At 30.6% G+C, this 72,089-nt stretch overlaps 5 protein-coding genes across 7 annotated transcripts; 2 read left to right on the top strand and 3 right to left on the bottom strand.

Annotated features, from left to right (window-relative positions):
* Nucleotides 1-38,402: 38,402 nt before the first annotated feature.
* LOC109800114 (cytochrome c6, chloroplastic) lies at nucleotides 38,403-41,804 on the bottom strand. Of its 3 annotated transcripts, none has more exons than XM_083071080.1 (6): nucleotides 41,641-41,799; nucleotides 41,371-41,494; nucleotides 40,110-40,222; nucleotides 39,970-40,001; nucleotides 39,571-39,634; nucleotides 38,403-38,851 (listed from the first exon to the last, which is right to left on the bottom strand). In XM_083071080.1, the coding sequence occupies exons 1-6, from the start codon at nucleotides 41,698-41,700 to the stop codon at nucleotides 38,711-38,713; spliced, it is 534 nt and encodes a 177-aa protein (XP_082927206.1). In that variant the 5' UTR covers nucleotides 41,701-41,799; the 3' UTR covers nucleotides 38,403-38,710. The 3 variants fall into 3 exon arrangements, with proteins under 3 accessions (XP_082927206.1, XP_082927207.1, XP_082927208.1); XM_083071081.1 differs by having other exon boundaries at nucleotides 40,110-40,207; XM_083071082.1 differs by lacking the exon at nucleotides 39,571-39,634 and having other exon boundaries at nucleotides 38,712-38,851; nucleotides 41,641-41,804.
* Nucleotides 41,805-43,128: 1,324 nt separating this feature from the next.
* LOC109801358 (retrovirus-related Pol polyprotein from transposon RE1) lies at nucleotides 43,129-47,333 on the bottom strand. The gene is made up of 3 exons (XM_083071997.1): nucleotides 45,631-47,333; nucleotides 44,565-45,003; nucleotides 43,129-44,508 (listed from the first exon to the last, which is right to left on the bottom strand). The coding sequence occupies exons 1-3, from the start codon at nucleotides 47,331-47,333 to the stop codon at nucleotides 43,129-43,131; spliced, it is 3,522 nt and encodes a 1,173-aa protein (XP_082928123.1).
* Nucleotides 47,334-49,937: 2,604 nt separating this feature from the next.
* Nucleotides 49,938-51,222, top strand: LOC145956405 (uncharacterized). Its single transcript, XM_083071996.1, has 3 exons — nucleotides 49,938-50,046; nucleotides 50,160-50,433; nucleotides 50,634-51,222. Exons 1-3 carry the CDS (start codon nucleotides 49,938-49,940, stop codon nucleotides 51,220-51,222), a joined length of 972 nt encoding a protein of 323 aa, XP_082928122.1.
* A 1,014-nt stretch (nucleotides 51,223-52,236) lies between these two features.
* LOC109789039 (alpha/beta-Hydrolases superfamily protein) lies at nucleotides 52,237-58,161 on the top strand. Its single transcript, XM_020347937.3, has 11 exons — nucleotides 52,237-52,730; nucleotides 53,504-53,595; nucleotides 53,679-53,797; nucleotides 54,207-54,342; nucleotides 54,504-54,555; nucleotides 55,006-55,106; nucleotides 55,865-56,047; nucleotides 56,423-56,580; nucleotides 56,733-56,787; nucleotides 57,275-57,328; nucleotides 57,494-58,161. Exons 1-11 carry the CDS (start codon nucleotides 52,484-52,486, stop codon nucleotides 57,902-57,904), a joined length of 1,608 nt encoding a protein of 535 aa, XP_020203526.1. The 5' UTR covers nucleotides 52,237-52,483; the 3' UTR covers nucleotides 57,905-58,161.
* A 2,310-nt stretch (nucleotides 58,162-60,471) lies between these two features.
* On the bottom strand, nucleotides 60,472-62,421 carry LOC109798316 (lectin). The gene is made up of 3 exons (XM_020358538.3): nucleotides 62,009-62,421; nucleotides 61,248-61,366; nucleotides 60,472-61,018 (listed from the first exon to the last, which is right to left on the bottom strand). Exons 1-3 carry the CDS (start codon nucleotides 62,363-62,365, stop codon nucleotides 60,646-60,648), a joined length of 849 nt encoding a protein of 282 aa, XP_020214127.1. The 5' UTR covers nucleotides 62,366-62,421; the 3' UTR covers nucleotides 60,472-60,645.
* Between the last annotated feature and the right edge of the window lie 9,668 nt (nucleotides 62,422-72,089).

Genomic DNA, 72,089 nt, shown 5'->3' with positions numbered 1-72,089 from the left:
AATCAAAGTCGTTATAAAAAAAAATCTATATCAAAGATTTATAGTTTAAGTACACAAACTAACGACACAAATAGTACTATTCATGTAACTAAAAACAAGTAGTATGTACACTCATGATGCAAGAGATTTTACACAATCATCGACCATCCAATTACAAATTATTAGTGGTTGATAATATGAAGAAAAAAGAAATTTACACTTGCGTACATAGAAATTAATGAACTCATTCACCTTTGCCTCATAAAGTACTTATAGGGTTAGATAATAATTATGTAAATTGGATTTGGGTTTTATTTTTATGATCAACAATTTTTAATTTCATTATAAATATTGATAAAAAGTTAGTATTTAAGATCGTGTTTTTCAAATGAGGAGAGACCCCCTCAACTCAATTTGTTTTTAACAAAACACTCGAATATGAAGTAAAAATCATCCAAACTTAAAAATGGATCCCTCTCTTAGCCAATAATTAATATTTTTTTTTTCTTTTATTGTATGTACTTTGAAATGAACAAAATCAATCTTTAATCTGTACCCAAAGAATAAAAAATCTTTAATAATGTTATCAAAATTTTGCAGGGTATAATTTCCCTCTCAAAATCTATTATTGAATTGAAAGAGTAGACGACATAAATCATTCTAACCAAAGAAATCACATATCAATGCTTGTATACGTACGAATGTAGCTAAAGTGTGTAAAACCTTTTGTATATACAAAATCAACATAATAATTACTCATACTTTAACAACAGGCAAGGAGATCAACCAATAGTAGTTTATGATTCGATACTCTTGTACGGTCTTATAATTCCTGATTAAGTATGATTTTTATTGATAATTTTAATTTTCATAGGAGACTGGATAAGGATTAGAAGGGATTTGAAGATGATTTTTATGTTATATATATATGCGTATATATATTGTAATGCAGTGTCCAAATCAATTTCTTATCTTAATAAAACATTATGATTGTATAGTCAACATTATGTTCGGCTTTAATTTAACGGGATGGTAATTTATAGTTGTAGAAAATTGTAAGAAAATAATTTTTAATTTAATCTTTACTCACGTCAATCAATTATGACACTAATTAGACAACTGAAACCAAAATATTTTTCCAATATATTTACAAAGTGCTATCAATGAAAGCAACATAAAATTAATTAGTATTCATTTGCGACAACTATGAAAGCAAGGTTGTACTCAATGAATTTGGATTTCCTAATTTGTTGTTCACTGTACATGACATGGTAGTGTTGAAGAGAATTTTATTTATTAATTAAATATATATTGTGTCTTGCAACCAATCGTGATGAATCCTTATTTGATTAAAAATCATGTCTATATGTCTCTGCAAAATAATCAGATCATATCGTGTTAATTAACATGAGAAAGTCCAAGTTAATCCATTCTTAATACTGTAGAAGCGAGTTACTACTAGAAAGCTTAATTCAGAAAAGTTTGGCATCATTTTGAGTTTTTCTTAAAAAAAAAAATTGAAAACATCATACTAAGACAATTTATTCAAATTAAGTAAAATCATTGCGATAGTAAAACTCCTCTTCTAAATATTTAATATGTATTTATACATATATAATAATTAAATTCAATATCATTAGATTAAATTAAAACAATTTTATATTAATTGATTCATGTGAATTTGATGATAATTTCTTTGGATTTGATTAATTAATATTGGTCTAATTAATTAAACAGGTAATAAAGATAATGTTCCCATGTGCTTTGAGAGCACTTGGTCCCTACATGCACATAATCACAATTAAATAATGTCTGGTAATTATATGTAAATAAAAGGGGTGTATATAAATTGGCCAGGTTGGTGGAATCAGTTGAGAGTGCCCTCATTTTGTCTTTAGCTTTGGGTGGTTTCTCTGTCTTTGGTGTATTTGGTTGACAAACAATGACATATGGACAGACCAAATGGAAGGCAAGGACCACAGCTATGCCACCTTTTTTAAATAGTTCTTCTGATTAGTGGATAGCGTCACATGGTTTTGCTTTTGTGTTTTAGCTCAATCAGTTTAATTGATATCTTCAATTGATTAAGGTAGTTGTGACTTGTATGAGGTGGTTGCATTGTGATTAAACACTTCATATTAGGGCTGCTCCCTTTACCAAACGTATTAGGGTTCTCTTCTTCTTTCATTGGTCCCACTTGTGCCTTTGATAATTCAATTAACTCCTTTATATGTATGTAGATTGCTAGGTTTTTTTTATTTATTATTAATTAAGATGCCCTTTTGCTTTCCATGTCTTCAATCTCATTGTTACTTTGTCCCAGCCTCTACCTAAATCAGGGTAAATGTTCCCTTTTAGAGGAAAATCACATTTATCATGCCCAACTTTTGTTTCACCTGCTCCATTTCACTTCAATCACACAAAGGAGACACTCGACTAGATCATTAGAAAGCAACCAGATACACGTAACAATTTTCTGTAACGTTTTTCAATTATAAGAAACCCGGAAACAAAATTATAACATATATGCTCAAACATATAAAAAATAAAAAATAAAACAAAAAACAAAACAAAAAAAATACACCATATATGCTTCAAATTCATAATGATTATCTAGGATTGAAATTAGTTTTTCTTGAATTTCAATTTGATTTTCAATAGAGAAAAAATCAATTTTGCTTTATTGAAAATCCTACATCGACTATAAATAAAATCATAATAATATATATAAGTGAAAAATAATTTTCATCTTACAAATCAATTTTATAAAAATAATTTAGGTTTTTAATGAACCTTTTTAAGATGATGTCAGAACATATTAAAGTCTATATTCTAATGATTTGTTAATGAGCTTATCAAGCCTCCTATTATCGAATCACTATTGGATCACTCTTAGGTGATAGATCTTGCAAACATTTAATACTTTAGAATCACGCATAGTATTAAATGTTTAAGCTTTACAAAAGATCATCCAATAAACGAATATGAATGTTATAAGAAAAAGTAGGGAAAATGGTTTTGCAAAATTTCAACACTTGTCAAAGTTCTCTAGCTCACTTGTTCTTCTCGTCTTTTATTGTGTCGTCTGAGATATTCATTGGAGAGATGCTTTGACACCTATTCTTCTTTTTGTTATGAAACTTCATTAATGTGTTGGAATTTCAACACTTGTCGAAGTTTTCTAGCTCGCTTGTTCTTCTTGTCTTTTATTGTGTCACTACAAAAAATATAGCATTTAGCAACCATCAAAATCGGTCGCTAAATTGTTAAAATTGGTTACTATTTACCTTAGCAACTGAATTTAAGTAGTTACAAAAACCCTGATCACAAAGCTATATAGCGACGGAAATATCATATGTCATTATTTAGCGACTGAAAATTTTGGTCGCAAAATGGTTGCAATGATTTTGGCCGTTGTTGTATATGGGGACCAAATTGGTCACCGAATAAGATGTCACTAAATCGGTCACTAAGTACGTTTTTATTTTTAAATAAAATTTCGATCGCTAAATCGGTCGCTAAATATTTATTTTTTATTTTATTAAATTTTATAGACATCGCAAATTCGATCGTTGTGCGTATCACTACAAATCACTCATATTTGGCTTCTCAAGGATTTTATTTCACAATAATTCACTTTTCAGCGTGTTTTGTCCTTATTTACACAATTTCTGGAAAACTTCCTAGAAGGTTACCCATCCCTATATTACTCAAAGTCAAGCACGCTTAACTGTGGAGTTCTAACGAGATAAGCTACTGAAAAACAGATCCATGTTGTTAGTATAAGTAATACAAATTAATTCGTTTAAGTCATCCTCAACCTATATAATCTCATACTTATACTATCTTTGGATCCCTCTCATTTCGGTGTGTCCGGACCGTTATAAATATATAATAATATATATAATAATTATATTACTAATAATAGTTATTATATTATATTTAATTAATATTTATTTATATATATACTTACTTTTATAATTAACAATCTACTTATTTCTATTTAAAATTAATATTATGATACAATTTAAATTATTTATTATAAATTTAAAAGTTTAAATAATAATTTATATATTTTAAAATGAGAAGAGTTATAATAAACACCGGTGAAACTTTTACTAAGTATTACATCGCTCAATAACTTTATATTAAATGTGAATTTTGTAAATGCAACCGTTAGATTGAAAGTTTATATCACTTTATATGTTTATATCAAATTTTGTTAAAATTGAACAACTTGAAGGTAATCAAAGTGTTCATATTTTAGTATATTTTGAAATATATATATTATGTCAATTTTGTTTTACAAGAATGAAGTATCAAATTATCTTGAATTAATATAAAATTTTGTATATATGATCTAAATAAAGTAAAAAAAAAAATTTAATCTAACGACTGAACTTATAAAATTCACATTTAATATAAATTTATTGAGCAGTGTAATACTTAGTAAAAGTTATACCGGTGTTATTATAACCATTCTCTTTTAAAATATTATTTTTATAAATTAAATTTTAACATTTTAAATAAATTATTCATTAACTTAATATATTTATTTGTCTTAAATCTAAAATATAAAATTCAAAAAATGTATTTATCCTTGTTTTTATTTTCTAATTATCAACCATTAATAAAATACTAATTTAAAATTTTATCTAGTTATATCATAATATTTTTTCATATCAAATTTAAAACTAGATATTAATTATACAAAAATATCAAGATCATATAATAAATTATCAATAAGATTCTACTTAAATAATTTAAAATAATTAATTTTTCAACTATATTGTTTGCAAATAATTTATTCCAAAGCTAATCAAATTTTTCTATATTATTTATTTGTAAAATTTAATAAATTTTAATTTCATAATTGGATCGATGAAATTCAACATACACCATGAGTTATTGAGCGGAGTAACTTTATTAAGAGTTACTTTGTGAGTCATTTGATTCCTCTTCTCTCTCTTTCTCTCTGTCGCTCTCTCTCTCTCTCTCTATATATATATATATTTAAAATTTTATTAATTATCTTTTTTAATATATGATTGTCAATTTTTGTCAAAAATTCTTACATTTTCGACAAACATAAATTTGTCGGAAATATTCTATTAGTAAAATGACTCACGTGTTATTAGTGTATATATTTATATATATAATTTATTTTATAATTTTTATTTATTAAACTAATTGAATATTAATTATATTGTATCACTTTTTAATCAATTGAGAGAATGACAATGAATTGATAAAATTAAAAAAGAAATATTTTAATTAAAAGTATCTTTTTTTGGTGAATGCTTAATTTCAAAGTATTTTTTTTTATGAATAATTAAATAAAAAATACATTTCAAAATTTTATGATGGTTATTGTTAAGTTAACACAGTTTGTTTTTTCAAAACATCTAATTTTTTTATCGGTTTTAAATTTGTTTGATAAATTCTTATTAATCCTTATATAAACTTATTATTTTTAAGTTGATGAAACTAATACGTTTATATCAACTGAACTAGATACTTAAGTCTAATTTTTAAAATAATAATTGAAATAAAATAATATTTACAAAAAAGAAGTTTTTTTTTACCTTAATAAAATTAGAAAGCCCAATAAATTGTGTATTTTCATATTATCTAATAAAATAAAATATTAAGTATGATAAAAGAGAAATAAATTTCTCAAGAGAAAAATAAACAAATTTGATAGATAAATTATTATTCAAATTAGTCCAAAATTTTAAAATATTCAATTAAAAAAATTATTATTTAAATTTCTTTTATAGTATTATGTTTCTCATTTTTCAATATATTATGATATATTATCTATTTTAAATTATATAATATGTATTATTTTAAAAAATAAAATAATTTTATTGGGAGGGCTATGCTTTTTATTTCTTATCATTATAAAAATAATATTATATATTTTTATATTTTCTTTCTTTTTAAAAAAAAATATTCTTAAATTTTTTTAAAAGTTTACATTTTGCGAACAATTTTCATTTTGTCGCTACCATTATTATAAATAATATTTTTGTATTGTTTTTAGCGACCGAAATTGTTTCGTTGCTACTTTAGCCACCAAAATCAAGTCGCAAATTTGCATACAATTTGGTAGCTAAAGGATATGTAATATACAAATTGAATAGCGACATAATTAGTGACTGATAAATTACTACTAAAAATATTCGGTCGCTAATTTGGTCCTTAAATAAAAAACTGCAACAAAATTAGATTTGGTAGCTAATTATGTCACTATTAGCGATGGAAAAAATCGGTCCCTAAATTCGGCCGCTAAATTGATTTTTTTTTTTTTTGTAGTGTCATATGAGATATTCATTGGAGAGATGTCTAAGACTGTCAATTATAAAGAACTAAAAAGATTTTTGAAATTTATGATTCTTACATAGTAAAAGAATAATACGTTATTGTGTGTACCTTTCTCCATAGTAGAAATCCCCATGAATCATAGAGCACTTTGACCTTCTTGAGAGAAGGGGAAAACCAATATTTCACTTCCTTTGACTCTTTCTTCTACTCTTTATATTTTGTTATGGCTAGGATTTTAGAAAATACCTTATGTTAGGGAGAAAAGAATAGTGTGTTAATGTGCATTCCTTTCTCCATAGCAAGAATTCACTTAAACCTTTGAACATTTTGACCTTCTTGAGAGAAAAGGAAAACCAAGATTTTACTCTCTTTGACTCTTCTTTCTACTATTTCTATTTTTCGTGATGGTTAGAGTTTTAGAGAATACTTTCTATTAGGAAGGGGATCTTGTTTCATGTTAGTGGGTATACTATAACCCCTTAAAATTGTTATTCCCATCAAATAATAATTATTCCTAGAAATTGTTCCAATAAGTCCATTTACAATTTAGTCCTTAATTATTTATCTATTAGTCCATTTATACATCACATGTCTCTCACATGAGACATAATATCTTACATTCTCCCACTTGACTCATGTGACATTTCTCAAAATGGAAAAATAAATAAATAAATTAAACTAATATAATGTGCATTAAAAATGACTAAATAATTTTATACATTAAGTTCATCATAATTTCATAATTAAGAATAAGAACTTGTAACAGCCCAATTTTCACTAGACCAAGGGCCCAATTAAGGTGGATCAGTAGCCCGGAACGGGCCGTTCCAAAATTGGAACGGGCCGTTCCAAATGACTAAATATACCTATGTTTGATTGCCCAGAACGGGCCGTTCCAAAAGTGGAACGGGCCGTTCCAAATGATGAAAATGAACCCATTTTTAAGTAGCAGAATGGGTCGTTCCAAAGTAGAAAATTTGCCTATTTGGGTTGTTCCAGAACGGGCCGTTCCCAAAGTGAAACGGGCCGTTCCGGAATAAGAAAAATGCTTAAAATATTTTAGTTGGAACAGGTCGTTCCAGTGGAAAATTTTGTGTATACTTGAAGGTTCCGGAACGGGCCGTTCCGCTTTCAGTACAGGTTGTTCCGGTAGGTGAGCCAGAATTCCTATAAATAGGCCCTCATTTCTGTCATTTTGACACACCTTCTCTTCCTTCTCTCTTATGCTCTTCTTTCCTCTTCTTCTCTCTGAAGACCAAGAGGAACTCAGAGGATGAGGTTCTGCCCCAGTTTTAGTCCCGGTCCTTGTTTAAGGAAAGAAAGGAGGAGGTTATGCCCTAGTTCCTATTTATCCAGGTACGGGGGAAAATGAGATTATTTATATGTAGGGTTACATGAGGGAATTGGGTAGAGGAAGAGCCCTTAGAGTTATGAATAATTTTATAATTATTTATGTTTGGAGAATTAATTGTCTTATGTGATTCTATATGTATTTAAGACTACGAATATATTTTTAATTTGTAAAAATGATGCTCTGGGAGAGAGAACGAAATTATAGAAAAGTTCATGTAAGTTAGGTTGTGAAAATTGGATGATTTCTGTTTGAGGAATTGAGGATCTCATTAGATTCTGTATGTGTTGAGGATTATAAATATGCTAATAATTTATAAGAATGATGATCTGGGAAAGAGAACGAAATTGTAGAAAAGTGCCTGTGAGCTAGGTTTTGGGACAATTGGGGATTTTACTATTTATGTTAAAATTATATTAAATTGATAATTCTATTGTTTATTATATTAATTTATGAATGTTATTGTTATATTATTTAATAAGAATTGATGATCTAGATGTGAATTGCTTGAGGGATGTGTAAACCCTTATTTTGTTAGACTTATCTGTTGAGTATGTGATATGGAATTGTGTATGTGATATGAAATCGTGATATGAAATGAGATGTTGTATGGACATGATTAAGAATGTGATTGCGATGTGTTTCCTCACACTAATGACTAGGGATGGCACGACCCCTGGGTAAGTGGTGCTACAGGGAGGGCGTGACCCTAGCATGGTGTGGGATGAGTAAGACAGTTAACACACACCACTTATGTCGATTATGGCAGCCCTGACATAGGGTTAATTGCAAGAGACTGTATGAATTGTAATGTGATTGTGGTTCCTCACACTCATGCTTCAGGGACGAGCGTACTCCTGAATGATCAGGGATGATACGAACCCTGGGTAGGTGATGCTTCAGGGACGAGCGTACTCCTGGATAATCAGGGATGATACGAACCCTAGTATGGTGTGGGTTGAGTGAGGCAATTAACCTGTATCACTTGTGTCAGATGTGGCGAGATCTTGGCATAGTGTTAATTGTAAGATTGGCTTGAATTATGGATGTGGAAATGATATTGTTAATCGTAAAATTGTGTGGATTGTGATGGATTGATAAATTATGATACATGCTTGTATATATATGAATTATGATTTCATTATGATGTGGTTGTATGTACTTTGCATGTAGATATTTTATTTTCTCACCGTATAAATTGTGGATGTTTTAGGTGAGGAAGATCCGATTACGAGTGACATCTAGAATACCAACAGTTGAATTATGGGTATGCTCTGATATTGTGACATCGGGGCAGAGAATTTTTAGGACATAGATTTTATATGGATTTGGAATTGTAAATATGATTTTGAAAACAATTTGTAAACTTTCAAGTTTTATTTTCAATTATTATGTTGGTTATTGATAAATGAATATGAAGGTTTTATGTGAACCCTTTTACCAACGTTAAAAATTTTATTCTTTAGTTTATTTATATGATTATATTTATATATGTGTTGGGGTAATAAGGGTGTCACAGAACTAATTTAAGTCATGGAAGTTGTACATCACTTGAATCAACATAGCCCCTTCCATGTATTGCAATTAGTCTTCTTCTTAATATAATCATTAATAAGGAGCACATAATTACTCTAACATAATGTCTTTATTCAAGATAATGCCTGTTTAAATTACTCTAACACAAATATGCATGTAACCATAGAGAACAAATAATCAGAAACATATCGTTAATAAGTTATTGGCACTTACTTAATACAAAATAAACATAATACTCAACAGTCATTACTAACAATAATTCTCATATTTTCAACATGCTCAATAAATGTTTTGGACGATAATTCCTTTGTTAATGGGTCAACTATCATAAGGTTTGTGTTAATATGTTCTATTGAAACTCTTTGTGTCTAAACTTCCTCCTTCACAACAAAATACTTTAATTCCATATGTTTATTACCCTTTGAGTACTTGTCATTTTTAGAGAAACACACTAATGAAAAATTATTATAATATATTTTTAGCAACTTGACAATATTGTCAATAAATAAAGTTTCACAGCTAATTAGCCTAAATTGTAGCATCGAAACATGCTACAAATTCAACTTCCATGGTCAATGAAGTAACAATCGATTGTTTTACACTTTTCCACATTATTGCTCCTTTAGCTTAAAGAAATACATAGCCAAGAGTGGATTTTCTTCACTCCACACATCCAACAAAGTTCAAGTCTGAATATCCAATCACCTAAAGGTGATTAGACATCCTATATGTAAACATGTGATCCTTCGTTCCTTATAACTTTCTTTGTAGCTTTCCAATGTTCCATTCCTAGGTTACTTTGATATCTTCCTAACATTCCAATTGCAAAGCTTATATCTAGTTGAGTACAAATTTGAGCATACATAATACTACCAACAACTGGTGCATATGAGATTGCTTCCATTTGTTTTAGTTCCAAGTCATTTTTAGGACATTGAGCGAGGCTAAACTTGTCTCCTTTCTGAATTGGAATGGGTGATATGTTAAGCATTTTTCTATCCTTAATCTTTCCAGTACTTTATTGATATATGTTTTTTGAGACAAGTCTAACAATCCTTGTGATCTATCTTAAAATATTTCTATACATATCACATAAATTTCCTCAACCTTATCCTTCATTTCAAAGTTATTGGAGAGAAACTTCTTAGTGTCATAAAGAAGACAAAGATCATTAGTTGCAAGTAAGATATCATCAATGTACAAAATCAAAAAATTAACTTTACTTTCACTAACCTTTAGATATATACACCAATCAACAGTGTATTCCTTAAATTCACAAAGGAAATAATGGTGTCATTAAACCTCAAAGACCATTGGCGAAAAACTTGCTTAAGTTCGTATATTGATTTCTTTAATTTGCATACCATATGTTCTTTTCCTTCAACCGAAAACTCTATTGGTTAGTCCATCTAAACATTATTCTCTAAATCTCCATTTAGAAAGGCGATTTTCACATCTACTTGGTGTAGCTCCAAGTCATAATGGGTTATTAATTCCATGATGATTTTGAAAGAATCCTTTTCGTGAGACAGGTGAAAAAGTCTTTTTATAATCAATGTCATCCTTTTTAGTAAAACCCTTAGTAACAAGTCTAACCTTGTATTATTAAAGGTTTTCATAAGAGTCACATATAGTCTTAAAGACCCACTTACAACCAACTCTTTTATAACCTTTTGACAATTCTACAAGGTCTCAAACATTATTTTGTTTCATAGATTTTAATTCTTCTTTTATGGAATTTAACCATTTCTCATAATTATCACAACTTACAACTTGTGAAAATGAAAATAAATCATTGTCATTAATGCTTAAGTTAGTTTCTCACTCATGTAGATATACCATATAATCGTTTGAAATAGTTGGTTTGCTTTTTCTTTGAGACTTCCTTAATGTTATTTCTTGTGGTTCTTCTACAACAGGGTCATTTTAAATCATGAGTTCATTATTGTGTTACTCTTTTTCATTGTTGTTTGGCACAATAGTTAGAGAAACACTTATTTTATTGCTATAAAGGCACAAGTCAAAGGAACTTGCACTCTACTTCTTTAACTTCCACTTCTCGTGGAACTGTACTCCTACTGATTTTACGATTTTCAATGAATCTTGCATTTCTAGTTTCAACAATTCTCATACTATGATTAGGATAATAAAACATATACTCCTTTGATTTTTTTGGATAACCAATGAAATATCCACTAATTATTCTTGCATCTAATTTTTTTTTCTTGTGGATTGTAAATCCTTATTTCTACTTGGTAACCCTAAACATGTAGTTGCCTTAAACTAGGTATCCTACTAGTCCATAGTTTAAAAGATGTCTTAAAAACTTCCTTACTAGGAACCTTGTTTAACAAATACATGATAGTTTTCAAGGCATACATCCATAAATATATGGATAAAGTTGAATTGCTTAACATACTCCTAACCATATCCATTGATATTCTATTACACCTTTCTAATACACCATTTTGTTATGGTCTACCTAACATTGTGTATTATGTACAAATGTCATGCTCCTAAATGAGTTTAGCAAATGGACCAAGATGTTACCCAGTTTCATCATATCTTCTGTAATAATCACCACCTCTATCAGATCTGACAACTTTCATCTTTTTTTGTCTAATTGCCTTTCTACTTCATTTAAATAAACTTCCAAGGCATCTACTACTTGAGATTTTTCATGCAATAGATAGACATAATTATTTTTCCTTTTTGAAACAAATGACATCAAAATTAAAGTCAACATATATTGATATGCACAATTCCAAGAAGCTAAGTGCTTTTTGTAGCTCATTTCTTTGTGTGCTTTGTTTGTTTTCCTTCAATACAATCCACACAATTGTTTATATATGTAAAATCTAGATTTGGAAGAATTTCATTCTTTATTTTATTAATCTTTCCGTTCTTTCTATATAAATGTGACACAAACGTTTATGTCACAAGAAAGCAAAACATTCATTTACTAAATTATATTTAGTACCAATGTTGTGGTGTAGAGTTAAGAGGGTTTCAACATTCAAGCCATCTAAATTCAATTTATATAAACCATCACAAGGAATACCAATACCAATGAGATAATTATGCTAAAATAAACTGAAACATCCATTACCAACATTAAAAGAGAATTTAGTAACATCAAGTTTAGGTAATGAAATCAAATTCCTAGATAAACTAGGTACATATAAAGGATTTCCAATAAATCTATATGATGTCCAATGTTAAGGATTATATGATAAGTCCCAACTATTTTCACTAGAACATTCACTCTATTCCCCATGAAGACAGACTTCTCATTTGGGCTTATGATTTCGATTGTAATGAACTGTTGCATCGTATTAGAAACATGAATCATATATTCAGTCTTATGTTTTGGGCAATCCTGCTGGAAGTGTCCAGATTTCTCACAGAAATGACAATTATTACCCTTTGATGTTTTCTTCTAAATTTGCTCAGATGCCTTACTAATCTTTTAATGCCCCTTTGTCCTTATCATATTTCTTTACAAATTTCTTTCTATCTCTTTGATTTACTTAGTGGCTTACATAATGAATCGAGTGATTTCTTTGATTTTTAAGCTTCGTTTCCTTTTGAACCAACACATTATGTAATTCATGCATATTTCATATTTTTTTCATGGTATTAAAGCTCATTTGAAAAAGGTCATACTCAATTGGTTATGATTTAAGAATAAATTTTACAAGGAAGTTCTCATTCACAATCATTTCCAAGGACTTAAATCTTGCTGCAATATTTGTCATCTCAATGACATGCTCATGCATAGTACGTGAATCATCAAACTTCATGGTGATCAGTGCACTCATTACCATCCCAACAAGATACTTATCTATTTGAGAGCACTCTCCCACAAACCCTATAAATTCTTTAATACTTTCAATTTTGGGAAGAATTGTCTTAATATTGTCTACGACAGTCATTCTCATGAACATTTTAGGTTGAGTCTATTAAACTTTTCCCAAGCTTTATAATAGACTTTCTCTTCGTTGCTACTAAAGTCAATAATAGAAACAGACTTTTTGTCCAATATAGCAAGGTCTAGATCTAAGACACCAAGGTTAAATTGGACTTGCTCATTCTAGTTAGAAAAAGTTAAGCCCATTAAAAATTGGAATAGACGCTATATGCGAATTTAGTAAATTGGGAATAGGTACTGCATAATAAAATTTCACATAAGTGTTTTGAGACATAAAACACATACTACACACACATATATATTTATATTCAAGCAACAATTAATAGTATACAAACATAATAATGTTAATAAAATTTAATTATTTGACAACTAAACATGTACCAATTAAAATCATCTATTGTCTTTGGGTATATAAATAATCTAATGACACACATAAGTCACGTACAATTATATTTATTAATTATATAAGACAACTAATCAACCTTTGGATTATCCATAAATGTCTTATAATAATGAATTTCAATGCACTCATAAATCATCAATCGTATTATTTAGCATCCATTATTCTATGGGTAATTGAATAAATCATCATTATAGAAATTCGGTCACTTTGGTGACAAACAAATTTAACATACACTTAATTCCAATATACATGCAAAAGGAAAACAACTTGTTATTGGAATTGTGACTCTTGCTTAAACATATGCATACATACAAAATACAAACCTTTATCATTCTCATTAAAGCATCATAAGAATAAAATTGAATAAATCAATGAGTTTAAAAAGCCAATAAAACAATTGTGATTCACAGTGTGAAAGACGTTCAATCAAAAAGAAATCTTTAACGTGATTAAAGTTTCATGACGAATAATTGGATAAAATAATTCCAACAATTACATTAAAATAATGTGCAACAGAAATTAAAATTCCTAAAATTTCATAATTAGGGTTTATACATAATTGTGGAAAAACATCATTCATGAATAATCATACAATTTCATAACACATGCTCTAATACCACATGTAAGTTTTATAATTTTCTAAGACTATCAAGTATATAAAACTAAAAGGATCTTTAAAATTCATGTTTTTTACATAATAAAGGAATAATGCATTACTGTATGTGCATTTCTCCATAACAAGAATCTCCTTGAACCTTAAAGCACTTTGACCTTCTTGAAAGAAGAGGAAATTTCACTATTTTTGACTCTTCCTTCTACTATCTCTATCTTTTATGATGGCTAGCTAGGGTTTTAGAGAATACTTTTTGTCAGAGAGAAAGGAATAGTGTTATAGTGTGTACCTTTCTCCATAGCAAGAATCCCCTTGAACTTTAGAGCACTTTGACCTTTTTTAGAGAAGAGAAAAATCAAGATTTCACTCCCTTTGACTCTTCCTTCTACTCTTTATCTTTTGTGATGATTGGATTTTATAAAATACATTTTTTCAAGGAGGGAACCTTATTTCATGTTAGTGGGTATTTATAACTCCTTAAAATTGTTATTTTCATCAAATAACAATTATTCTCAAAACCTACCTTAAACTAATTTAAAATTTAATCTTTAATTAATTAATTATTAATTTATTTATATGTTACATGTAACTCAGTGAGTAGATCTCAAAGTTTAGTTGACTCTAGAGAGAGGAGTATATAAGGGTTTCTCTAAGAAGGGAACTTCATAAGTTCATTCTCAAGGAAACCTAGAGAGAAGTTTTAGAGAGAAGGACTCTCGTCCGTTAGCTCCTTTCTCTTCCAAATTTCTCTATCTGATTCCTCTTCTCTTCTAGGTTACTAATCTCTTCTATCTTCTCTTGATGAATTTTAGGCTAAAAAGTTTGCTTTTGGAGGATTGAAGTCCGCGAGTCGAGCTCTGGAGGAATTTCTTTGCTTCTTCTTAGTTCTTGACCATTTTGAGTCAATCTTCAGGTGAGGGAAGCTAGAATGCATATTGTTTGATTTCTTTTGAGTTTAGGAACTCATTTAAGGCATGAATTCTGAGAATCCATGGTGGGATTTAAGAATTTCTCATTTTTCGGGTTTTGGGGAAAATGGGATTTTTGGTGATTTTGATGCGTTTGGTGAAGGCATGTTGAATCAGAGTCTGTTTTTGAGTTGTATGAAGTCTATGGGCTATGTTTTATGGATTGCATGTGGCTGGAATTCCTTATTTTCAGGTTTTGGACGAAATTTTTGAAGTTTTGAGGCTACTGTATGAATTTACGTCGGGCGCATATTATTGGCATCGGACGTGTATTCATCAGAAGCAATTTTTGGATGAATTCATGTCAGGCGTGAGGAGAGCCATGCCAGGCACACAAAAAAATGTGTCGGCACGTGGAAATCTCTAGGAGTCTTTGTTTGAACGACACCGGGTGCGAGTTGGTTGCGCCTGGCGTGAGTGTGCTTGATGTTTTGATTAAGAATGATGCTTATGCATGTTTAAAGTTGAGGATGTGATCATGTATGTATGATATATGATGTATAGTGGTGTATGATTCATATGTATGCTTGGTAATGATATGTATGAATGTTTAAATATGACATGACATGAGTATATGTTCATATGAGTATGATATTGACCACGATGGTGGATTGGCCATGAATGATGTATGATGCCTTATTGCATGTGATGCCTTATGGCATATGTCTAGCCTAGGACTTGAGGAGAGGGAAAATGTTTTCAAACTAGAAGAACTCATATAGAGTTTCTTGAGAGTGGTGCTTAGATAGGCCACTAGTTTTGGGTGAGAGTGGTGCTCAGGTAGGCCACTGGTCTAGGTGACTCTCCTCTAAGTCCTTAGCTAGTGTTGGAGCGGAGTATGAGGTTGAAGGTTATTCCCTTAACCAAGTACTGGGGAAGGTGTGTGGTTCCTTGTAGATAGTCGGTGGGCGAACCCCACAAGTGACTTGGTAATGCATGCCAAGGTCGTGGTAAGCATGTACCCAGCTGTGTTATACCTGACGGTGGAACCATACTTCCAATTGTGCAAGTGACATCATCCGAGTAAACCCGAGTGAGGATTTATATCCTGTTTAGCTGTGATTGAGCGAGCGCATTGGGCATGAAAACGGTTGGGGTGGTTTCGGTAGGATTGGGATGTCACTTATACTACTCTGTTGTTAGGGAGATCTCCTAGGTGTATGCGTGATGACGCATTAGATGATTGATATGCATTGATATCTGTCATGAGATTCATTTATTGCATGATTGTTAATATGATAAAGTGTGTGGTGTTTGGCTTCATGATTGGTGGATTGCATTTTATGCATGAGTAGTATTAGATAGAGTGTATGGTGTGGCTCTATGAACATGATTGATAGTTGGATGATTGCGTAGTATAGATTATTGTTCTATACTTGTATGATTATTTATTGAACTCTTGCTTACCCTTCTGTTTCTATGTTGATGGAATGCAATGATCATACTTGGTATAGGAGCAGGTCAAGGCTAACTTGGAGTTGAGGTGACTGTTGCATGATGAGGAGTTTGTCCTAGTGTCAGAGTTACCCCCTCGGGTAACTGTTGTTTGTGCTTGACCGACACTAGGAGATTATTATTTTTAGGATGATTGTATATATATAGATTTATATTTTGTACATATAAACTTAGTTATTATTATGATATTATATATATACCTGTATGTATGAGTTATCCAATTTTAATATTTCTCTTAATTAACTATTAGTAGTGCGATTTCACTAAGTGTAGAGACTATGACGGGTCGTTACATTACAGGTTTCTCACATGTTACGATGTGCTTTTCATCAAAATGGTACTACATGTTTCAAGTGTCCTCTTCATCAAAATGGTACTACATGCTTCTACCATGGAAGCTTTTTTTATTTTTTTATTTTAACATTTATCTTTTTACTATCTTTTCATGTACTTGTCTCTTGATAGGCGTGTTTGTATTTGATAAAAAAAAAAATTGTGGCTATCCATAAAAAACTTGTTTTTCAATAAATGTAAAATATTCATAATGCTATAACATTTCAATGCCAATTTGATATATGAATTCATACTAGAATAAAAGTGTGAATACACTTAAACAAATTTCAAGCAATCTTTGAATTTGCAAGAGGATTTGAACATGTGTATCAAATGTGTATTAAAAACCAGTTGAATGTTTGTATCAGAGTTTATTCACATCGATTTAAAATGTTTGGACACTTAAATATATATTATCAAAACTATTGGGCATATAAAAATAATTTGTGCATGTTTAATAAAAACATAATTATCGTCTATATAAGAGTTTGAACATTTATACATTTCTTTCTTTTTATATTGGGTAGCGAACTTACTGTACAACTAAGATAGATTGGTGAAATTATTAAAATATAACTTTTGCTATCAACAAAATCTGAGATATTTTTAAGGAGTTAAGCATTTTTGTTCAACATAGTTGAAATCATATTAAATTGGTGATGGTCTATATATTAAACAAGGGAAGGAGCTAAGTATATTTTGGAGATTATCATTCTAAATAAAATATTATGTAATAATATACACTCTAACTATAATGACCCAATATTTATTATTACAAATTATTTTTATCTATATTATAAATACAATAATATTAAAATATTGTTAAAAAATGTATTTATAAGTTATAGTAACATATTATATATATATATATATATATATATATATATATATATATATATATATATTTGAATTCATTCAAAATCATCACTAAAATTATATGTAATCATATATCAAATAGAGTTATATTCATATATATTATATTTATAATAATTTTTGCATGTTATTATATCTAACATTTTTTTTTAGTGAATATTCTAAAGGACTAGCAATAATGATAATATAAAATGAAACTCGAATAATACTATATTTTCCTTTTTTCATTAAAAAGTAAAAAAGAAAAACAAAGTTGACTTTAAGAAATAAGATTCAAATTTTAATTTTTGCTCTTCATTCTCATTTTCATTCCACCTTATCATGAGAGGTCATAAGAATTTCTATCGATAATTATTTTTTAAGATTTGAATTTGATTCTCCTTATTGAACATGATTTCTTTATCATCACCAACTTCAAGTGTGTAAACATATCGGACAGTATAAAAAACACATAAGGTATAGAAACCTTTATAAAAAATTCTCACAAAAACTGAGAAAAAAAAATGGAGCATTTCATAAATAAATAAAAACTCTGTAAATTAATCTTTTACTATAGATATATTACAAAATAAAAAATGTCATTTTGCTAGTGGTTTGGTGTTGGATTAGTTATCATTAAATTACGGCTTAAATATGTTTTTAGTCCCTCAAATTTAAGACAAATTTATTTTTAGTCCCTCAAATTTAAAACTGTTATTTTTAGTCCCTGTAATTTTCAAAAAATCTTATTTTAGTCTCTTAAGTCACCAATAACATATTTGAAAGTGACTAATTAAGACAGTTATACAATATCAACCAGATTAAATGTGATATTTTCATTAATAGAGACACTAATAGGTAGATTTTATACAATAATATTTGATAAATTTCTTAACAAAATTTGAATATAAGGACTAAAATAAGATTTTTTGAAATTATAGAGACTAAAAACAACAATTTTAAATTTGAAGGATCAAAAACAGATTTACCTTAAATTTGAGAGACTAAAAACATATTTAAGCCTTAAATTACTCACGCAAGAGATTAATTTAAATTGGAAAAGCTACCATATCATACACCTGATTTAATGATACTAGGCTCCATTATTTGATCTTTAAGTTTACTTGATCTTTTTAAGGTATAAATATAGTTTCAGTAGAAGAAAAAAAATAGGTATATACAACATAAGTTATTTTTTTTATCATTATATATGAATATAAGTTTGAGTATAAATGATGATATGTTTTGGAAACTAATCAGACAACTATTTCATGAATCCGACCGTACTTATGTCGATTGGTACAAATAAATATATACAACCGATCCTTTGACAACATTTTTTTTATTATAAAAAATAAATAAAAATTAATTAATTATTTTTTCATAAATTAAAAATAATTTATGTACTAAAATAAATAAAAAGTTCTGTAAATTTTAATTATATAAATTATTTTGTATTTATAAAACATTTATTTTATTTTTAAATTGTTTTCTTATAAATATCTATAAATAAAATTATCCCAACAAAAACTTATAAATTTCAAAAATTGGTTTGTGAATGAAAAAATACTCGTATTTCAAAGAATAAAGTAGATAAATATGCGGTGGACATACCACAAAAGTGAATATGAGTGTGTAAGCACTTAGAGAAAATATATAAATGAAAAATAAAATAATTTTTTCATAAATTAAAAATAATTTATATAAATTTAAATATTTTTTTAGAGAAACTAATATGTGAGAATTTTTTGAAATTAATTTATGAATTTATTTAGACAAATTTCTCTTTAAATGCTTTTAAAAAACAAAAAAAAAATTAGTTTCTTCATAACTAAACTTAAATTATATACAAGTTATAAAATAGATTTTAGGGAAACTAATATGAAAGATTATTTTAAAACTAATTTTAGCTAATATACATAAATTAATTTTTGTTTTTAGAAATTTATTTTATTTTCTCCTTTTAAAAGTATTTTAGAGAATTTTATATTCAGTTAAATTTTATATATAAATTAATTTTATTCTTCTTTTGTATTTTTTTATTTATCATAAACATGTTTAGAAAATATATCTAAACATAACTAACACGATGGATTTTTATTTTTATTTTTATTTTTGACAATAGAAAGAAGATGAAACTCACAACTTGTTTGCAAAATAAAAGACGTGAATCATCAAAACTAGTACTCTATGAAAATTCTTGTGTTGACTGGTCTCTCGAGAGAGACTTCAGCTTTATTCTAATGCACGCCTCATGCGAAATCCTGTATCACAAGTTTTATATTATCCTTTCTCTTTAAAAGTAATAAAAAGTATTTTGTGTCTTCATATATTTAAATTAATGGGATAATTGTTATTATCGATAATTTTAATAATAATTTTTTTAAAAAGAATTTTTTATCTGTATAATTTATAGAATATTTATAAAATATTAAATTTGTCATAAATAATGTGTATAGTTTATATAAATATAGATAATATTAAACATCTTATTAATATTTATATATTTTTTATAATCATGTTATACTATCTATCAACTACTCAATATCATCTGAGATCTAAGTTATATTAATAATATATAATGACATTGAATATGTAAAATTATATTTTTATTATTTATAATAATTTTATTTGAACTAAATAAAATTATTTTATTATATGAATGATACTTGTATTTGTAACTGTGTATATATAATCTGTTATGTATATATTTCACTCTTTTCTCTCTCTATGTGCCAATTAACATTTAAAAAGTGTTCATATATAATTTTTCAAATAATATTCACATATAACAATCTATAAATTAAATATCAATTTTTATGTTATCTTTATTATTTATTACAATTTTATAATTTATGTCCAATTTTTTTTTATCATTTATTACATTTTACTTATAAACATTGTTATATGATTTATTAAAATTGTTTGAATACAAGCTAAAATTATTTTTAATAAAAAAAATTTAAAAATTCTTCTAAACTTATATTCAAACATACATATATCAATTTACTAATTTTCCAAACAAAATAAAAGTGTATGAGTGTGCATGTTCACTTTCATTTTCGTGTTTCTAAAAGAACTTATATTAAGATGTATGAATTTCTACTAACAAGTTCAGTGTTAGGAAATTGACTTCAATAACCTTTATATTTAGAAAAAAAAAATTGTCCTTTTACTATTGCTTAGAATATCAATAAAAAAAATATAAATTTTTTAATAAATTTTAGTATCTTAGAGTATTAATATCCAGCTGTTAGTCCGAAGATTTTATATATATTTCTTCTCTTGCTATATAAATCATAGATAAATGAATATTCAAAATTTGACTATTTGAGTGGATGGAGATATAAAGAATGTGATTAAGTTTTGCAACCAAACAAGCATAAGATCCAAAGAAAGCGTGAACCAATTGTGGCAATAAACAATAAGTTCTGTTTTTAGCAAGACTGGTGGGTTAGCATACAGTAGTAACAGTACACATACCACACTCAAATATTTGAATTGTTTTTACTTTAATGTTTTTTATCTTTCAGAGAAAAGTACAACAAAAATAAATAAATAAATAAACAAGCACTAACTCCTATCAATAACTGAAAAATATCATAGGGACAATAATTTCAAACAAATAAGGATGCATTATTCCAAACATACATACATTGATGTTTTAAGTTCATTTTTTAATTTTTTTTATATAATTTAATTTGAAGTGTGTTTAATGCGTATTTTATTTTAAAAATAAAAAAATTGTACTAACATCTCTTAAAGTTTGTTTAAATGATACACATCCCTCTTTTAATTTTTAAAAATTACTCACATATATTAGAATAACATCATTAGTTGAAGTAAGAGAGATAAAAATAAAAGTCAACTCATATTTTGTCAATTATATATGTGTCTATCATTCGCTTCTTACAATGTTTTGTTTTCTTTATAAAATTTTTATTATTTTTCAATTTTGAAATTAATATATTTTTTTAAATTTATACACCGCATAATATTTAAAATATAATTTTAGAGTTAAAATTGAGTAAGAGAGTATTCAATTATTGACACTTACATTAATAATTTGCTATTTCTTAATTGTGCATAAATAATATTATCTTGTATAAGAGGATGTGACACTGTAACGAGCATAAGGCTAAGGAGGGGAACCATCCCTCAAAAGCCGGCCCAAGAGGTTGGAGAACCTCCCGCCTTATAAGGACTCCTTGGTGAGGAGACCTCCCCGATGTGGGACTTGTTACATTACCACCCCCTTCGAAAGCCAGCGTCCTCGATGGCTGCACTCCACGGTACTTCACTCACCGGCACTTCACTCGGCCTTCTTGCCGGTCAGAACCCTCCGATGGTCAGAACCCTCCGTGGGTAGCCCTTCTCGATTTGGCTGGCTCTCAATGAAAACACCATTGTAACGAGCATAAGGCTAAGGAGGGGAACCATCCCTCAAAAGCCGGCCCAAGAGGTTGGAGAACCTCCCGCCTTATAAGGACTCCTTGGTGAGGAGACCTCCCCGATGTGGGACTTGTTACAGACACCCTCTACCCCAACATAAATATACAGTAATAAGGGTAAAGAGTTCGCATTTATAAACTTAATCCAAATAACATATCAGTGAAATTACAAAGAAATAAAACTGGGTTTTCAAATAGTTTAATGGAAATAGCATCCTAAACTAAGCCTAGTTATGCCCCGATGTCACATATCCTATCAAAGCATGCCCAACAGAAGCTTAAGCCTCATCACCAACATCCTCATATTGATGATCACCTGCAACACAATTTAAACACATACAAAGAACAAGGGAGTGAGAAACATCTCACTCAGGTTCAGATGCAAAAATAAAAGTTAGATAGCACACCCACACATAACAAACATATTACAAGTCACAAGCACCAATCACATATAAACAATACACATAAATAATCAGTATCACATATACACTCATTTATCATACAATGATGTCATGGACTCGACTCATAAATGCATGTGGCGCCAGTCACGTGTCTCATAATCACATTTCTCATCATTTTATCACTGGTGACCAAAGGTACACCTTGTTAGCTTGTTACATCACCGGTGACCCTAAGGTACACTTTGTTAGCTTGTTACATCACCGATGACCCTAATTACGGTACACTTTGTTAGCTTGTTACATCACCCGTATGCGGCCTAAGCGACACACCTAGAATAGATCATAGATGCACATGATGCATGTCACACATCCACTATTTCATTGAGTCAACATTTCACTTGTAACGTCTTGTCACAACTCGAAAATTTATGATCTCGCGACTAATGGTTTAGACATCCTTTTAAAAGTCTCATCAATTAAGGAATGCCCGGACACCAGACTAATCCTTAATTAATGATTTTGAAAAATGAGTTCATGGAGTCGTCACCAATGTTTTACTCAAAACATTGGAAAAAGAAAAGGTTTTTAAAAAATCCAATAATGGCCTTGATAACCAGAATTGGGTTCGGGAGTCGGTTACGTGTAGGGAAGGTACTAAGCACCCCTACAAACCCTTAATTGGTACCCTATGGTGAAGTTAACACTATAAATGATAATAATATAAATATTAAATCTCCTTTTATTAATAATTATTTACATGCTTGAAATTTAAATTATACAATTAACCCTAAAATGTCTACATGATTATTTTTATTATAACAATATTAATTACAGATAAGAAATAAATAAAAAAAGAGAGAAAGAGATTAATGAAATACCTCTTGAATGAGCTTTATTATCTTCAAAACAGGAAGATTTTAGGTGCTTTGTGGCAACCTTTCACACTACAATGCCTCACAAAATCTCAAGAAATACAAAAGAGATGGGAAGAGAGAAAAAGAGAGAAATTTTGTATTCTAAGGAGTTTGGCCGAAATTTTGGAGTCCCGAAAACTGTGCCCAAGCTGTCTATTTATAGACTTCAGAAAGGGTCTAGAACGGCCCGTTCCAAAATCGGAACGGCCCGTTCAGAAATTGGAACGGCTTGTTCCAGAGATAAGATTAACACGTCATTTGGTACACTAGAACGGGCGTTCCCAACAAGGATCTTTAGGCTCTTTTCATAACTTGGAACGGCCCATTCCAGTTTAGGAACGGTCCGTTCCTGTTAAAGTTTTAGCCCTCTTTTGAAGAGTTTGGAACGGCCTGTTCCAACCTTGGAACGACCCATTCCAATTTAGGAACAGCCCATTCCAATTTAGGAACAGCCCATTCCAAATTAGGGTTATTGGCCCTTTTAGGAACTTGGAACGGCCCGTTCCAAATTGGGAATGGCCCGTTCCAAATTTGGAACAGCCCATTCCAGATTTGGAACAGCCCGTTCCAAATTGGGAACGGCCCGTTCCAGATTTGGAACAGCCCGTTCCAGTCTTCTAAAATTAGCTTGTTTGGGCTTTTGGGCATTCTAAAGTCCTATCTTGTTGTTTGCATGCTTCAGAAGCTCCTTCCCTTCATAATAGAGGTATATTCCCTTATTTGTATGCCCCCAGACGAAATTGGGTGTCTACACGTCTCATCATATCTCATGAGTCATGTCACATTATTTCATAATATCATATCACAGATCATATATTCACCTTGCACATTCTCACGTCATATTCACATAGTCTCATACTTCTCGTAGTCATATACATCAAAATAGTACATAACTCGTACCAATAAATTATCCAAGGATCATATTCCTAATTTTATTTCATAGGATTTCCCACAAGAACCCATAGAGCACTCTACTTCATATCAAAACTTGTCTATTTTTGAAATTAAACACATATTCATACTTAGGAAACATCGAGGAACACAACGGAACAATCAGAAAGCAAAACAGAAAATATTCATATTTTATCTATTTCTCATAGGGTTCTTCTCTCACGAACCCACAGAGCACTCTAATTCATATCAAAACTTGTTTATTTTTGAAATTAATCACATATTCATATATCACACCCAACAAGGAACACAATAGAGCAATCAGAAAGCAAAGCAGAAAACATTTATATTTTTCCTGTTCATAGAAGCATGCATCAAGCAAGGGATTGGGGTCAATTCTACTACCCAACAATTATTCTTACACCCCGAGAGAGGTTTCTCACTCCTCCTTACCTGGATAAAAGCTAGAGTGGAATCTGGTTGACCTCCTTCTCTTGGTTCTCCTTGTCTTCAAATAGTGTGTCTAGAAGCAGAGCCAGAGTCTTCTATTTATAGATGTCAAATGTGGCCAGAACGACCCGTTTCAAATCCGAAATGACCCGTTCTGGGTCCTTTCACCATGTGTAAAATTCACATCTAGAACGGCCCGTTCTTAAACCAAAACGGTCCGTTCTGGGGTTGCGTTTTAATACATAACGGTCATGTTTGGAACGACCCGTTCTTAAAACCAGAACGGCCCTTCCCAACTAGGGTTATAGGCCTTTTTAGTAGTTTAGAACGGTCCATTCCAGTTTGGGAATGACCCGTTCTAGACTACCAAAAATAAGTCTTTTTACTAGTTTGGAACGGCCCGTTCCAGTTTGGGAACGACCTGTTCCAGTTAGGGAACGGCCTGTTCTGGGCTACTAAAATTCAAAATATTAGACTTTGAACCTTCGTATAATTTGTGAAAATCGGGGTGTTACAATTAGATAAATAAGATAAAAATAAATAAGGGAAGTTAGTGTTCTCTTAAAAACTAGATAGTTGGTGTGTGTCATTTTAAAAAACCTCAAAGGAAGTTAGTGTAATTTTTTCTTAAAATAAGAAATCACATGAAAAGTGTTTAAAGGAAATGAAAATGGAAGAGGTTAATTAAGTTAATTAATAATTAAATTTTATTTTATTTTATCTTAAGAAAGATCTGTTTTTAACTCTTACATTTTTAATAATATGTAGTCAAGATTCCTATATTTTCATATCAATAAATAAGATTTTCAAACTTTAAAAAGCATGTACATGGACTTAATCTCTTATCTCTAATTAAGAATTCAATAATTTATATTGTTTTTCAAAGTTAGGAAGGACTAAGTCCACATATGTTTTAAAAAAATTATGACTATTAATAAATAATAGAAAAGTATAGAAACGATAACTAGGTTTAACCAAAATTATAAAGACTAAAAATATATTGTTAAAGTTTATCTTCAACTAGAATAAAATGGGTTCAGAGAAAAGGATGAAGATTTGGATAAAAGATTTATCATATCACTGCTTCTATTAATCTTAAACGTGTATATAAATAATAAATTGTAGAAACTTCTAAGTTTAAATTTTGATGGAAATTGTGTATCGATCTGAACGTGAACAAGGTGAGAATATTGTGACTAGTGAGGATCATCGATCACATTGTAATTGAGAACGGAACACATTGTGGAGGAAGCTTTCATGTTGCATATGCAATGACGTGTTAGACAGGAAGAATGGCAGTGATATATATCTATATTCTAATAATGCCAACAAAATTAATCCATTTAGTGGCATACCCGTGATATGTAATTAAAGTTGAAGTATTTGATATCTTTATATTTTTTATAATAAAAATATTCAGAAATTATTAATATTGATTAGGTTAATTAATACTGTACTTGATTATCAAATCTTAAAATCGTTTGAATCTTATATTCATAAAAATAAATAAATTTTAATATTATTAATTTTTTATTATTTAAAAATTTAAAAATAAAATCGCTTAAAAATAACATATATTAAATTAGACTATTACTTTTATATATATATTATAAATTATAGATACTCATTTAAGTATGTAAGGGAATATTTTTACTTAAATTTGAGTGTTTGATATGCAGTTATTGTGTTAATTATCCTATCCAACTCGGAATAAGATTTTTTTTTCGTTATTACATACCGATTATTTTGCTAATAACAACTCTTCTTATTAATTTATTTTCTTAAATAATAAAAGAACTTTAAGATTCTTATCTTGTTCCCTCAAATTTTCTTTTTTATTTTTTCTTCTATATAAGCAAACAGGGAAAATAATATAAAATTTAGTAACATATATATTCAGAATATAAATTGTTTCACCAACAAAAATAAAATGATAGCGATGGAGAGTATTTGGGATGAATGTTTGGTAGGCGAAGAGCGTGCAGTAGGAATAGTACTCAAAATGTGGCAGAGTTGTAGAGAAAATTAAGAAAATGATGCACTTTGAGATATTAATTATTGACGAAAAAGGGTAAGGATATTGAGAAACTATTAGTGACCGTGGAGAATATCTTTAGAGCGAACTAAAATTAAAAGAGAGAGAATAATTTTAATTATTTGCTTCTTTAAATAAAGTTTTGGCCTCTTTGATTTTAGATTTGTAAAATTTTAATCTCTTTAATCTTAATCAAGTAGTTTTAGTGCATGTTTGGATTGGATTTTCAAACTTAATTTTACACTCTTTCCTCCATGTTGAAGATGAATTTTACGTGGAAACAAAAATTTTTTGCTTCAACTAAACGTGAAAATTCACGTTTGCATTGAAACCCAAACATGCACTTACTTGTTGAATTTTATCAATTGCTAAAATTGGATTCCTCTGTACATTTAAAATTTGGTTAAAAATTATTGAAATAACCATCTCTTATGCTTTGTTTGTTTGGATAAGGAGAACGGTATGAAGAAAGAAGTGGCATAGAAGAGAGAACACATGTATAAAAAAAAATAGTAAATTCTAAGGTATTTGGATAAGAAAGTTGAGTTTATTTTGATTATTTTGGTTGGATATAAAAGTGGAGAGAAAGAAACTAAATTTTGTTATAAAAACATTTTTACCCTTGATATAATAATAGATTTTGTGAAAATAACTAAAATTAATAGGATTAAAGTTGTAATTTTAATTTTTCATTTTCTTCTTATTCAAGAAGAGACTTCTTTTAAGGTGTGATCCACATATTTCTTTTCTCTTCTTCACTTTTCATTTAAAATAAATAATATAAAACTTTTTTTTCTCTGTCATTTCTCTCTTCTCATTTTTTTCTCTTCCCTATATTTCTACACAAACAAACAAAGCGTTAGTTAATTCATTGACACGTAACTAATCTAATTAATGATATGATAAACATTTCAATATCAAAATATTTTAAAATAAATAAATAAAATTCATATTAATATTTATGTGTTTTAATATTTTATAATTTTATATTGATTCTATTAAAAAAAAATTATGTATTAAATTTTAAAAATATTTTAATATGTGAAATATTTTTTCACGTCATTGATTAACTATATATCAGTTTATGTTGTATATCGAGAGTTTTCACTAATCTTTACATTGATAAGATAATGTTTACTTTTATTTAAACTCTTATGGATTTGTTTTTCGTCATCACTCAAAAGATCTCATATCAATAGGGACATTATTGTGCTTATAAACTTATGTTCCTCCTCTATCATTTTAATAATGTGGGACATTGGTTGTATTTCAACAATTTTTCTCTCAAACAAAAAAACCATAATTTAACCTCCCCTTACAACGAAAGTCGTCATTTTAGTCCATGAGTAGCCAGTGCTATGGCCTATAAAGAGCTTACTCATACTCTAGATACTTGCATCGTCGATTTACCGTTGGTTTTCAATAGCAAGAAACACCTTCTAGCTAACCCTTTATGTTATTAGGAAAATTCTTCACGTTATATGTATTACCAAAATAAAGAAGTATCACATCAACTACTATTACCTTTGGAGAATGGTTTATATATCAAGTTGTGATATAAGCATATAATGAGGCTAACAACAATGGTGAGGCTCATGCGCATGTACATAGGCCAAATGAGTAGTTTTTACCTATGCCTCAACTATTTTTACTATAATCTAAAGGAGTAAAACCTATTGAATGTAAGTGGAATTTTTAAGAAAAAGTATAAATATGATGGATCTATAGACAAGTATAAAGTTGTATTAGTGGCTAAAGGGTTTACTTAGAAACCAAACATAGATTAGTTAGTATCTAAATATAGGAGTTCCTATATTCATGTTTTGATAGCCTTAACAACTATCAATAAGTTAATAATTCACTAAATGGATGTGAAGACGACTTTCTTAAAGAGGAAGAGATATATGTGTCCCAACCTAAAGGGCGTGTGATTCCTAGTGATGAAAACTAGGGGTGTGCATGATTTTTTTTTATAAAAAAAATCGCACCAAACTGCATCACACCATTTTAATAAAATGAACTGGTTTATAAATTATGTGAACCACTTTAACAAACCATTTTAAAATTGAATTACTTTAATAAACAAGTTTATAATCAGTTTAAAACCAGTTTCATAATCAAACCAGTTTTTGAACCGATTTTAAAAAATAAACCAGTTTTAAATTGGTTTTAAGAAGGAAACTGATAGCTGATAAGAACATTAGCACAGTAGGTACTCCAAACTCAATTTTCCATCCCACATTTTCTTGAATGTACACAATTACACGCTCAATGAAATCACGGTTGATATTCCAATTGAGGCATAATACCAATTAAAGTAGCTATCCAAGAGCCTCTCATCATTAGATATGTCTTTAATTGTCAGTTGATCTGCTCCAAAGGCTATGGAACAAGGTCTGACACAACCAGCTCCAATGGAAATTAATCCCAGGGAGAGGAACAAAACTACTAGTTGAGTTGCTGAAGCAGAGTTGCAGACTTGCATGAGTGATTCACAAGAATGAGCGAGATTGATGCGAGTGCGAGAGACAGAGAGAGTGCGAGAGTGCGAGAGACTGAGTGAGTGCGAGTCTGAAAGACAGAGTCATAGAGAGAGTGCGAGAGATAGAGTGAGTGTGAGAGTATTGTTCCGTCTCCAAGTCTGAGCGAGGCATAATGCCATAATCCAAATATATTAGTGAACCAAACCTTTAAAAAAAATAGGTTCAATTTTTTATTTTTATTTTAAAAATTAAATCCAATTCAGTTTTATAATAATTGGTTATGGCTTTTTTAAAGTGGTTTGGTCTAGTTTTAAATTCAGTTATGTTCTTTTGGTTTTTTTGAACACCCCTAATGAAAACAAAGTGTGCAAACTTCTTAAATCCCTTTATGTTCTAAAACAAGCATGAAAACAATGGCATGTAAACCTTAATGATGTTGTGCTAACTACTAAGTGATGATTTTAAATCTAGTGATGTTGATAGATGCATGTACACAAAATCTATGAATGGTGATTGTTTCATAATATATTTATATGTGGATGACATGTTAATTTTTGATACATGCATTGATATAGTTTTAAGAACTAAATATTTTTTGACATCTAATTTTGATATGAAATACATGGAATAAACAAAGTATAATCCTCGAAGTTAAAATCATAAGGAAGGGAGGTAGTGTATTTCTATCCCAAGAACACTATGTTGAGAAACTTTTCAAGAAGTTTGATTATTATGACTCTAAGTCAGTGAGTATCCCTTATGATGTTAACTGTCAATTAAAGAAAAATAGAGGAGGCCCTATTGCTCGATTTCAGTTTGTGCAAATCATTACGAGTTTACTATATCTTATGAATTTCTATGGACCTGATATTGCATATGCAATAGGTAGATTGAGCAAATATACTCAAAATTCTAATCAAGGTCATTGCAATGTACTTACAAAATTGATGAGATACTTGAAAGGTACCATGGATTATGGTATTGTATATAGTGGATTTCCCATTATACTGGAAAGCTATAGTGATGTTAAGCGAATATTTGATTTAGGTGAGAAAAAAATCCACTAATGGTTATGTCTTTACACTTGGTGGAGGAATATTTACTTGGGAGATCATCCAAACAAACTATAGATCTACAATGGAATTAGAGTTTGTTGCTTTAGAAATGGTTGGTATTAAGGCTGAGTGGTTGAAAAACTTCTTGGCAAATATTCCTTCGACAAAAAAACCAACTCCATCAATGCCAATGCATTGTGATTGAAAATCGACAATAGTTATAGCTAAAAACAAAACTTACAATAGGAAAAATCAACATATACAATTGAAACATAATGTGATAAAGCAACTACTAATAGATGGAACAATTTCCAACGATAATGTGAAGCCAAAAGGAGATTTAGCAGGTTACTTGACAAAACTCGTAGGAAAAAAATGATTTTAGAAATATCGAGAGGAATGAGACTTAAGCCACTTGAAAATAAACAATGATGATAGCTCAACTTTTGTGATTGAAGATTCCACAACGAAAGTTCAATGGGAAAACAAGTCATTTGTTAGTTATGCTAGTACTAAAATTGATTAGAAAACAATTGTGGTTCCTCCTAATGCCATGAGAAAGTGCTAGATACTGCATTATTGAGAGGATAAGTTTTATAGTTAATCTTTATGTCATTGTGAGAAAGCTTAACAAAATATAACTTTTAATGAATTTCATATCCCTTTGGGCGGTATATGATTTGCTAATTTACAACAGAACTTGATGAAATTATCTAAATGAGTGTCAAGTGGAGTCACTTGTATAAAATTTTGGCAAGATATCTAGAGCGCTCATGGATATCGGACGGGAGCATAGTCTAAAAGTGAAACATAAAGATATAGACAGGAATTGTGAGGTATATTGTGATCTGTTAACCTCTAACATATGTCAAATTATTTTGGATTCAATAACTTACTACACTCAAAACACTATGTGTTATGTTTTACTAGTCTGGGTCTAATTCAATAGCTTGTTACACCCGATTCGGTGCATTACATCCAATATAAAAGAACCCAAAACTTCTATCCCTTTTCTTTAAAATGTTTTATTTACCTTTCGTAATATATGATAGATTGTTGTATATATGTATAACAAAAAACAAAAGTTTCACATCGACTATTATTATTTTTGGAGAATGGTTAATATATCAAGTTGTGATATAGGCATACATAGAGGCTAAAAATAGTGGTAAGGCTCGTATGCATGTCCATGAGCCAAGTGGCATATTCTAGTGCAAATCAATCGGTTGACCCCTCTTCTCCTCTATGTGCAAGATACACAAGCTTCTTACAATTTTTATGTCATTAATTAAAATTCTCTTTTTAAGATTATTTTTTAAAATTAAGAGGTTACAAAAGAGTAACAATTTTCACATCTTTAGAAATTCATCACTCATAAAAATCATTTTAATGGTTTTTTTTATTTTTTGGCAGTTGGTACTTTATTACTCATTAATTTTTTTTTATTTCTCTTTAATTCATGTGATCCCTCTAGCCTCCTACATATAACATTCTTTGCTAAAAGGGAAAGACACATCGAGAAGTACACCTTTCTTCTTTCTCTTTCTCTCTCTCTCTCACTCTCTCTCTCTCTCTCCTTCTCTCGCATATCTTCTTTTTCTCTATTATGAGTTTTGAGCTTTTGTGGTTGCTAGTTCTACAACCTTAGTTAGAAAATTGAGACATCCCTATTGTATCCTACGGGATTTGCATAGATGTTGTAGATAAGTCCTTTTGGATAGTGCTTAACACACCTTGACAAATTCATCTACTTTTATTCTCAATTATTTTTACTATAATCCATCCATGGACCCTCATTAGCTAGATTTTTTATACAGGGGATCTTATACTTGGATCCACTTGTCAATTCTATCATACTTGTATAATCAATCACCTAATCAAAATCATTAAGCTTTGATACCACTTGTTGTGTACTAAGGCCTTACACATACATGTCTTCACATTGATACGATATTATCTACTTTGGGCATAAGCCGTCATAGAGTTGACTTTTAATCATCACACAAAAGGCCTTATACCAATGCAAACATTTACGTGCTTATAAACTCATGTTCATTCTCTCTTGTTTTAAGGATGGGACATTGATCATATCCCAATAGTCCCCCTCAAACAAAGGACCATAGTTCAACCTTTCCCTTAGTAAAGGTCGTATTTTTGGTCCACAAGTATCCAATGGTGGCTAATAGAGCTTAGTCACTCTCTAGGTATTTGCATCATCGCTCCACCATTAGCTCATGATAACAAGACACACCCTTAACCCTCCATGTTACAAGGAAAACACTCCTTATATTGAATCATCCTTAGGAAGACTTTCAATATAAGGTATCCTATACTTGGATCCACTTGTCAAGTCCATCATACTTGTCTAGCCCTTCATCTAATCAAAACCATTAACTTTGATACCACTTTTTGTGCACTAGAGATTCACACACATGTCTTCATATTGATATAATATTGTCTACTTTGAACCTAAGTCCCTTGTGAATTTGTTTTTGGTCATCACCCAAAAGGTACAAGGGATCCTATACTTGGATGTACTTGTAGATTTCTAATTGCCCATCATACTTATCCACTAGCTAATTCCATTAGACTCATCTAGTCAATTACACGATTGATACCATGGACTCTAATACCACTTATTGTGTACTGGGGTTCACATACATATGTCTCTACATTAATATGATATTGTCCATTATAAGCTTAAGTTCTCATGAATTTGCTTTTAGTCATCATCCAAAATGTTTCATACTAATGGAGACATTCATGTGCTCATAATTGAACTTGTGCTCCTCTTCTTGTTCTAACAATGTGAAATTTTGATTGTATTTCAACAATGTGTCAATTAAGTGAAAGATGACCCATATCTGTCAATTAATTCCCTTAAATTTTTAGATATAGTAGATTTGATTTTTACATAAGATAAAAATTAAAGTTTCATTTAGTTTTATTAATTTTTTTCCCTATTAAACTATAATGAATTGATTGGACTAGAAAAAAATAAGAATAAATAAATAGAAAAATAAAAAAATGTATTATTTGTATAAATAAAAAATTCTCTCCAAATTTGGAGCATAAGAAGAAGTAGAAATAAATAACTACATTATATAAAAAAAAATTAATTAATTAAAAAACTTAAACTTTATATATATATATATATATATATATATATATATATATATTTCATATTTTTTTATATTTCCTCTCAAGTCTCAAACATATAGTGTGTAAATTTGATATTTTTTAATCTCCCTTGTTTTCATATTATCTTTTCCGAAATATTCCCAAACAAAGTAACAAACACACAGTAAAATTTATATTTAAAATTAGAAAATTGATTGATTAGACTTGTATCTCATAAAACTCAGACCGTGATCTTGGTTTTTCAGAAATATTGATAAATTTATAATCTCTATATATAACAACTATAATTGACATATACATACAATATTCTACTTTAGTTTTCACGTTTTTTTACGTACTTTATTATTATTATTATTATTATTATTATTATTATTATTATTATTATTATTATTATTATTATTATTTTATTGAGTTGCTATAGTATTTTTTTTGCATTTTGAGTTTGAGATTACTCTTTTTAATACTCGCCACTCTCTTTATTATTAGTTAAAATTTATTAAAAATCATAAATTTTATAAGTCTTACATCTTATTTAATGAGACTCTTTCTTGATGTAGTAATAAGATTTATCAAAAAATTTATTTTTAACCAATAATAAGAAGAATATTACAAAGAAAAATTTAAATATGTTTTTAGTCTCTCAAAGATAAATTTATTTTGATTCTTCAAACCTAAAACTAGTGATTTTAGTCATATAATTTTCAAAAATCTTATTTTATTGTCTAAAGTCACCAATAACTAAAGGTGTCAAGTGAGACAATTGGTTCACTAGGTTGGCTCACCACAAGTTGGTCCTTTAAATGAATTGGACCAACTTGACTCACTTTTTAGTGAACCAGAAAAATACCAACCCGACTCGACCTATCATGGATTGGTGGATTAGGAAGGTTGGCTCACCAAATTTATTTATATAAAAATCCTCCTTAAAAAAGTTAATTCACCATATTATTCATAAGGTCTACGTGAATTTTTTTTATAATTTTAGTGGGTTGAACGGGTTAATTCAACTCACTTAGTCTCGAACCCATTTGGCTCAAAGGTTAAGCAAGTTGGGTTGGATTTAAGTAAAAATTGGTAGGTTTTTTTTTCCTAACTCGAAACTATGGTGAGCCAAGTTAACTTGTCGGGTTGAAGCTCACTTTGACACCTATATTAATAACATTTGAAAGTGACAGATTGAAACAATTATATACAATTAATTATATTTAATATGATATTTTTACTAACAAGGATATTAGTTGGTAAAATTTATCATTTTTATACGACAATATTTGATAGTTTTTTTAACAAAATTTAAATATAAAAACTAAATTTTTTTTTTTTTAAATTACAGGAACTAAAAATAATAATTTTAAATTAAAGGGATTAAAACATATTTAAATCTAAAGAAAATGTTAGCATAACTATAGTTAGCATTTCTCTTTATTTTTTATTTACCTTTCTATCTTTTTTTTATATAGGTATTTGCTACATCATAAACTGATAAATAAATAAATAAATAAATATATATATATATATATATATATATATATATATATATATATATATATATATATATATATATGATCGAGTTTGACAGGTTAAGAAGTGTGAATTATTATAAATTATCAAGTGATAAATAGAAGAAGAAAAAAATGCACGCATCTTTTTTTATTTATTTTTTTTAATTTTAACCTTCATTCTTTCTCCTTCTTTTATTTTAAAATAATACAGAGAGACATTGTATTTTTCTTTAATGAAAAATTATTATGTAATTCAAGAATATCAAGTGTTCATGATCTCAATTAACATTTTCATGAAAAATATTTAAGTTTTTAATTTTAGAAAAAGATTAATAATATTTTAATTGCATGTTATGATAGACTAATGAAAAATAATGTGATTTTAAACTAATAATTTATCCGTTTTCTCTATTATTTTTATAATGTTTTTGTCCTCCTTGATGAATGAAACTAGTTTGTAAAAGTATGTTATCAGGGATATTCGGATTCGAGTATATATCTTGTACATCCTTAATATTGCTATTTATGTTTGTGTGATTATTAAGGAAGAAAAATAAATACTCTTTTATGTTCCATCAATGTAGCATGGATGGAACGTGGAGATCCAGAAGCATGGTTGGATAAGTATTGTTGAATAGAATGACAAACACCTGTTTCAAGTATTACATTTTTCTTTTTCCTTTCTAAGGCAGAATTTCAAAACAAGTACTTGGGTTTGGGGAAAAAAAATGTATTTCCAAAAAAAAAAAAAGCAAAAAAGTATCTCACATCAATAGACTCTTAAAAATAACCGAAAATACAATGATAATCAATTAATAATGTTAAAAACAGATGTTACTATTATATTTAAACATATTAAAAAATCATTAATTCAAAGTAGTTTAATATTTCTATTTTTTAATTAAAGATTGAAATTGATTTTAGTTGAAATTACAATTGAAAATACTACTTTAGTTCTGTAGGGACTGATCCAACTTATCACATCAATTTTTCTACTTCATTCAAAAAAAATAATTAATTAAAATCACGAGTTGCTTTCCGTAGAAAGTTGTTTTCAAACCGATGCACCATATTTATTATAATTGATGGATAGTTAAACATATAGTAATAGTGATTTTCAAATTATGCATATGAATAAGACTTTATTAAATAACATAAAAACATATACTTGGATGATCTATTCGTTTTGAAAAATATAGTTTTCAACTATCAATTGGACGATATCTTTAATGAAAACACAAACACATATATGAGAAAGGATTCACTTAGAGTAAGTCTTGATAAAATTATTCAACTCAATAACTCATGTTTTACATTGAATTTCAATAATTTAATTGTTGAATTAATATTTTTTAATAAATAAATCAAGTTAACAAACTTTTACTATATTTAAAAATTACTTCAAGAGTAAGTTTTGTTAAACTTACTTCACATAATAACTCATGTTCTACTTCAAATTTTAACGATTCAACTGTCAAATTAAGAATTCTTAATGAATAAATTAAATTTGTAAATTTTAAAAAAAATTTAAAAAATCATATGATGTTTCGTTATATAAATTTAAAATCAACGTGCAAAATATTTTTATAATTATCTATCAATTTAAATTAATTAAATGAAGTATTAAATGACTTTTAAATTTTTTAAAAATTTATAGACTTGATTTATGTATTAAGAATTTTTAATTAAATAATTAAATTATTAAAATTTGATCGAACTTACGAGTTATTTTAAGAGTAAATAAATTTCTCTTTAAGTGTATGTATTTATATATATATATATATATATATATATATATATATATATATATATTATTTTAAAATTCATTCATCAAATGGAGCATATGCATAGGTGAAGAAACCATTTACCTTGAGGGTAATTGCATGATGCCAAGCACAAAGTGGCACATGGCCACAAACTATAAAGTGACAACTTGTACCCACCAATAGCTCTTGATTAGTCTGAATTTGGACTTTTCATTATGTTTACGCATGGGAAAAATGAATAGAGATCTAGTTTGTCTCATGTTGATTATAGGGCTAGTTGTTGGGACTTGGGAGGACCATTTCACTTGCTATGGGAATCTTTAATATAATTTTTTATACTTAAAAATGGCTAGAACAGAGCACAAAAGGTGGAGCTATGCATAGCTATAGCGTGAATTGTGAACATTACATATCATACAATTTGTTAAATGTTTTGGGATCTCTATTCACGTATTTGATTCAATGTCATCATCTTACCTCGGCATTAGTGAGAATAATTATTTTTAACCCCCACGCTTGGCTCATTTTGACTCTTAACTTTTTCATTGGTGCTTTATCTCTCTCAAAAGGAAGTCAAAGTTAGCTTGAGTTGGTGCAACAACTAAATGAGACAGTTACTACTAGCCCATTTTTCCTTAATATTTTATGGAAAAATTATATTTTTATACATCTTTTAATTGGCACTAATTGATATTATGTGTTAGGCATTACAACAAAAAGGCAACACCATTATATGTATATGTGACTATGTGGTGTGGGTTTCCTGGTCCAGAACAAAAGGACATTTGGCATTTGGGCCTGGGAAGTAGGGAAGTAGGATCATTGACTTGGTTTTCAGGATTTTCAGTCTTGAATAGGATTCCATAAAACCTTACCTAAATAAGTTAGATTTAACCTTGCATTAAAAAAAAAAAAAAAGAAAGAAAGAAAGAAAGAAAGGTCGAGTTTGTTTATAATAAATTTTTAATTAACACTCAATTATACCCATGCCACCAAGCATTTCAATTAATGCTTTGTTTGCAGTCATACATACTCATATAAGACCTTGGGATTAATTCAAATTAACGCGTGGTTAGTTTAAATTATTTTGAAAAATAATCACTTGTTTTTATTAGCTTTTAAGAATTATTTAAAAAAAAAAGTGATTATTTTCTTTGAAATAAACCAATCCAAACATCAGTTAACAAAAGAATTCCATCTGGAAAATTAAGATACAATATGGTTAGACTAGAGGAGCAAGTTATATCTATCTGATATATGAATCAATCAACATAAAATTATTTTAACTTTATCAATGGTATGAAATTCAAGTTCTGGATATATAGTTATGTTAAATACTTAGAAAGAATTAAAGTTTGTTTTGATAAAAGTTTATATGTGTTTTTAAGAATTCTTCTACTAAAAATTGTTCTTTATTTTTAATAAGAAAGCTTTAAAAAGCACTTACAACTTGTATCCAATCAAACTCTTATATTAATTATTTAATTCTACTTGACAAATAGAACTATCTTCTTTAAAAGATAAATATGTACCAAACAAGACCCAAGTACAAGTATACATACCTCTAGTAGTAGCCAAGGCATCTGTTCGCCTTAATTTTCGGTAATTTTAAAAGAATACAAATCCAAAATCTATCAAAAAATTTATAAACAACTCCAAAATTTCCATGCCAGTATATGTCTGCATATAAATTAACTGTAAACCAATCATTATGTACCTATTTATCATGAAAAGATGCAACAAAAGTTAATAGCATGTTTGGTTCAGTTTAATTCTAAATAAATAATCACTTATTTATCAAAGATTCCCTCAAAAAGTTGAAAGAAATAAGCAATTATTCTTTTAAAATAAATTGAACCAATCATGTATTAAATCACTTTTCTTCAGTCTCTATACTTGGCCACCCTTGATCAGCCTGTAACTTGACAAACTCCGCCAATATCTTGATCTCTTCATCTTCCAAACGTGCTCCAAAGGTGCACTGACCCCGTGGCATGCACTCTTTACCAAAGCCCTGCATGGAAAAGCAAGACATTTTTCGACCAATTAGAATCAAATCATGCGTACAGAGACAATTTAAATACAATACATACCATAGTCATAAGTATCATTGATATTATTCTCCAATAAGAATTGAAATTTTATCTTAGTAATATGCGTCCACATTTAAAGGAGGTCTTTAATTATGTATATTCTTAAGATGAAATTTTAACTCTAATTAAAGAAAAGTACCAACAATATCTTTAGTATTGAATGTAAATTTTCTTCTTATTTAAACCATCAGACATAAAATATGGATGATGAGAGAAAATATTAAGGCATCAAGTGCAGCAAATTAACAATGTATTATGTATATATGTGTGTCTTTGGTGAGAGTGAAAGGTAAGGAAGGAGTTCTTCTTTGACCATACAAACTACACAGCAAACTATACATAATGGTCCAGATTGATTTTACTTCTAAACCTGAGCATCTATTTATGATTTACATTAATAATATGTTTGGATACAATTTAGAAGAATTTTTAAGAGCTTCTCTATTAAAAATATAGAGTATTTTTTAGTAAAGAAACTTTGAAAATCCCTTTTTGTAGTTTGTATCCAAACATGCTCAAACTCATCTAGTAAGAACATGAGTGCATGCACACACTCAAATGTAAAATGTTCTGATAGGTTGTGTCTATTTCCCTCTTTCCTACAAATGCTCATCCTTTAAATTTATGCAAGATAACTCACTGGCATTCTTCCTTTGCCGTAGTATGTGACCCGATAGATGGCTTCTTCTGTATCAACTCCATTTCTGTTGAACAACATTTGGATTATTTCAAAGATATAACAGAAAGACTCGGAAGTTTGCTACAGTTGTTACTAGAGGCCAACACACTGAATTTTAAATTCACATTTGTTGATACTCCGAAGAACTTGCTAAGCAAGCAATTCACAAGAAAGATGCATTGATTGATGATGCCTTCAATTTAGACCAGAGTAATTTGCATATGAAATAGTTGATACTTGATAGATTATTTTTCATTCTTCATAAAGTCTGAAACAAATGAGCTCTGAAATCCTTAGTTTCAACTTATATTTGAAGTGTATCCTTTATAACATGAGGGTGCTTAGGTTTTCACCACTTACCTCTGTAAATCCTTTGTAAATAGAGTTGACGCCTGTGTGTTAAAATAATGGAAAAGAAAAAGAATAAGGTACAAAGAACAAATCAATTTGAGTGCAAGGACATAAAGAGATGTCATGCACAATGATAAAGGGATACTCACCGGTTGTATTATGTTTCCACCTGCATCGTGACATCCAATACAAGCTTGTCGAAACAATGTGACTCCTCTCTGAATATCTACAGTTTGAGCACTTGAAACTGGAACAGAAGAAGCTAAACATGAACTACATGTTTATTTCATGTAAAGATTACCTCAAGAATAGATTACAAGTCCAGAAGTGCTAGTTCTTTGAACTTTCTTCTGTTGCATTTAAGTGAAACAAGATAAAGCAAAGAAAACAACTAAGTTGATCGAATATCTGTAAACAGATTTTAGCCATAAATTTTCAGGCTACAGCAATAAGCCACTTTTGTTATCATTAACCATTACCAATGAATCAGAATCCTGAATGTAGAGCTATTGCCAATCATTTAAGCCTTGAGTGTATATTCATTAATCGTTTAGCAACCATGCAAACATGAGAATCCAAGAAAAATGGGAGAATGAGTAAAGTGGAAGTTTTTAGATTTTGCACTAGTCACCCAAGATTTTGTCTTAAACTAATCTGACTCCACAGGATGTAAGTAAAGTCTAGTTAAAGATTATTTTCACCAAAAATCGGATTCAAGTATTGTTCGAACGATTCAACCTTGAATTCAACATATTAACCACTTGTATCCAAATCCTTGGTTAGTAAAGTGGAATTGATTAGATGGAAAGAGGATTACAACATGATTTACATACAAGAGGGAAATCTACAAACCAACCAACCAACTAATTACGTCTAGTTTGGATAAACTATCCCAGAAACACTTTTAGGAAAGAAAAATAAAATATTTTTTATAAACTAAAATTAACTTATACATAATAAGTTAATTTTTAGAAATTTAATTCTCTCCAAAATTTTATTTTTCACGCATATACGGGTTTAAATTTATGCAAAAGTTTATTTCATTTTTCTTTCTATTTTTTTCTTCTATAAATATTTCCAAGAGAAATTTATTTAAACATGTCGTTAATGTCATAACCAACTTACTAATTTTTAACTATCTCCGATACATTTCTCTTGTTCAACTGGGATTTTCTCAAACACTGTACCAAGAGCCCACAGGTTAAATCACAAATGCAAGATGTTCTTCTAGTATCTATCAGAATTGGGTTACTTGTAATTGTTACATCAACCAAAAGAAAGATTGATTTTGAAAAGGAGTTATATAAAACAAGTGAGTGTGTGACATGTAATGCAGTTTGAATAAAAAGCAGGGGCATTTTAGTATTTTAGAAAATTCTAGAGCATGGATAAGGATTGATGACACCTCACCTGGAGTGTTGGAAATTGGAGATAAGACTAGAAAAGCAGCCACAAGAGGAGGAGCAAAGCTCTTGAGAAACTTCACTTCTTTCACTCTTTTAGCAATGGGTTTCTCTTCCCTCATCACATTGTCCTTTTAATCAATAATTCAATACCAAAAGTTCTTATCAGTTTCTCCTTTTCATTTTCCAGATTAACACATAACACTAATTTATTTGCTTTGCTACGAGATTCATGGCCGTAACATAATTCAAAGCGAAAGAGGGAAAAGAGTTTTACCTTAATGGAGAGAAGCTGAGTGTAATGAGTGCAACCAGAAATCATGGAAGCAATTTTCATTTCGTTTCTTACGCGCGACTGAAACCGGATATGTCTGCTGACACTCTACAACGTACGAGTCGAGGAGTGGCTGCTTAACAGACTTCGATCCACTCACTAATTTATATTTTAGATTTAATATATTTTTAGTTTGTAATTTTTTTTATCAATTTTTATTTTTAATTTTTTAATAAATTTTATTTAATTTTAGTTTTTAAAACTATTATTTTTGTGTGTGAATAAAATATCTTAACGTAAGAGATTAAAAATGTTAATGGAAAGTAAAGTTTATGGTTGAAAAATTAAAGGTGAGAAAATCAGATAAAAAATAGATAAAACTAATAGAAAATTTGACCTTTTGATTTGAATAAATAAAAAATTTAAATATTTTTATAAATAAATCATTTAAAAAATAATTTATTAAAATAAATTATTTTAGCCACGTGAATATTTATAAGCAAAATGTCAAAAAAGTGACATTTATTTTACAAAGAAAACGTTAGTATAATTGACATTTTTAATCGAAGAAAAATTTGTTCAAAAAACATTAATTCTATTGACGTTTTCAGTTGTACCAAAAAATTATACTGATATTTTTGCCATGTCAAAAGCTAGAAAACATCACATAGAGTGCTGAGTAGTGTTATACAGAAAATGTCACACAGTATGACGAATTCTGAAAAATCCCAAAACAACAAATGTCACATGCAGTGACGACTTCCACATAGAAAACGTTCCACACAGAAAATGTCACATACAGTGATTGTAGCCATTCTCATAATCTCAAATTTACTTAAGAATAAAGAGAATTGTTTGTAATTTTATTTTTACTTTATAATTATTTCTAATTCTTATTAGATATTATGATATTTTTTATCCTTTGCTTGTGTATTCATTCACATTAAAACTATGCATCTAAATTATTAAGTTAAAGGCATACATGACGCCTAAACTTGAATGCTTAAAAGAATATGAAAAAAAAGAGAGATAAATAAATCAATTAACCCACAAAGTAAACAAAAAAGAAAAAAAAAAGTGATGTGATAGTAACATAATTGGAACCTAAACTTGGCATAGGGAAACATCCAATTTATTATCTAATTCAACATAAAAACTAACAAAATTCATGCATAGTAAATTTGCACTAAAAAATTATTCACAAAATTCATGCATAAAAAAGGAATAAGCTTGCAACAGGAAACACACATAATAACATGCCCCTGTAGTCGATCAACAAGGCAAAAAATGCGAAGCTAGATCAACAATGCAAAAAAAGTCATGAAAATTGACGTTTTTGGTACAATTTTTTGTTACACCTTGTGAGGATTAGAGACGAGAGAAGAGAGAAAAGAGAAAGAGAGGAACAGAAAGATGTGCACTGCTCACGGTTATTGAGTCATTACAGAATGTATGATATATGTAAGTTTATGGGCCTAATGGGCTTTTTAACTATATTGCCTTTACACTCCCCCTCAAACTTATGGGAGAACAAAAGTGAAGCCTAAGTTTGTACATACAGCTTGAGAAGGAAGGATAGGTGAGAGGTTTTGTGAAGATGTCAGCTGTCTGCTCCAGTGAAGGTATATGTTGGACTGATATTTCTCTTTTCTGCACTTTGTCTCTTACAAAATATAAGTCTAGTTCAAAGTGTTTAGTCTTTGAGTGAAGAATTGGGTTAGCAGCTAGAAGTACTGCACTAAGGTTATCACAATATATCTTTGGAGTTCTTATATTTGGTACTCGAAGTTCATGTAGAAGATTCTTCAGCCAAGTAATTTCTGCAGTAACAGCAGCTAAACTTCTGTATTCTGCCTCTGTTGTGCTTCTTGAAACAGCTTGTTGTTTCCTAGATGACCAACTGACTGGATTACATCCTAGGAAGACACAAAATCCTGTTGTTGATTTTCTGTCATCAACATCAACCCCCCAATCTGCATCACAGAAAGCAGAAATGTGTAAGTTGTTGGATTTTGTCAGAACAATACCTGTGGTAGCAGTTCCACACAAGTATCTTAGAATTCTCTTCACTGCTTGCCAATGAGTGGCCTTCGGTTCCTGCATAAACTGACAAACTTTGTTAACAGAAAATGATATCTCTGGCCTGGTTATAGTGAGATATTGCAGGCTACCCACAATTGACCTATATAAACTAGGATTTTCACAAGGATCTTTGTCACTATTGGTCAGTTTTAGGCTAGCTGTCATGGGAGTTTTAACAGGTTTAGCAGTGACCATGTTTGCTCTTTTTAACAGATCATTGATGTATTTAGTTTGAGTTAAAAGAAGAGAGTTATTAGACATTTGAGTAACTTGTATGCCTAGGAAATAATTTGGAAAGCCAAGATCCCTAACAGGAAACCTAGTTTGTAAGTGAGTTACAACAGAATCTATCTCAGTTTGTGATGAACCACTTATGATGAGATCATCAACATAGACCAATATTAATATAATATTACTAGTGGTAATCCTGAAAAATAAAGAGCAATCAGATTTAGCAGAATTAAAACCAAGAACAGAGAGAGTATCATGAAGTTTTTGGAACCAAGCCCGAGGGGCCTGTTTTAAACCATATAGAGATTTTTGTAACTTACAGACCATGTTCTTGTCTCCATTTGTAAATCCAGGAGGTTGTGTCATATATATAGTCTCTTGTAAATCTCCATTAAGAAAAGCATTAGCAATATCAAGTTGTCTTAAACTCCAATTTAATGATAATGCAATAGTTAAAACAGTTCTTATAGTAATAGGTTTAACAACAGGACTAAACGTTTCAGTAAAGTCCAAACCACTTTGTTGATTGAAGCCTTTAGCCACAAGCCTGCTTTGTGCCTATTAATGGTGCCATCAGCATTTGTTTTGACTTTGAAGATCCACTTACAGCCAACCAAGTTAGCTCCTGCAGGTAGATGAGTAAGAACCCAAGTCTTATTGTGAATTAGAGCATTATATTCTTGATCCATAGCTTGTTTCCAGTTAGGAATGGCTAAAGCCTCTTTGATGGTTTTGGGTTCCTTGAAAGGATCATGCAACTTTTTAGTTGAAGTGGTGACTTCATAGGTTTTTGGTTTGAAAATGCCATGTTTGCTTCTAGTTATCATAGGATGATTATTGGTAATTGTTGGGGTAGGAGGCTGTGATAGTTCTGTATGAGGTAAGTTTTGTTCATTTGTGGTGAGGTCATTACTACTTAAGGAAGTTGGTGGTTCAGGATTTTGAGTGACAACAGGTGCAGGATTATTTTCAGCAATTAGAGGAATATATGGAAGAGAATCATGTGCAAGAGATGGAACAATGAGAGTAGAGGATTTTACGAAATCAGGATTACTAGCAAAAGCAAAAACAAATTCATTAAAAATTACATGTCTAGAGATATAAATTCTACCCGTTGAGGATAAACACATATAACCTTTATAAGAACTATTGTATCCAAGGAACACACATTCAGAAGTTTTAAAGTCAAACTTATTTTTGTTGTATGGCCTTAAAAAAGGGTAACATGCTGAACCAAAAACCTTCAAATCATTATAAGAGGGTGATTTTGAAAAAAGTTTTTCTATAGGAGTTGAAAAAGCTAAAGTTGGTGTAGGCAATCTGTTAATAATATGGACAACAGTGTTAAAAGCCTCTCCCCAATATTTTAAAGGCATGGAAGCATGAGCAAGTATACTTAACCCCGTTTCTGTTATATGTCTATGTTTTCTCTCAGCATTGCCATTTTGTTCATGAATATAAGGACAGCTAATATGATGTAGGATGCCATGTTCTTGCAAAAATTTTGTAAAGGCTATATATTCTTTGCCACCATCAGTTTGTATGCATTTGATTTTGTGATCTAATTGATTTTCTATCATGTTTTTAAAATGTATGAAACATGTTAATGCTTGAGACTTATGCTGTAACAAGTAAATCCAAGTATACTTAGAATAAGCATCAATAAAGTTCATATAATACCTGCTTCCATTAGAGGATGGAATGGGAAAAGGTCCCCACAAGTCACTGTAGATCATTTGCAAAGGAGCAGTAAAAGTAGTTGTAGAGGAAGAAAATGGCAATCTATGTATTTTACCATAACAACATGCCTTACAAACAGAAAAAGTTTTATTGTTTGGAACAACCAAATTGCACTTAGACATAGCATGAGTAACACTTCTTACATTTGCATGTCCTAACCTGCCGTGCCAAAGTCTATATAAGTCTTCCTTATTACTACTGTTTAAACCACTAATTAGTGAGTTACATGTTGGCACAAACTTAATATTCACAATGTTGAGATCATCAAAAGCATAGAGACCATTGCGAAAATAGCCCTTCATGAGAACATCTCTAGTTTCCTGGCATTTAATATTGCATGTATTAGGATGAAATTCAAAAAACACCTTATTATCTCTAGCAAATTGAGACACACTAAGCAGGTTTTTGGAAATAGATGGCACATGCATTAACTGATTCAAAAATAAAGGCTTAGCTGACTTAGAGGGATAAAAATAAGAATTACTAATGTATTGTATGGAGGAAGAATCTCCATTTGCCATTTTCAGCTTGGCCTCACCTTTGTAGGGTATCTTACCCATGAGGTTGGATGCATCAGGGGTGACATGGTTTGTTGCCCCGGTATCCGGGTACCAAGATGGATCATATAATGTTTCTGGAACAGCCATTAATGCTGACATATTTGGGTGGTCATCAAGATTAGCCTCAGCGTTCATCACCTTGTTTTGAGACTCTGAGTAGGGACTTTGTTGTTGAAAAATTGGATTATCATTTTGAAAATTTGGATTAAATCTGTGATAGCACTGGAGAGCTGTGTGATCAGGTTTTTGACAAACTTGACATTGCACCTTATGATAGCCTCGACCATTGTTTCTGCCAAAACCTTTGCCACGACCTCTGTGATTGCTTCCTCCACGAAAATTTTGGGGATTCTTGCTATAAAACCTAAATTCTTGATTCTTGCCAAATCGATTTTGAAATTGAGCCATATTTGCTTGAAGAGATTGCATTGCAAAACTATTAGATTCTTCTTTCTTTTGTCTCTCCAAGCGACTTTCAAGGGTAGCTAGGAGAGTTTCAATCTCGGTAACGGTATAGGGGTCAGTGCGGGAAATAATAGAGGTAACAAGAGGGTTGTATTCACTTGAAAGCCCGTCAAGAATGATGGAGATGTGTTCAGATGGGTCAATTGGGGATCCAACAGAGGCTAGGGTATCAACAATTTTCTTGATTGATAAAAGATAATTGTTGAGAGAATCGGTTTTACGAATACCTTTGAGTTGGGTTTTCAATTGACATACCTTTGCGCGGGTTTGAGATTCAAAGTATGTGTGGAGAGATTTCCAGATTTGGTGAGCATGGTTGCAACCCACCATACGAACATGAAGAGTAGGAGACATTGAATCAAGAAGCCAGGTATATACAATTTGATCTTGTTGCTCCCAATTGGCATAGTCGTCAGAAATCTTACCAAGAGCCATAGCTTCGTTATCTTTGAATTTGTTGGGCATGCCACCATGAGAAGAAAAATCGATGAATTGTTGTAACTTGAAGGATTTGATGGTGCCTGAAGCCTGCATCTTCCATGTGAGGAAGTTTTCATCATCAAGTTTGACTGAGACAGGTACGATTGTTTGGATTGCGGAAGCTGTTGAAGAATTCATTGTTTGCCCCAAGATCTTACTGCTCTTGATACCATGTGAGGATTAGAGACGAGAGAAGAGAGAAGAGAGAAAAGAGAAAGAGAGGAACAGAAAGATGTGCACTGCTCACGGTTATTGAGTCATTACAGAATGTATGATATATGTAAGTTTATGGGCCTAATGGGCTTTTTAATTATATTGCCTTTACACACCTGAAAACATTAATAGTATTAATGTTTTCTGAACAAATTTTCCTTCAATTAAAAATGTCACTCCTATTAACGTTTTGCTTATAAATATTCATGTGGTCAAAATAATTTATTTTAGTAAATTATTTTTTAAATAATGTATTTATGAAAATATTAAATTTTTTAATTTTTTCAGACCAAAAGACTAAAAAATTTGTTCAAAAATTAAAAGTGAAAATTAATAAAAGCTTAAAATCTAAAATATAATTAACCTTTATATTTTATATGGACGGTTAAAAAATATTTGGTAACAATTAATGAATAATAAATTTTTAATTTCAGTGAAATTTAAAAATCATACAATAAAAATATTTAAATTAGATTATTAATACTTGCACCAAATGTAAAAACATAATCTATAACTACTGAAATATCCTGTTGTAAGTTGTATATATTTTCATTCTTTTTCAAAATCTTGTATAATTTTAATCAATAATTTGGAATAGATTTATAATAAAAATAAGGGTGTAAAAATATTTTATACCGACTTTAAAAAGCAAGTGAAACACAAAAGTAAATGTTAACATAAATTTAGTATAATTTGTCTCATTCATATAAGTGCAAAACTTTTAAGTAATAGGGGAGCCACGACTCCCCAAACTTTTTAAATTTATATATATATATATATATATATATATATTTATAAATTTGAATATTATATTTATATATTATTATATTATTAATTGTAATAAAATTAAAAAAAAAATTGAAAGTATAAATCTATTTTCTCTTTCCCAGTTGGCTTCTCAAACAAGCCTCCAATTCTCTAAAGCTGAAAAGGATGTACATAGTGAATAGATAGAGTTAAAGCTTGGTCCATACATTCCCATTCTCCAAAATCAAAACCCCTTAAAACAGTTGCATTAAGAGGAGGTGCATACCAATTGTATTTTTGGTGAACATTTAAGGCTATTATCTTTGGTTGGGAGGTGAAAGCAATGAATAGGTGTTGCCAATTTATCATGAACAAAGTTAGTAAAAGCAGATGGACACTCATCACACCCCATAATCAAAACCGACAACATTTGCCTCTTTAATCCTTCTTACTCATTGAAGGAACCGATTTTAAATGTGAGAAAGTGGTATTTTTGTATTTAGTGTTGATTTTGTATGTAAATAGTGTTGATTTTGCATGTCTGTTATATATTGGGCACACCAAACTTGTACCATTACTCTTGTGTTTTTGTTTTTGTTTTTGCTTTTGTGTCTCCCACTCGTAGTGTTGCCCCGTTCGCCCTCTCATTCAGGAACGAATGTTGTTGTATTGAATGTGAATGTGAATGATGAATGAATGCTTGATTCATAGTTTTAAAAATCGCACTGATTATCAAATTGGTTAGGATATTGAATTACCAAATTTCATTCCTCTGTTAAGTAAAGTAGTAACTTTGCCTACTTATGAATTACTTGTTGAAAATGTTGAAGACTTTGGTTGAAGTAAACTAGTAGCTTGTTCAGGTGCTTACTAAGAATTCAAGAAAATTGAATTTGCTCAAAGTTTTGCATAGCTAGCTTGAGTAATATATAGTGTTGCCTATTTAATTATAGTAGTATATTGGTATGAGTTTTGGTATGTTTTGCATTGTGATAATTGTGAAGATAATTTTTTTCCTTTTTCTATATAGGTGGAAGGTGATAAATATATATATTAAAAAATTATGATAAAGAGTAAAAGAATTGATTCTTTTTTCAAGAGGAAGACATGTGAGAAAGATGAAAAAAATGCAACTTGTACATCAAGTGAACTTGAGAAATTTCCCGAGAATCCAAGAATTGAAGAAAATAAGAAATAACTCTCAAAGGTTCCTAAAGTTACATATAATGAATTTGAAAATTCTTTAGAACGTGATCTGGGGAAATGCCCTCAAATTTGGCAATAACCACCAAATCAAACGGATGAAATACGAAGGACTTATCTAAAATGAGGTTCATATCAAATGCAATTAGAAAATTATCCTTTGTCTGGTAAAGATGATCATCCAAGGAGATTTTAATACACTTGGTTTAGCATATTTCCTTCATGGTCAGAGTATTCACCTTCAAAAGATCTTATATATTGCTTACCTTGCTATCTTTTTAGTAAAAAACCAAGCCGACACCTTGGTTCAAATGTTTTCATAGCTACAGGTGATTGAATTTGAATTCTAATTGGCAATGAGTTGATTTTCATCAACAAGTTTTAACTTTGTTGATTATTTTTTCTACAAGTTTTAAAAGTTGGAGGAAAGTTAATAATGGAAAGAATTGTGCTTTTCTTAAACACATTGGGAAGAATCCTTGCTCACCACACAATAATGTAGTGAGAGCTTGTCAAGACTTGTTGAATCAAAATTGTTATATTAGGAATGTTTTTCATATGCAAAGCTTAGATCAAATTATGAAGAATCATTTGCGTCTCAAGACTTCAATTGACATGGTTCGTTATTTATCACTTCAAGCTTGTGCTTTTAGAGGCCATGATGAAACTAGTGAATCAAGGAACCAAGGTAATTTTCTTAAGATGATAAAACTCATAGCACGATACAATGATGAGGTTGCAAAAGTTATGTTGAAAATGCTCCATATAATTCCAAATATACTTCCCGTAAAATTCAAAAAGAGATATTGAATATTCTTTTTAGTAAAGTGAAAAATCATATTCGTGAGGGAGTTGGGGATTCCAAGTTTTGTATAATTGTTGATGAAGCTTGTGATGAATCAAAAAAGGAACAAATGGATCTTGTTTTGAGATTTGTTGATAAAAATGGTTTTACACATGAGTGGTTTTTTGATATTGTGCATGTTAAAGACACTACAACATTAACTCTGAAAAATGAATTATGCGTTGAACTTTCTCAACATAATCTTAATGTTTCTAATATTTGTGGTCAAGGGTATGATGGTGCTAGTAATTGAAAGGAGAATGAAATGGATTACATGCATTATTCTTAAATGATTGTCCTTATGCATATTATGTTCATTGTTTTGTTCATCGGTTACAACTTGCCTTGGTTACTGCATCAAGAGAAGTTATTCCAATTCATCAATTCTTTTCAAAATTGAATTTTATTGTGAATATTGTTTTCTCTTCTAGTAAGTGTCATAATGAGCTACAAGCTGCCAAGTTAGATGAAATTGCATATTTATTAGAAATTGATGAGCTTGAAACTGGTAAAGAGGCAAATCAAATTGGTACTTTGAAACAAGTTGGGGATACTCGTTGGAGCTCCCATTTCTCTTCTATTTGTAGCTTGATAAATATGTATGATGCAACTTGTTCGGTTCTAGAAAAAATTATTGTTGATGGATTTACTTATTCTCAATGTGGGGATGCTGATAATGCTTGCAAAAACTTGACCTCATTTGAGTTTATATTGATCTTGCATTTGATAAGAGAAATTATAGGGATAACAAATGTTCTTTGTCAAGCTTTACAACAACAATCTCAAGATGTAGTTAATGCTATGCATTTAGTTTGTTCTATAAAAGCACTTATTCAAAACTTGAGAGAAGAAGGTTGGGATAAGTTATTAAAAAAAGTGACATCTTTTTGTGACAAACATGATATTGAGGTTCCTCAATTTAGCACTTCTTATGTAGTAAGGCAAGGGTGCTCTTTTCACCAAAAAGATCATATCACAGTGGAACATCATTTGAGAGTTGAAATATTCTTTGACAATTGATAAGCAATTATAAGAGCTGAATTGTAGATTTAATGACCAAGCAATGAAGTTATTAGCTCTAAAGCGAATTTTGAAGTTAAGTCTTTTTCAAGATAAGAGAGTATTAAGAAAATTAATAGTCATCCATAAAAAAAAAAACTTTCAACAAAAAAGTTACAATATTAAAATCAAACCCTAATCCTTACAAATCAAAGTTAATATCGATACAATTAATTCATTAAATCTTAAAAAAAATATTTTAGGGGTCTAAGAGCATCTCCAATGGAGATTGCTTATAAGCAATTTCCTATACCACATTACTGCCACATCAGCTCTAGCTCACTTTATGGGTTGCTTAAATTTTAGCAAAATTATTTGAAACAATTTTGTTAAAATTTAAACAACCCATAAAATAAACCAGAACTAATGTAATAGTAATGTGACATAAGAGATTGCTTATAAGCAACTTCCTCCATTAGAGATGCTATAAGACTCATCCTCATGCTTGGGCCGGCCTTAAGAGTGTGTGTAGTACTGCAGTGTGATGATTTGTGAAAAGAATGCTACCTCATGCGCGTGTGATAAAGGAAATGTGTGGTGTAAAGTGTGCGTGACAGCGTGAGGTCCCCTAATACAAAATTTGGCGTTTCCAACATTTAAATCATTTTAATTCATTACTAATTTTATAGTTTTTTATTTTTAATTATATTAATTTGATGATAAAATTTAAAAATTCAAGATTAATGAAATATAATTTATAATTTTTTTCCTAAACAGGCCTTTAGATCTGAGAATCGCAGACTCAAGCCCAAATCAGAATTAGACAACAATTTTTCAATCATTCTACAGTGTTTCCTTGTTGCGTTAATTAGTCAACGGTCCAAGAGTAAGAACCAGAGCCTATCCAAACTATTGACATTTATTTTGCTTAGACACGTTTAAAGGCTAAAATGCTCTAATTACTCAATTATTATATATATTTTTTAATCAACTTCTAAATTAAGAAACAGATATGCACTAAAGAGTTGTTGAACAACAAAATTTCAAGAATTTCTGCTTATACTATGGTAAACGAGGAGTTATTGAATTTATGAGCATAATAAATGCTTACAAGTAGCGATTTATCAAGTTTGTCGTATCCACGTAATCGACTCTCTCTCTCTCTCTGAAAAGTCTGAACCTTCCTTGCAACGCAGAGCTGTGTTGGCAGGTGCTCTCAACGTAACAGAAATTCACCTCTTCACGTAACCCCAAATCGAAACCCTAACTAGCGATTTTCACGATGGCGATCTTGTTGGGCGAGATTCTTCAATCCGTGGAGCTATGGCTGAAATTGATCAAGAAGCCGCAGCCGCAGGCGTATGTGAACCCTAATCTGGACCCCGTTTTGTTGGTGCCCGGCATCGGTGGCTCCATCTTGAACGCCGTTAGCGATGGCGACGATAGCGAGGAACGCGTTTGGGTTCGCTTTCTCAACGCCGAGTACAAGCTGAAGACCAAGCTTTGGTCGCGCTACGATCCTTCTACTGGTAGACCTGATTTTTGTTTTACAGAAATTAAGCACGTTGGAATTTGACCCAACGATGGTTGCTCATGTTGCTGGTGAAACGTTTTTTGTTGTTGTTGTTGTTGTTGATGATGATGATGCTATCTATGTTCTGGAGGTGTTTTCTGACTGAAGAAAAATTGAATTTATAAATGTGATTAGAGTATGTCTTTTTTTATTTTTTATTATTATTATGGAAAATTGCAGGTTTATATGACGAAATGCAAATTGTTCGTTTTTTTTTTTTCTCACTTAGCAACAATTAATTGATTATTGCAATTAGACGGGAAGAAGCCTTGTGATTGAACAGGGGGCAGTTGTTTGGATAAATAGCTTAGTTGAAGTTTTTGTTTGATTAGAGTTTCGCTCCACATGTTTGGTTTAGCATTTATCAGTATTTGATCCGCGTCTAGCTATAGACATGAAAATGTCACTTGACTCTTGTATTTGATGTGCAAACAAACACAGGGTAAGTAAAAGAGCTTATGGGAGCTACTGTCAAAAGCTTAACTAAATACCTTCAATTTTTAACTTAAGTGCTTGTATGATAAGTCCAAACAAGATCTGCAGATGCTCTTCTGAGTGCCCCTGAATTGTATTGTTGTAATCTTATGTATCATGATGTATCCAAGATTCTGTGCCTGCCCAGTTTATTTCTTTCTTCATTGAAATAATGTGTATTAAACTGAAGAATGTGCTATAAGAATCTTTGAATTTGGTGGTCTTAACATCCCCAATAATCTATTTTGAAACCAGGAAAAACTCTGACCATGGATCCAAATTCAACAATTGTGATTCCTGAAGATAGGCATGGACTCTATGCAATTGATATTTTGGACCCTGATTTGGTATGCCTTTTTTAAGCTGAGTTGCTCGAACTGCAATGCACCAAGCAATTTATTAATGAGTCCTGTATAATTCTTTTGAGCAGATGATTGGAAGTGAGTCTGTGTATTATTTCCATGACATGATCGTTGAAATGCGTAAGTGGGGGTTTGAAGAGGGAAAGACACTTTTTGGCTTTGGATATGATTTTCGCCAAAGCAACAGGTAACTAATTAGTTTAAAACCAGAGCAGTATAACGAATCTTTCAAGTGAAGTCAATTCCATAACGGTGAAATTAAAAAAATTTAAATTATGAGATAATTTTATGTCATCCTTCTGCATGAAAAAACTTATTCTGTTTCATTTGTATATTGGAATTAATTCTTTTGTAAAAAATTTACCAAGTATTTTTATAATTTATTATTTTTACAAAAGGGTCAGTTTTCTAAGGAAGCTATTAGCTGCTAACCAGCATAGGTTGAAGTAACCTGTAATTGTGCTAATGATTTTTCTCTGACTGTTGCTTCTCCAATGTATCTTTTAGCTAGTGGTATGCTGGTCTTTAACATGCATTTACTCTCAAACAAAATGGAAGCAATTTTTCTTACAATTGCTCTGTTTATTATCATTTAGGTTACAGGAAACAATGGATCGGTTGGCTGCAAAATTAGAATCAATTTATAATGCTGCAGGAGGGAAGAAGATAAACATTATAAGTCATTCCATGGGGGGTCTTTTGGTGAAATGTTTCATGTGCCTGCAAAGTGATGTAAGACATCTGTTAGCTTCTCAAATCAGTTTTATTTTATGTTGTTTCCACTTTCCATTTAATCTTATCATTTATATTTGTCAATTTATGGTTTATACACTCAACATTGGAATTTAACTACCGCTGATACATGTCTACATTTCTGTTCTTGTCCTCTCCAGGTTTTTGAGAAATATGTTAAGAATTGGATTGCAATTTCTGCACCGTTCCAGGGTAAGTAATTCTATTCTATATTTAACAGAAGTACAGATTAATAATTAAGAATAGTTGATGAATGGTTCTTTTAGCATTTCAATGCAATTTATGAAGATGGGTCTATTAGAAATTTGTTTTCCTTATTTAATCTATTTGAAGAAGACAATGTCATCTCTTCTCGGCAGGCTAAAATAGTTAATGGGAAAAAAATGTGCATAAAAGGATTTTTTAAATATATATGGAGAAGTGTTAGATCAACTCTCTATCGTTTCACTTGATGTTGACCTAATTATGATTTGAACTTAAAACAGCAATGTATAATTTAATAGTTTGCTTTTGTTGCCTTCTTGTGTTTGCTTTTATATCATCTGTATTGTTTTAGATAGTTACAGAGGTTTCTTAATCTGTTTTTTTTTTTGCCATGGAAAGTGCATAATGGTACATTTGTACTTGAACATTGTTCTGCAGGTGCTCCAGGATCCATAAATTCTACCTTTTTAAATGGAATGTCTTTTGTGGAAGGATGGGAACAAAACCTTTATATTTCCAAATGGAGCATGCACCAATTGGTACATATCAGTTATTTTTGTCTTCTGGATTTTTGTTTTGAATCTGTTTATTAGTACTAGCAACACCTATTATGTGACTTTGTAAAGTCACAATAATATGTGTTGTTTCTGATATTTTTTACAGATCTTTCATTTCAGGAGCCGAGTATTTATACTTGTATGTTTTTAAACAATGTAAAACTTTATGTTTTGGACTTTCTTGGTAATTTATCTTTAAGTTCCAATGATGGGAATTGACAGTAGTGCAGGTCGATTTAGTGTTTATTAACAAGTATGAAAAAATAGGGAAGTACGGATGGGATCTTCCACAACTAAAGGGAAAACCCAAATTGCTATGTTAATTGTCACATGTCACAATCATGCTTCTGAATTCTATGGTTATACCAGAAGAAAAAAAAATCAGTGAGATAATACTAAAGGAAAAAATATATATAAAGATAGTTTTGGTGGCTGTTGTTCACAGTTTTATACATTTTTTTTTTTAATTTGATCGCGCTTTCATCATGTATGATCTTTTAGTATAGACTAAATGATTTTGATTTTCCGGTGTATGTATTGTTGGATGGTCTGCTTTCTATTTCTATTGATTGTGCTACTTCCCTGTGCAAAAGATTATTCAATTGTAATCTTACTTTTTTTTTCTTAGCATGTACCTATCTTGTTATGATTCATTTTGTTCCCTATTATCTTTTTCAACTTTTGTTATTTAGATACCTTGATATGTAGACTTATTTATCAAAGCTTGTTCCGTGTTACAGCTGATTGAATGTCCATCAATATACGAACTGATGGGCTGTCCTAATTTTCATTGGGAACATATTCCTGTTCTGGAATTGTGGCGTGAGAGACATGATTCAGATGGGAAACCATATACTGTTCTGGAGTCATATCCACCACATGATAGCATTGAGATTTTGGAGCAAGCTCTTGTAAATAACACAGTAAGTTACCAGTGTAAACTTGCTCAGCATGCAAATTAGTGGAACTAAGTTAAATTTGAGTATCATTAATATTTCCATGAAATTGAATGTATTGGAGTTTAAAATTTGGTTTGTGGAGAATTTAACCACTATTACATTCTACAAATAATGGTTAATGGATGATTTGGAATGGCAGAAATTATAATATAAAGACAGTCTTTTTAATATCTAGAGCTGAACTTGGAACTTAACATAGTCTCCACTCTCTCCTAGTTTAAACATTTTTATTTTTGTTTGGGGGAATGAAATGGAGGATTTCTTGCTTTCACATGCTTTAGAATTCATTAATACATTTGTCTCTGCCCTTCAACTTGGAGATATCTATATGTGATCCAGGTTAATTATGATGGTGAGGATGTGCCTCTGCCCTTCAACTTGGAGATATTGAAATGGGCAAACAAAACATGGGAGATTCTGTCTTCTGCCAAACTTCCCCCGGATGTTAAATTTTACAATATTTATGGGACCAATCTTGAGACTCCCCATAGTGTTTGGTAATGCCTCTATCAACTCTTTTGATGGTACTATGTTAACCTAGAAATGGTCTTTATGAAGTATAATAAGAATAGTCTAGTGAATGCATGTAGTTATTTATTATTCTTTTGGAAATATGTGATCATCACTTTACACAACTATTATTCTGCAGCTATGGAAGTGGGGACAAGCCTGTCACTGATCTGCAACAGCTACGTTATATGCAGGTCAATACATTTTTATTTTATACATTGAAGAAAAGTCTGCGAGTTTTCCATCTGCATTTTGTCTGTCTTTATTTATTTTAGTAATTATTGAACTAGTCAATAAACTGTGTTGATTAAGGGAATTAGTAAATGTAAGTGCTTAGTTTTTAAAGCGTGCGAGACTTGTGATATGTTCTGACTTTGGAATGTGCCAACCTCTCCTCTTCATAAACTTTATATCACTAAAAAATAGGATTCTTCTAGATAGATGCACCCGATTTCTCTTTCCTTTCCTTTTTTCTTCCACTTTGTGTAATCATTTCAAAATACTTGATTCTGTTATTGCCACACTTGGTTTCTTTTCTCTCTACTCTCTAGTGTGATATAGAAGTATAGATTTCAGTTGAATATATATTATGCTAAATATGTGTAAATTATTTTGGAATTTCCCCACTCGTTTGGTTAGTGGTTGCCAATGCTTACTTTATTTTATTTTCTTAATATTCAGGCCAAACTAGTCTGTGTTGATGGAGATGGAACAGTTCCAATAGAATCAGCAAAGGTTTGCTAATTACCCTATATACTATCTTTTGTGCAATTGATGACTAGTTAAATCTAAATCTAAAGTAAATACAAATTTTCCTCGTATTGGGTCAATCAACTAGCATTAGTGTTGGTAGTTATTGGGTTAAAGTCCAAAATATGTTTTGATTCAACCAAAATGCAGGCTGATGGTCTCAATGCGGAGGCAAGGGTTGGAGTGCCGGGTGAACATAGGGGTATCCTTTGTGAGCCTCATGTATTCCGGCTTGTCAAACACTGGCTAAAGGCTGGAGATGCCGATCCCTTTTACAATCCTCTCAATGATTATGTGATTCTACCTACTGCTTTTGAAATGGAGAGGCATAAAGAGAAGGGTGTAGAAGTAGCATCCCTTAAAGAGGAATGGGAAATTGTTTCCAAAGACCAAGATGACCATAGCAATACAGCTGATAAAATGTGCTCCATATCAGTTTCACATGAAGGAGCCAATCAATCTTATTCTGAGGCTCATGCTACCGTCATTGTTCATCCAGCCAATGAGGGTATACAGCACGTTCAACTGAATGCCTTGGCTGTTTCAATTGATGCCTCATGAATCATTCTGTTGAAGTGTGAGTATCGTGGAGGGAATGCTTTCAATATAGTTGATTATGGTCGACATCTCTTGTATATAATGATTCGTTTGATGTTGCTGTGTCATATTCCTCCCTGTTTTATGTATCATATAAGTGAAGTGCATGTGTCAAATATGAAAATGAATACCATCTTTACATTCTTATCTTACTATGTTAAGATTGGTATGCTATGTACAAATTCTTGTATATAATTGCTATTTATTAGACTTCACTTTTACCAGTGTGTTCGGATACACGTTTTGAATTAAAAACAAAAATCACTTGTGTAAGCTACAATGGGGAATTACTCTGATTGACACAGGAAATCACATCCAAAATGTCAGAACTTGTTTTCCTTGAGTCAGGCTTGTGACTTCTGAATGAAAAAAAAAAAGAAAAAAGTATTGGGAGGTGTTTTCCTTTAAATGTTTACTTCCTTGAAGATGGATTAGGCGGGATTTAAAGTAGTCTATGGATACCCAAATTAACTAAAGGGAAAATGAAATGTGTTGGACTTGGATACTCGAATTAACTAAAAAGGGAAAATGAAGATGTGAGAACTCGAAATTTCATTATATAACTCGGTCTCTTCATAATAAAGACGTGATTGAAACTATAACTATACTATAGTGACTTGTGACATGGGCAAAGCTTGTGTTTTCGACTCATAAGGTTGAAGTTTTTTTAGGTGAATTGATGTATTTGAGATGGATTGTTGACTTGCTTGAAGTGGACAACTGGTTTAAGATTGAGCTATTGGTGAATGTTAAATGTTGGCTTTTGTATTTTTAGTAGATCGAAGTTTGTGATCTGTTCAATTGTGTTTTAGTGAAGCTAAGATCATGGAAATGGATGGATGATGTATGAAAAATTACTTCCCCACTCAAGTCAATGCGAATCTTAAGTGACAACGTATATTAAATGCTTGCTTGTTTTAATGACGTTAGTAGAATTTATAGGGGGTTAGAGATGTGCTAGATTTCCTGAAACATGGACTCGAACATTCTTGAGGGCAATTATACTCTATTATGGTATAGCAATAGGTAACTTCACTCTAAGATGATGTATAATTTACTTTTCACATATTATATTTTCATTTTTTAGATATCAACTTTAGTCAACATTTGAAATTTTTTGGTTGATATTTACTATTACATTATGATTATATTTTCATTTTCCAGATATCTGACTTTAGTCAACATTTAATTTTTTTTTTTTGATATTTACTATTACATTAGGATAACCCATTATATGGATTGATTCACAAGCCCAATCTAGAAGGGTTGTCTCTAGGTATGGCAATGAGACGGATTTTATGTTTCTTGCTTTTGCCCCGCATATTTAAACTACCTTTGTCCTCATACTCGTTGGGGACAAAATCTGAGTATTCATCCTTGTCCTTGACAGGGTTCAGGTTTCCCTGCCCTACCCTTGTCCCCGTGCCTAGACCTTTTTTTTTTGTTTCTAATAAATATAAAAAAAAAATTAAAAAATAAAAGAAAAATAAGATAATGCAAATTTTTACATTCTTTTTGACCAAAATGCCTCTCGAATAGTTTAAATAATATGTAAAGGTAGTTTTGTAATTATATTATTAAGCGGGGTAGGGCAGAGGTGGGGGTGGGAAAAAATCCAAACCCAATCAACAAGAATTTTCTTCATCCAAATTGAGGTAGGTTCAGACGAGGATCCATGAGGTCGAATTAGAATGTCATGCCTAATTGCCTCAACATGCTTGGAGACCACATATGTTGAGTTGTGAATCTATTTCTATTTTTTTGACATCCTTGCACGATTTTGGATGATGTGTAGGTCGATTGTTGCATACTTGTTCATTTATATTTGGATCAAGTTGTGAATTTATAGTGAGATATGTGACATTCTAAACCCTAAACCCTAAACACCTTACAGTTTGACATCGATTTTGGCTTCTCGTGAAAGTTTAATAATCACCATCATATTTCGTGTGATAATCATAGTTTTGAATTTGCACTAAAATACTATTTTGCCTTTAAAATTTCCTTTAAAATATCACATTTACATGTATAAACATTCTTGATATACAATGTTCACCTTTTGTGATTTGTCACCTCAAAGTTGTTTGCTCTTGGTGCTTCTCGTTAAGTTCATATGCCATTTTATCTACATATATCTCGTTTTCTTGTCTTCTTATCATTATAATTACGATTTACAAGATTATAAAGAAATGATAGTGGGAGTTTCAACAACGGTATATAGTTATCTTTCTCCAAAGTCATACCTATGTATTATCATTCCTTCTCTTCAGGAAACCATGATATTAATATATTCTTTTTATAAAAACTTATAAGAGAACAAAATAAAAAAAAATGGAAAATTCCTTTTTCAATTGATTAAAATTAGTTTATGAAATTAAAATCAAAATTTATATCAATTTAGAAGAACTTTATTTTATTTTTTCTTTTGGTTTTTATTTTTAATCTTTTAAGTGTTTATACTTTATAAGGAAGTTTATTCAATATTTTTTTTATTTGATTATATTTAAATAGATAAAACAAATAAGAAAAAAGGAAGAAAAAGAAAAGCGAAACTTAATTTTAGGCTAAGTTGGATGTTGAAAAACACCAACTTGCTATATATTCTATATAGAGTTCAGAGACCAGAAATTCGAAAAGGATACTTCTGCATGCGTACATGGCAGAGGGTTTATTATATATAGCTTATAATATTCTATATCTCTTAATTAGTTCTTTGGTTTGATGACAATGCCTTTGATGATTAGCCCAGTCTTCCACATGCCACCTTCATATTCATACATGAAGATCTTCATCTCACCAACATCTTTCTCAGATGCTACAAATTCTCCCACTGGAATCTCTACCCAACTCTCCCTTGACTTTTCCAATAAATTTTCCTTGTGTTCTTGTTTCTTTCCTCCAGGAATTTCAAGTCTAACATTTATTGGAATTTCCCACCCCTCATTAGCCCCATTTTTCAACATTACAATAAATGACACTTGATATAGAATTCCTGGTGAAAGCTTTGTGGTGTCAAATTTCCCTTCCACTTCTAGCCAGCATACCCTTTTCAGTTCAGCCAACTCTGTCATTGTGCCACTGCAACATCATATTTATTTCACTTAGGCTTTTTTTATCAGTAAAAAAATTACAAAAACAGTAACAAAATTCAAATTTAATGACCGATTTTTATTTGTAGTAAAACTCTTGATAGATTGGTGTAACATTTTTTGGTAAAACCAAATTGTTATAACAAATTAACTTATTTTAGAGAAAGGCTTTAATCATAAAAGTAAACCTAACTATTAACGTTTTCGCCTCTTTTTACCTTGCTTCTTTCTGTTGTACCCATTTCCAGTAGATTGGATTTTCTGCCCAGGTGATTGAGAGTGCTCTTGCATACAGCATGAAACAGTTACTGTTGGACCTCTTATCTACCCAATATTTCTACGTACAAATAATGATAATCATTAAAAAGTGTACTCTTAAATCTAGATTAAACTCTGTAGCAGAAAAATCAAGGATAACTCAAGTAATCATAAAGAACAAGAATGCCTAGCATCTTCCTATTATTTATTTTTATATTTTTATTTATAATTGTAAAACAAATCCAAACTCTCGCGAGACATTTTTCCATAGGAACTTGTGCATCATAGTGAGTCCTATTGTGTACTAATATTTTAACATACAGCTTTCAACTCCTTATTAATTAATCAATTAATCAAATAAGACTTCAACATGTTCATTTCTATATTTTTTTTATCATAGGAATTTGAAATAAAAAAAATTAATATAACATTATACACAGATTACTTATCCAAGCTAAATCCTTATGTTCAATTTTATATAAATAGCTCATAGGAAGGACAAGTTCAACTTTTAACCTATGGAGAAAGGGAGAGTGAAGAAAGAAAGTTTGAAACTATATATTAGAAAGTGAATTAGGTGATTATAACCAAATTTAACCTTACGAAATCCGTGTATAAGGCGAGTCCTTACTTATATATTTTAATTTTATTTTTGATTGATGTGAAACTTGAATTTTTATTTTTTATTTTTTGATAAAAAACAGAATAACATTGAACTTGCCTTTGTTTTGTGATCTAAGAACACCCCAGCATATAGCAGATCAAACAGCTTTCCCCTACTGCAAGATTTATCAACCGGTGAGTCTGCATCCTTGAGTATATGTTCATAGTTATGTGGCATCATGGATCCAGTCTCATTGGATTTAACAGCTCTGGCATTATTATCTACTACTGCCTTTGTGCTATTACTCTTGGAGGGTTTTGTGTTTCTTCCAGGAGACAACAACCATGTTTCCCTTTTGGTGGTTTCATGTGGCTGATGGTGGTGCTGTTGTAACTGTGCCTGAGGTTGAGGTTGAGGTTGTGATTCTGATTGTGATTGTGATTGTGGCTCTTGCTGTGATTGAGTAGCACCCATTCTTCTTCCTCTTCTGTACGTTTCTAATGTTCTAAATAATATAACTTAAGAGCTGATTCTATTAGTTCTGATCCATTGTTAGTGCTTTCTCTTTTATTATTCTAAAGAATACGATGCTTTATGATAATGACGAATTGTTGTACGGTTTAATTTTTTAATGATTAAATATGTTTAGATTTTGTACATAACAAAATATAATACTTTTTCCCTTTTTTTTGTTTTTTTAATAATTCGTTTCTTGATTACTTCTCATTTGTGAAAATGTATGAGATGTGGTCATTATTTTCAGTCATATGAAATTGTTTACTTCTAATTTTCATTTATGAAAATAAGGATCACGTATGAAACATATCTATATACGAGGAGTCGAAATCAAATAATTTATATAAATAAGGTTCTCTGGTGAGGTCATGGTAGTCACGGAAACAGAGTAGCCGTACAAGAATGGCGTCGTCGTTAGCTATAGAAGTTCCTGTTGCATTGTCCATGGTTTGGTTTCGGATGGAAACCATGTGTGGCCACAGGATGGTTTCACCTAGCTACAAGAAAATTACCATATAGTGACACACACTCTATAGTGACACTATACATGTCATTAAAAATTACTTTTACTTACATAATAACTACAATATATGTTGGTATATTATTAAAAAGTGTGGGTATAGATTACAATGACACATAAAATATGTTGTTAAATTTCATTCAAAATCAACACTAAAATTGTGTGTAACTATATGTCAAATAGACATATACCTACATATATCGTACCTATAATGACACTTTTTGTATGTCACTATATGTTACATTTCTTGTAGTATCGACTCCATGGTGGACGCCAAATGTTCTTATCTAGATCCCGTGGATGTTCCTAGGGGGTGGCATCCTTGTTGCTCCACAATCTAAGGGGAGAGCACCTACAAAGACACTCTAATATTCAAATTAGAAAGGGGTTTAGGCGAAGAATTAGGGTAAGGTTAGAAAGATACCTGAAGTCCATATATATGTATGTTGATTGTGTAATTTAAGGATATACTCTTGTATTGTCATTATGAAGTATTCTCGTGATTGCATATGAGATTTATTGTGTGAATTTGTTGCTCTTTAATGTAGTGTTGGTGTTGTTGTACATAGTGTTTCATTTCACGATGGTGAACAGAAAGCCTAGCATGGGTGGTTGGATGAGGTTAGCTCGGTTGAACAAGGTCAGCTTGAGCTGGACGAGGTAGTGTGGGCAAACTGGGGTGATTAGCTCGACTTATTCAAGGCAAGTGGTACATATGTCTCTTGAACTCCAAGTTTATTAGGATGAAGGAACTAGAAGAGAGGTCGTTTTTGGTTCTTTATTCTAGTTGTGAGATGAGCAAGTGAGAGTTGTTATGTTTTATTGAGGTTGATTAATACAAGTGGTATAGAGCGCATTTGACCTAGTTATAATAGCTTGGTATAATGTGTCTGAATTGGATGAACAATCACTAAAATATTTGATTATAGTAAAAAAATGTTAAAAATATAGGAATAATAAAAGTATTATTATCCACTAAATTATATGTATTGTTTAATTGTATATTTATTCAATACAAGAAAAATGCTAATTTTTTACGGTCAAAATTCGTCAGAAACAAGTATAATTCGTCGAAAATAGAGGATTTTTAACAAACATAAATCCATCAGAAAAAGAGGTGTCGGAAAAAAAATATCCATCAAAAATAATTTATTCCGTCGGTAATTCTCGATCGATATATCTGTAGGAACATCCGTCAGTAATTTTCGATGGATAAACATCCATCGGTAGTTTTTTACAGATATTTCTGTCAAAAATTTTTTACGGATATATCTGTCGGAATAACAAAATTGATTTCCGATAGAAAGTTCCGTCGAAAATATTATTTGAATGTTTTTTTTTATAAATTTATTAATGTAACTAGTTGACATTATTTTCACCTGTTTAACAATATATATAGATTGATAGAAGTTTCATCAAAATAAATTTAAAAGACAACACTAATGTTTATATCATAATAATAATCCAACACTAACATATGTTAAACAATTCATAATTCAAACATCATATATAATTTAAATAGATTCATATTTTTCTAATGCTAACTAATAATCATCATAATCAAGATATTCTTCTTGATTTTTTCCTTGGTCATCTTGTTATTGTTGTTGTTCCCCATTTTGTTGATCTAGGTTGGCATTTTGTTGTTGACTAATATTTTGAATGATGGTTTGTGCTTTTGTGGGTAAGAACTGCATATGACAATTGATTGAAACTATTGCAACTAACGAATAAGCACATCATTTTCTACAAGTCGTTGTTTCAACTGAACAATGTCTTCTGTGTCATGTGAACTGCTACAAAATGTTTTCCTTTTAAGCTTGAGGTGACTGCTATGTGTATCTTTAAAATCACAAGCAAGGTCTCCAGCTCTATACAATCACCCCTTAGTGTTCATGCCACCAACTGCCACAAACCAAACATTTTTTACAGATGAAATTTATGACAAAATATTAAACATTTTCGACAGAATAATCCGTCAAAAACCTTCTCTCGAAAATCATGAAATTTACAATGGATTAATATCCGTCAACAAATTCTGTCAGAAATTTTAACATTTTCGACAAATATAAATTCGTCGATAACATTAATTTTTCTACGGATTTTTTTTCTATCGATAAAATTCTTCAGAAATTTAAATTTTTCGATAGATTCGTATCTGTCAAAAATTTACATTTTTCTTGTATTGATTACATTCTTACATTATATTTAATAATTATATTTAATAATTATGTATAAACATTATTTCTTATTTTATTATCACCATTGTCATCTAGTATTATTTTAATCACACTTAAATCCTAGTATGAGAATTATTTGTAAATATAACTTATGATAATTAAGTAGCCAGAAATTATTAACTATAAATTAAATTAAAAAAAAGTCGGTAAAGTCATTTATTTGTGTATTAGTTTTTCTTTTACAATAATTTTATAGATTTTTGCACATAAAAGTATAAGTTCTTAAAGTTTATTGGAACATTTTTTTATGGAATTATTGAAACATTTTTCTTATTAATTGGTTATTTTCAACAAATCAATGTGAAACAATTAATAATTCAAGTTTATAATTCAAGTTTAGATAAATGTTATGTAACATTTCTCTAAACTTGACCACAAATCTCTACCCTGTTAAAAGAGATATGGAGAACAATTACAAAAAAAATGTTGAATCTGGATTAAAGTAATTAAAATCTAACATCTTGAATGAGTTCACTAGATCTCTTTTCCTTTTTTTTATTATTTCTTGAAAATTCGATTTTTGAAGTACATGTCCTAAAAGATATCTCAAGTTCAAATTAGTGACTTTGCAGTGAATTTAATTTCGAAGTGAGAGGTGCATTTTAGAAGATAAACTGTACTTATAATTGTTGACCTTAAAATTAACGATTAAGATTTATGATAAAATTAAATTTGTAAAATACAATCTAAAATTAATTATAATATTAATCATTGATTTTTTAATTAATGGTTATTATTGAACTTTATTTTCTACGGTGCAATTCCCCCACTATAGAGGAGTTACATCTTTGGTAGCAAATATAAATTCTCAAAATGATAGTTTTGAAGCACAAATTAGAGGTGTTTATTTAGATAAACAAATTAGTTTAATGACTAAAAGTTCATGTGTGACATCCCCTACCTCACATACTAGCATAACATACAATTCAATAATCGTGTATAAAAAAGAGTTTTCAAAATATTTTTACAAAGTGAGGAAAATTTTTGTGGGTAAAAGTATCACATAACAAACAAAAGCAAAACAATAAGTAAAATTGAGATTTAAAAAAGTAAATACAATGAAACTAACATTAAATCCTAACACATAGTTCAACTAATAGAAATAAAGTCTTAAATATTGTCTTGATGTCATATCTTATCAAAGAAAAACTTGATATAAAGCCTAAGTCTCATCTTCAACCTCATCATTCTCATGATGGACCTTACCTATACGCATACACCAAACACTAACAAAAAGAAAAGGAAAGTGAGAAACATCTCGTGCTGGCTACCAATGTAAGTTATGGTTGGATAGTCATACACAACAAGCATTACATAAGTACATACATATATATATATATATATATATATATATATATATATATATATATATATATATATATATATATATAGATAGATAGATAGATAGCAATTGCATATTCAAATTCCACAATTCATCATAGGTAATATCTATGATTCACATTTATTCAATATACGATCATCATAATCATTATAATGCAATTGACACTAGTTTCCTAAACTATATGCATTTCACATAAGACGTGATGTATACTCATATTTCATATTCAACATAAAATCCTCAACTTAGACTCCACATCACATAACCATCACATGGTCCACACACAAGCACAACACATTGTATTCCATAAAAGTCACGTGTTCATAGTTCAAACATAATAATGTCCACAACATCATCCAATATAGAATCATTATAAAATCATCTAATCATATGTTTATACCTCAACTATAGTTACTAAGAGATCAAAATCAAAGTAAACATTTAAATTAATAACTTAATTAGTCTCATAATGTTATTCATATCACACATTGATTCTTTAGGCATTCTTACCACCAAAACACCTTAAGCTGCAAATAATCAATTCACATCATAACTTATTCCCATTTGTTTTCTCCCATAATTTTTATTTCCTAACATTAATGCAGCTCAAATGATTCACAAGATCAAACACTTAAAGGCTAAAGTCACTCACCATCACCACTCATAAACTGTATTTTCATAACTTAATCTTTTGTGATCTCATGTGGCCCAAACACGATATCTAGAGCTATATACATGCTATAAAGTTGCTCTTAATCTTATTGGAAATCTAAGACAATTATCTACAATTTCTATGCTAAACTCCAAGGTTTATGTTGCCATATGTTATTTTTAAAAATTACAAAATTGCATCATTTCAGTATGAATCTGATAGTTTGACCTCCGCTCACTAATTTGATAATAACTTGAGTTTTAGACCTTCTTTTTTGGGTAATTCTAATGTAATTGAAAAGATAACACCCATGGATAAAACTTGCATGAAAATTATAAAACCTAATTTGACCATTTAAGTCTCCGCTCAAGGCTTACAATGTACCTAGGTTACATTTCATGCATAGAATGTGAGGTTCATCTTCTAACTCACATAACTCGGTCATTTCTTAATATTTTTTTAAGATACAAATAAGGTCCCATACAATTTTGGGATACAAAAAAGTCCCACATTGTTAAAATTAGAAGAGAAATAAGAGTTTATAAAACACACACATACTCCAATGATATAAAGGCCTTTTAGGTCATAATCAAAAGCAAAACTATGAGGGATTAGGCGCAATGCGGATAATATTTCACCTTTGTAAAGTTATGTATGCAAATATAACCTAATAAAAAATAAATGAAATAACCTTCCTCTTAAAATAACCCCATAACACATACCATACAAACAATATCCAAATGTAATGCAAAAATAAATTCCACTAGATGGAATGTTAGGTTCCGTGTTTGAAGGAAGTTTGTTGGGCTACAAACAAAGTCTCATAAAATTGTTGGGATATAAAAAAGGTCCCACATATTATCAAAACAAGAAGAGAAATAATAGCTTATAAAACTTACATATACTCCAATGATAAAAATGCCTTTTGTATAATAACCAAAAGCAAAACTGCGAGAGCTTAAGTCTAAAGTAGACAATATCTCATCATTGTAGAGTTGTGTGTGCAAATATTCCCCATAAAAATAATAAAAACATAACCCTCTCCTCTTGATATTGTAACAACCCAGTTTTCATACTTTTTATTGAGGGTGATTTAGTAATTTTCAAAAAATTTATTAAGGGTGATTTAGTAGCCCAGAACGGGTCGTTCCCAAACTGGAACGGGTCGTTCCAATCTACTAAAAAAACCTATTTTTGGTAGCCCAGAACGGGTCGTTCCCAACTTGGAACGAGCCGTTCCAAACCACCAAAATAGTCTATAACCCTAGTTGGGAACGGGCCGTTCCAAAGTTGGGAACGGGCCGTTCCAAATTTGGACGTTGTGAGTTAAAACTATCTCTAGAACGGGACGTTCTGGTTTAAGAACGGGTCGTTCCAGATGTGAATTTTTCACATAATGAAAGGATCTAGAACGAGCCATTTCGAATCTGAAACAGGCCGTTCTGGCCACTCCTGAAATCTATAAATAGAGCACTTTGACACTTTTTCTGAACACACTCTCTGAAGACCAAGGAGAACCAAGAGAAGGAGATCGACCAGATTTTGCTCTAGCTTTATCTTCTGCTTATCCAGGTAAGGAGGGAGAGAGAAACCTCGCTCGGGGGCCGGTGTGGGAATAATTGTTGGGTAGCTGGATTGGCCCCCAATCCCTTGCCTGATGCATGCTTCTAGGAAAAGGCAAAATATTTCTGTTTTGCCTTCTGAATGTTCTATTGTGTTCCTTGTTGGATGTGATGTATGAATATGTGATTAATTTTAAAAGTAAACAAGTTTTGATATAAATTAGAGTGCTATATGGGTTCCTAAGAGAACCCTATGAGAAACAGGCCAAATATGAATGTTTTCTGTTTTGCCTTCTGATTATTTTGTTGTTTTCCTTGTGTGATGTAGAGTGTAAATATGTATTTGATTTCAAAATTAGATAAGTTTTGATATGAATTAGAGTGTTCTGTGGGTTCTTGTACGGAACCCTATGAGGAACAATTATGAATATTACTATGTAAAATATGAACTTCTGAGATAAGTTATGATTATGAGAATGTGAAATGTGACGAAATGAGACATGAAATTCCATGACAAGTAAAATGTTGAGTAATGAAATAGTGAATGTGTGACATGCATCATGTGCATATATGATCTATTCCAGGAGTGCCGCTTAGGCCGCATACCAGTGATGTAACAAGCTATAAGATAAAATGACTTATTTCATGTGTGCCGCTTAGGCTGCATACCAGTGATGTAACAAGCTATGAAATGAAATGACTTATTCCAGGTGTGTCGCTTAGGCCGCATACCAGTGATGTAACAAGTTATGTGATGAAATGACTTATTCCAGGTGTGCCGCTTAGGCCGCATAGTAGTGATGTAACAAGTTATGTGATGAAATGACTTATTCTAGGTGTGCTGCTTAAGCTGCATACCAGTGATGTAACAAGCTATGTGATGAAATGACTTATTTTAGGTGTGTCGCTTAGGCCGCATACCAGTGATGTAACAAGCTATGTGATGAAATGACTTATTCCAGGTGTGCTGCTTAGGCCACATACTAGTGATGTAATAGGCTATGTGATGAAATAACTTATTTCAGGTGTGCCACTTAGGCCGCATACTAGTGATGTAACAAGCTATGTGATGAAATGATTTATTCCAGGTGTGCCGCTTAGGCCGCATACCAATAATGTAACAAGCTATTCTAGGTGTACCTTGGGTCACCAATGATGAAATGATGAGAAATGTGAAACTTTCGTATGACGCCACATGCATGCATTTACGAGTCGAGTCCATGACATCATTGTATGATAAATGAGTATGCATGTGATATTGATTGTGTATGTGTATTGTTTACATGTGATTTGTGCTTGTGATTATGTTTGTTGTGTGTGTGTTATCTAACATTTAGTTCTACACCTGAACATGAGTGAGATGTTTCTCACTCCCTTGTTCTTTGTATGTGTTTAAATTGTGTTACAAGTGATCATCAGCAAGAGAATTTTGGTGACGAGGCTTAGGCTTCAGTTGGGCATGCTTTGATAGGATATGTGACATCAGAGCATAACTAGGCTTAGTTTTGGATTTCCTTATTGTTATTTTGTTTTGGAAAAGATTCATTTTTCTATCAATTTCGCATTTGACCATGTTTGAAGTTTAGGAATGTGAATTCTCTACTCTTATGTTAATGGATTCATTGTTTTAATTCTAAATATTTTATTTAAATCAAGAATATGTTTTTATAATTGTTGTATATGTATGTTGGGGTAGAGGGTGTCACATTAAGTGGTATCAGAGCCTGGTCGATCCAATCGGCCTTGATTTATGAGTCTACTATGCTTGTTTGGTAGATGAATGATGGAATGAATTGGTTGTGGAACTTAATGATATGCTAGTGTGATGATTGATTATGTTTATTGTTTATTTAATTGTGTGTATTGTTTTCTTAGATTATGGATGGTAGAAATGATCGTGTGATTGCTGATGCCCTTCAAGCGTTAGCACAAGTTATGAGTAATAACGATAGGGCTGGAGTCGCTCCTAATTGGTTGGAGCAATTTTAGCGAAATCATCCACCTACCTTCAAAGGAGGATATGACCCACATGCTGCCTATGAATTGGCTAATGGAGATCGAGAAGATCTTCAATGTCATGGAGTGTCCTCTCGCTTAGAAGGTGAGGTTGGCCACCTTCATGTTGACTGCTGATGCCCACTTTTGGTGGGAAGGAGCACTTCAAAGGATGATTGATGGATGGGTGCACTTGAATTGGGACAACTTCAAGAGGGTCTTTCTTGAGAAATATTTCCCGGATGATTTGAGGAGTCATAAGGAAGTGGAATTCCTTGAGTTGAAGCAAGGGAATGACACAGTGGCAGAGTATGCTGCCAAATTTGATGCTTTTGTTTGCTATTGTACTCACTACCATGGCGAGGGTGGTGAAAGAGTTAAGTGCATAAAGTTTGTAAATGGTTTGCATCCTGAGGTGAAGACTGCAATTAACTATCAGGAGACTATCACTTTCCTGTGGATAATAAGTGCAACATTTATGATCGTGATAATCGTGCTCGTGCTGCTTTCTACAAAGGAGTTGGAGGTCATATCCGTGCTGCGAGTTCTAATGCTTCGAGTAGGAGTAAGCCTTACTCCGCTCCTACTAGATTCCAAGGGAGTAAAGCTACTGCTAGTGGAAGCAAGTCATTTAGTAGATGATCCATTGTTAGTGCTACTGGAAGTGCTAGAGGGTCTGTGTCAACTCCTTCAGGAAAATGCTAGAAGTGTGGACGTGTTGGTCATAACCAGTTCTAGTGTCGTGACAAGGAGGTTACTTGCTTCAACTGCAATGGTAAGGGTCACATTAGCACCTAATGTCCTGAATCGCCAAGACCACGTGTTACTAGATCAGGTTCGCAAGTTGAGCGTCCAAAGGCTGTAGGGAGAGTATTTGCTCTTAGTGGTGTTGAAGCTACTCGGTCGAAAAATCTGATACAAGGTGCTTGTTTCATAGCTGAGACTCCTTTTGTTGTACTGTTTGATTATGGTGCAACTTATTCCTTTATGTTAGTCTCTTGTGTCCAAAAGTTGGATTTGCCTGTATCTTGCTTAGATTTTGATTTGATATGTGTGTATGTTGATACGAGGATAGATGACTGTAGACCCCTAAAATTGTCCGGGTCGGAAATAAAGCTTGAAGACTCTCGAAGACTGAAGGAAGATCAGCCAGAAGGACTCCTGGAAGGCCCTAGGAGGGTTCTCTGTAGGTCTAGAGGTCTTAGAATGGCTCAAAATAAGGAAGTGGAGGGAATGAAGCCCAATACGGCCGTACTGAACTTAATACGGCCGTATTGAAGCTTCAATACGGCCGCAGTGAACTCAATACGGCGTATTGAAGTTTCTGAAATTTCAATACGGCCGTACTGAAATCAATACGGCAGTATTGAAGCT

Source organism: Cajanus cajan, chromosome 3 (assembly GCF_000230855.2).
Source record: "Cajanus cajan strain Asha chromosome 3, NIPB_CcT2T_4, whole genome shotgun sequence".
In the NCBI taxonomy this organism is placed as follows: domain Eukaryota; kingdom Viridiplantae; phylum Streptophyta; class Magnoliopsida; order Fabales; family Fabaceae; genus Cajanus; species Cajanus cajan.
The sequence above is the reverse complement of the archived record's forward strand: the minus strand, read 5'-3'. Positions and strand labels throughout refer to the sequence as shown.

Bases quoted from the DNA above. Each gene is read 5' to 3' on its own strand.
- LOC109800114 (XM_083071080.1), bottom strand. From the start codon at position 41,700: ATGAAAATTGCTTCCATGATTTCTGGTTGCACTCATTACACTCAGCTT. The intron at 40,002-40,109 runs GTGAGTATCCCT...TTTAACACACAG, and splicing joins GTGGAAACATAATACAACCG to GCGTCAACTCTATTTACAAA. The intron at 39,635-39,969 runs GTAAGTGGTGAA...GTTGTTCAACAG, and splicing joins TTTACAAAGGATTTACAGAG to AAATGGAGTTGATACAGAAG.
- LOC109801358 (XM_083071997.1), bottom strand. From the start codon at position 47,333: ATGAATTCTTCAACAGCTTCCGCAATCCAAACAATCGTACCTGTCTCA. The intron at 45,004-45,630 runs GTATTATATGAA...TGCTTTTGCTAG, and splicing joins CCATCCTCTAATGGAAGCAG to TAATCCTGATTTCGTAAAAT. The intron at 44,509-44,564 runs GTTGGCTGTAAG...CACCATTAATAG, and splicing joins TACCTGCAGGAGCTAACTTG to GCACAAAGCAGGCTTGTGGC.
- LOC145956405 (XM_083071996.1), top strand. From the start codon at position 49,938: ATGAAGAATCATTTGCGTCTCAAGACTTCAATTGACATGGTTCGTTAT. The intron at 50,047-50,159 runs GTAATTTTCTTA...AAATTCAAAAAG, and splicing joins TAGTGAATCAAGGAACCAAG to AGATATTGAATATTCTTTTT. The intron at 50,434-50,633 runs GTATGATGGTGC...TTTCTCTTCTAG, and splicing joins TCTAATATTTGTGGTCAAGG to TAAGTGTCATAATGAGCTAC.
- LOC109789039 (XM_020347937.3), top strand. From the start codon at position 52,484: ATGGCGATCTTGTTGGGCGAGATTCTTCAATCCGTGGAGCTATGGCTG. The intron at 54,556-55,005 runs GTAAGTAATTCT...ATTGTTCTGCAG, and splicing joins AATTTCTGCACCGTTCCAGG to GTGCTCCAGGATCCATAAAT. The intron at 56,788-57,274 runs GTCAATACATTT...CTTAATATTCAG, and splicing joins AACAGCTACGTTATATGCAG to GCCAAACTAGTCTGTGTTGA.
- LOC109798316 (XM_020358538.3), bottom strand. From the start codon at position 62,365: ATGGGTGCTACTCAATCACAGCAAGAGCCACAATCACAATCACAATCA. The intron at 61,367-62,008 runs GCAAGTTCAATG...ATTTGTACGTAG, and splicing joins TCTTAGATCACAAAACAAAG to AAATATTGGGTAGATAAGAG. The intron at 61,019-61,247 runs GTAAAAAGAGGC...ATGATGTTGCAG, and splicing joins GTACAACAGAAAGAAGCAAG to TGGCACAATGACAGAGTTGG.